At 45.5% G+C, this 72,089-nt stretch overlaps 1 protein-coding gene across 4 annotated transcripts; it reads right to left on the bottom strand.

The window, feature by feature from the left end:
• Positions 1-35,940: 35,940 nt before the first annotated feature.
• On the bottom strand, positions 35,941-69,249 carry C2H1orf74 (chromosome 2 C1orf74 homolog). Of its 4 annotated transcripts, none has more exons than XM_068265585.1 (3): positions 69,111-69,194; positions 55,287-55,425; positions 35,941-39,901 (listed from the first exon to the last, which is right to left on the bottom strand). In XM_068265585.1, the coding sequence occupies exon 3, from the start codon at positions 39,867-39,869 to the stop codon at positions 39,093-39,095; it is 777 nt and encodes a 258-aa protein (XP_068121686.1). In that variant the 5' UTR covers positions 39,870-39,901; positions 55,287-55,425; positions 69,111-69,194; the 3' UTR covers positions 35,941-39,092. The 4 variants fall into 4 exon arrangements, with proteins under 4 accessions (XP_068121686.1, XP_068121687.1, XP_068121685.1 ...); XM_068265586.1 differs by lacking the exon at positions 69,111-69,194 and adding an exon at positions 68,416-68,509; XM_068265584.1 differs by lacking the exon at positions 55,287-55,425 and having other exon boundaries at positions 69,111-69,249.
• Positions 69,250-72,089: the final 2,840 nt, after the last annotated feature.

Raw genomic sequence — 72,089 nt, 5'->3', positions numbered from 1 at the left:
TGGCTTTGCTCAAGAATCATTGTAGCAGTCTGTGTTCTCTGGTGTCTTTTCAAGCCCAAGCCTGCCGCCTTGTGGCTCTGCTCAGGAATCATTATAGCTGAGTCATTATAGCAAAGCAAGACTGAATGCTCAGTCGGGGTTTTTATCAGGGCTGATGAGAAGCAAGTTGAGCAGCGAAGAATGAAACAGAAAGCAAAATAGGTGTTTTCTCTAATGTTCTCACTGATATATATGGTGAAATACATGAGGGTGCTTCGTCTCTGGTTCACTTTAACTTGTACTGAGCCTGTGGTCTTCCATTTCCTCAATATGTTACTAACTGTGGAAACAGACAGTTGAAATCTTTGAGACAGCTTTCTGTATCTTTCCCCTAAACCATGATGGTGAACAAACTTTGTCTTCATGTAGTTTGAGAGTTGTTTTGAGACCCCCATGTTGCTACTTCTTCAGAGAAAATTAAAAGAGGGAAACTAACAATTGACCCCCTTAAATACTCTCTCATAATTAGATTCACCTGTGTATGTAGGTCAAGGGTCACTGAGCTTACCAAACCAATTTGAGTTCCAATAATTCGCTCTAAAGGTTTGGGAATCAATAAAATGCCTAATTTTATTTAAACAATTATTGTGTACTTTCTGTAAATCCGATAAACTTCATTTCACTTCTCAAATATCACTGTGTGTGTCTCCTCTATGATATATTTAACTGACATTTATTTATCGTAACAACCAACGATTTATATAGGAAAATCATGACGATTAACAAGGTTGCCCAAACTTTCGCATCCCACTTACATTTTAGCAAAAAGTGCCCAGTCCAAAATTATTCATACCCTTCTCAATAATTAATAGAAAAGCCTTTGTTGGCTATTACAACAAACACTTCTTATAATTGCAGACCAGCTTTTTGCACATCTCCACAGGTATTTTTGCCCATTCATCTTTAGCAATTAGCTCTAAATCTTTCAGGTTAGAGGGTCTTCTTGCCATCACCCTGATCTTTAGCTCCCGCCACAGATTCTCAATTGGATTCAAGTCAGGACTCTGACTAGGCCACTCCAAAATGTTAATGTTGTTGTATGCGAACGATTTCTTCACCGCTTTTTGCTGTTTGTTTTGGGTCATTTTCATGCTTAACCAGTCTGGCGTTCTATTAAGATCGCCAGGCTGGCGACTGGACGTTTTTTTTTTAATAAAAAAAAAAAAAACTATTGCATGCAGCCAACTGAAAGAGGGCGCTCCTAATGTGTACTTCTGATCGCCTCCGGCGATCAGAAGTAACAAGAAAGGCCGCGATGAGTGGCCCTTCTTGTGTTGCTTTCCTCGTCGCCATGGCGACGAGCGGAGTGACATCATGGACGTCAGCCGACGTCCTGACGTCAGCCGCCTCTGATCCAGCCCTTAGCGCTGGTCGGAACTGTTTGGTCCGGCTGCGCTGGGCTTGGGCGGCTGGGGGGACCCTCTTTCGCCGCTGCACGTGGCGCATCGCTGAGCTCGTCCATAACACCAGGCAGGTTAAATGTCTACTGGTGCCCAAGGTCAAGTTTCTCTGCAGACTGCCTGATGTTGTCATTGAGAATCCTCATGCATTGCTTTTTTCATGGTGCCATTTACTGTGATTAGGTTCCCTGGTCCATTGGCTGAAAAACACCCGCAAAGCACTTGGATCCCACCACCTGTTTGAAAGTGGGGATTGTGTTCTTTGGGTTGAAAGCCTCCCCTTTTTTATGCCAAATGAAAGAAACATCATTGTAACCAAACAATTAAATTTTTGTTTCATATAACCTTAACACAGAAGACCAGAAGTCTTCTTTTTTGTCCAGATGAGAATTTGCAAAGACCAAGTAAGCTTTTGTGTGCCTTATCTGGAGAAATGGCGTCCTCGTTGGTCTGCATCCATTGAACCCAGCAGTGTGCAGTGTCCATTGGATTGTCTGCCTTGACACATTGCCGCCAGAAGAGCCCAGATTCACCAGGATGGCCTTGGTGGTGATTTTGGACTGGACACTTTTTGCTCAAATGTAAATAAAAGCTGAGAATTTTTTTGCCCCCAAAATAATTCCTCTTGTACTTTGTCTTATTATCTTTTGGGAGACACCTATGTAATGTCCCATCAATAAAATTACTTGCTGGTTGAATAAAAGTAACTTTAAGTCAAAATTTGCCAGGGGCATGAATAATTATGGGCAGCACTGTAGATTGCTGGCTGCGAGATTATGGGACCAGCAAAAATCATACAGTGTTTGGAAAATCAACCTCTTGAATGGTACAGAGAATTGCAAACATGATCTGATACTTGACAGATTTTCTAGTATTATAGAAATCATGCCAATAAAGCTATATAAGATTTGATTTGGTCAAGGAACGTGCAAGCATTGCCAAAGCAAGGGAAATGTGGGACATGGAAGGGGGTGAGCTTGGGAGCCAGGGTGGGATAGGAGTACAATGGGTAAGTAGTCTGTGGAAATTTTTAGGTTTACAGTTTATGCTCCTCTCAGTTTGTGGCATGCTGTGACACAGCATGCAGTGATTGTCACTGTGGATTCCTCTACACCCAGTAGAATGAGGAGTTTTCTCTCATCCTCTAATGAGTAAAAGTCTGGAAATCGTTCCATCAATTTATTAACCACTTGCGGACCACGGTGTTAAACCCCATAGTGACCAGGCCATTTTTTACCAATTGGGCCACTGCAGCTTTAAGGCCTAGCTGCAGAGCTCTCTGTTGGTGGGGTTTGATCACTCCCCAGTCAGCTACCCCGTTAATTTTTTTTTTTTTTTAGAAATATTTATTTTATTAATTTTTGATAAAATTTTACTATTTTTTATTTTATCCCCCCCCCCCCCCACCAATCAGCGCGAGTGGTTGTCATAGGCTGTCATAACAGTCGATCACTTCACAGCCTCTGGAGGGGACAGCCGTGTCACACGGCTGTCCCCTGTACATCGCTGCCTTAGATTGCAGCGCTGTGCACGGTTATTAGACGGCGTTTTGCCATCTCACAGTCTCCGAGCAGCGATCTAAAGGCAGAGCTTTCCAAGCGGAGATGCGCGCAACAGCGTGCTCGATCTCCTGCTAGCCCCATAGAGAGCCGTGCACACCAATCGATGTGAAGCGGTCCTGGGGCTGCTGCCGTGTTCACACCAATCGGCGTGGAGCAGTTGACAACAGGTTAAAGAAGGTGTCCCTGGTTGCAGTATATTTGTGTCAGAGAAGCAGGAAGTGATTCTAATCCACAAAGGTCTTCTTCTCAGTGTTACATAGTTAGTTTGGTTGAAAAAAAGACATTTGTCCATTAAGTCCAACCAGTGTTGGCATAATATATTCTCCTTGGGTTTGTACATCTGCCTGTGTCTCCTCAATTTCAAGGTTGTGAGCATTCAGCCTGTACACACTCAGAATTTGCCTCTTTTGAGAGTTTTGAAGATTTTCCAAGTGTGGGGCCATTTTATATTCTCTCTTTAGGGATTGGTGAATAGATAGCTTTTATTTTACTCCTATGTATTTATTACATATTATTATTATTTTCTATTTATGTAGTGAGTGTCTGGCTGTGAAGCAGGTAACATCCTCTGCTCTCTCTCCCTTCTGGAGATCAGCATCATCTGCAGCACACAAACCATCATCTGCAGCACAGACCAAGTACGATGGCGGCGCGCACAGATGCAGCGGTTTCATGCTACCCACATAGGTGCTCTCTTCTATGAATTTTCTTCCTACTGACCTTCACCGTCTCAAAAGCAAAAACAAGCATCCACTACAATCGTCAGGAGCTTCTACAGATCGGATCAAGCAGCACAGGAGATTACTTTAACATGGAATCAATACCGCAGGAGATTCACAGATCAGCGGGACTTTTGTTAACCACTGCTATCCTTGGAAATAGACAAGGCAGAAAGCGAAGCAAGAGGAAACAAAAGAGAGGTAAGCAATCTAGACTGAGAGCTACTCCACATAAAACCCCTCTTCCTAGCACACTTCTTGCAAATGTGAGATCCCTCGCAAATAAAAGCTCCGACTGGATATCTCCACGTATAAAACTATGAGAGACTGTTGCCTTTTGATTTTTTCGGAGACATGGCTGGACCCCTCCATACCAGACGCTGCAGTTGAGCTTGCAGGTCACATGCTTCACCATGCTGATCGAACGCATGATTCTGGCAAGAAAACAGGTGGAGGACTATGTGTCTATATCAATAATGCTTGGTGCACTAACATAACCATAATCAACAAGTCTTGTTCTCCGGATGTGGAATATCTAATGCTGAGATGTCGACCATTTTACCTACCCAGGGAACATACAGTTATTATAATTATGGCAATGTACATTCCACCTCAGGCCAATATTAAGTCAGCAAATGAACAACTATTTGATGTCATTAATAAGCAACAGAATTCACACCCTGATGCAATTTTTATCATTGCTGGAGATTTTAACCAAGCAAATCTTAAGAAGGTATTTCCCAGATTTTATCAGCACACGGACTGTAAAACCAGAGGAGAAAACACCTTAGAATACGTCTATACAAACATAATAAGGTGCCAAAACATCACCCCACGCCCCCCACTGGGACAGTCTGACCATCTATCTTGGTTTCTTATTCCAGCATACAAAGCCATTATCAACACTGCTAAACCAATTAGCAAGTCTGTTAAAGTCTGGCCTGAGACTGCTGTCTCTCAGCTCCAAAATTGCTTTGAACATACAGATTGGAATATATTCTTTCATCAAACAGACCTGGAGACGTGTACTTCTGTATTGTCTTATGTTAATTTCTGTGTGGACACCATCACTGTCAACAAAAGAATTACTGTTTACCCAAATCAAAAACCATGGATAACAAAATAACTCAAATAACTCCTAAGGAATAGAAACAAAGCTTTTCAAATACAAGACAAAGAAGCATATTCTTCAGCCAGAGCAAGTCTGAAAAAAGGCATACGATATGCAAAACATAAGTACAATGCATTGAGGAAAACTTTGAAAATGACTCAAATCCAAAGAGGATGTGGCAAAGCATTCAACTATTTACAAATTACAAAAAGAAGAATGGCACACACAATACACTGGACAATAACAACCCCAGCCTAGCAGAAGAACTTAACTTCTTTGCTAGATTTGAAAAAGACAACGATCAGCCTCCAGTCAACTTTCGGCCCACTACAGACTCACAGCCTTTAATCCTTCATATACATGCAGTGCGGCAGGCACTCACAAATATCAACACCAGGAAAGCTGCAGGTCCTGATGGTGTGCAAGGACGTGTGCTCCAGCCCTTTGCTGGCCAACTAGAGAAAGTTTTTACACAAATATTCAACCTCTCTCTGTTCTTGGGTGTAGTCCCCTCATTCCTTAAATCCACAACCATTGTGCCAGTTCCAAAAAATCCTAGGATAACCTGTCTTAATGATTACCGACCAGTTGCCCTAACCCCTGTCACCGTCAAGTGCTTTGAACGACTGGTAGGCACACACATCAAGGCCTCCATCCCAGCAAATGTAGATCAACACCAGTTTGCTTACTGAACAAATAGATCAACTGAGGATGCCATCATTGTAGCTCTCCGTGCTGCCCTCTCACACCTAGAAAAGCCCAACTCCTATGTTAGGAGTTGACTACAGCTCAGCATTTAACACCATCGTACCTATCCAGCTGACCAACAAACTCCATGCACTAGGTCTTGCTCCCTCCATATGTACCTGGTTATTGGACTTACTAATCGCCCTCAAACTGTCAGACTAGGAAAACAGACATCCTCCACCCTTACCCTGAGAACTGGCGTGCCACAGGGCTGTGTATTAAAGACACTCTGAAGCGAGAATAAATCTCGCTTCAGAGCTTATATATAGCAGGGGCATGTGTGCCCCTGCTAAAACGCCGCTATCCCGTGGCTGAACGGGGGTCCCTTACCCCCCAAATCCCCCCTTGCAAAACCTACGACCAACTTGGTTGTAGATTTTGCTGCTGCTGGAGGCAGGGCTAACGGCTGCAGCCCTGCCTCACAGCGCGTCTATCAGCGGCGCATCGCCGCCTCTCCCCCGCCCCTCGCAGTGAAGGAAGACTGAGAGGGGCAGGGGAGAGGCAGAGATACGCACTGACAGACGCGTGTGAGGCAGGGCTGCGGCCATTAGCCCTGCCTCACCAGGAAGAGATCCCCGGGCACCACGGAGGGGATTTGGGAGGTAAGGGACCCCGCGGGATCAGCCGTGGGATATCGGCGTTTTAGCAGGGACACACATGCCCCTGCTGAATATAAGAGCTGAAGCGAGTTTTATTCTCGCTTCAGACTCTCTTTAAGCCCTCTCCTCTATGCACTTTTCACCCATGACTGCCAGCCTATCCATACCTCAAACATAATTGTTAAGTTTGCAGATGATACGACTGTCATTGGGCTTATATCAGACAATGAGGAAGCTGCATACAGAGATGAAGTTAGGAACCTGATTGCATGGTATGACATTAACAACCTGTTATTAAATACAAGGAAGACCAAATAAATTATTCTGGACTTTGGGACCACCAAAAAGACCACTCACCTACCACTAATGATCAATGCAGAGGCTGTGAAAAAAGTTTCCAGCTTCAAATTTTTGGGAGTCACCATCGCAGAGAACCTGTCCTGGGCTGACAATGCTTTAACTCTAACTGGCAAAGCACAACGCCTCTACTTTTTGAGAAAACTAAGTAGTGCTAACCTCCCACAGAAGCTGCTGGTTAATTTCTACAGATGCACAGGAGGAAAGGAGGCACAGGGGGACTGAAGGAGGTACACGGGACAGAAGAGGCACAAAGGGGTATAAGGAGGCACAATAGGGTACAGAATAAAAGCACAAAGGGGGGCAGAAGAAGGCACAGGGAGACAGTAGGAGGCACAAAAGGGGAACAGAAGGATTCACAAAGGGCTTTAGAAGGAGGCACAAAAGGTGTACAGAAGAAGGCAGAAGGTGTGTAAGGAGGCACAGGGAGACTGAAAGAGGCAGAGGGGGACAGAAGAAGGTACAAAGGGGCTTAGAAGGAGGCAAAGGGGGACAAAGGAAGTTGCAGGGGACAGAGGTGGCAAATGGGGGCTGAAGAGGCACATGGAGACAGAATGAGGCACAAAGGGAGACAGTAGGCAGAGTGGGACTCAACGAGGAACATGGGGCAGAGGTAGCACAAGCGGACAAAGAAAGGCACAAGGGGATATAAGGAGGCACAGGATGACAGAAGGCAGCACAAAGGGGCACAGAAGGAGGCAGAGGTGGCACAGTGAGATTGAACGAGGCACATGGAGACAGAAGGAGACACAAAGGGAGACAGGAGGCATAAAAGGAGACAGAAGGACAGACCGGGTGAGTCAGACATGGCACAAAGGACTGGAAGAGGCACAAGGAGACAGAAGGAGGCACAAAAGGGACAGAAGGAGGCACAAAGGGGGAAAAAAAGAGCACAAGGCACAGAGGGACACAGTGGCAGCGGCCTGCAATGTACGCTAAGCAGATGCAGCAGAAGTAATAGAACCAAAGGGTGGGGCTTAGTCAGGGGATGGGGCTTCATTAAGGGGGCGGGACTTAATCCAGCAACATGTCGCCCCCAGGACCAATGGCACTCCAGGCAATGGCCTGTACCTCCTATGCCTAAAGGCGCCCCTGGTGACCAAGCCACTTTTTTTACAATTCACCACTTCACAACTTCAATGGTTTATTGCTTGATTATACAAGTTAGCACCCAAATTAATTTCACCCCCTGTCCTTATGACAAATGGAGCTTTTTTTGGTGCCATTTAATTGCTGCTGATGTATAGATATATGTATATACTGTATATATATTTTTTAAAAACAAACAAAAAAAACACCCTATAGATAAGTTAATTGGCTTCCTCCTAAATTGTCCTTAGACTACAATCCAAACACTGCACTATACATAAATAGACATATGCTTACCTTGAGAAAGTGTATGAGTGCACAAAAAACAAGTTTTAACCCTAGCAAGTCTGGCTTTGCAAATCTGGCCTAACCAACCTCCCAATCCGTCCGCACCAACCTCCTAATATTAAAAACAGGCACTTACCTTAACGTCTATTCCGTTCTGTTACATGCGCATTAACTTGGGGGCACCACATGAGAAAGGAGTGAAGCATGGTTCACCCCGAGCTTTAGAGCTCAGGGCTGGGTCGCATACAACACTCCAGAGGAGGTGGGGGGAGGACAGGCGCAGACAACTTACTCCAGGGCTCACACCACCAGAGCAAGCCATCCACCACCTGCCTCCAAAGGATACAAACTGCAAAAAATGTTTACCTTGAGAAAATGTATGCGTGCTCAAACACCAAGTTTTAACCCTAGCAAGTCTGGCTTTGCAAATCTGGCCTAATTGGCTATTCATGAGGGGTGCCGCTGTGCGGTTCCAGGCAGTGTGAGCGCTTGAGGCCTAGTGGCACCCCGGTTGTATGGGGGCATTGGGAAGCCTCCCCGTGGCGCTCCTGGATAGTGCTAATGCAGCATGAACTAATTCCCGCAGGGCAACCGCTTTGCGGTATTGGTTTTAACCCTGCAAACTTTGGCAAGCGAAAGCAAATGCATATTTGCATGAGCTATGTCTCGTGAATAGCCAATTATGCCAAATTTGCAAAGCCAGATTTGTCAGGTGTTACTTGGTTTGATGCACACATTCATTCTCTATGAAGTGTAGTGATACATAGACATATGCCTATGGTAGGGATTAGATTGTAAGGTCCTTCGCGGGACAGTTAAAGGACAAGACTATACTCTGTACAGCGCTGCATAAGATGTCAGCGCTATATAAACAATTAGTGTTTAATTAAAAAAAAAAAAAAACAGCACTTATCAGCAGTTGGCAGGCGGATTGCTGGATGCCCGCTATGTGCAGTGACGGGAGAGCGCGCTAATTCCTTATGAAGTTATGCGCAGAGGTACGGGAAAGTTGCTGTCCAGCTGCAATCCTGCGTTAGGCAGTCGGGAAGCGGTTAAAATTACACATTGCCCAGGTCTGTATTTCATCAGAGAATTGCAATGATATTTCTGGACGCAGCACTTTTAAACGAAAATTAAAATAATTAGTACTTAAAATGGACCCTGAGCAGTGGCAAAAAAAGCAAATCTGGACATACCTGGGGCTTCCTCCAGCCTCCAATAGCCCTCGATATCCTCTGGTTCCCCTCCATGGTCTCGCTGGCGGCTCCATAAACCTGTCTCCTTTTGTCCCCCCTTTGTGCCTCCTTCTGCCCCACTTTGTGCCTCCTTCTGTCCCCCGTGTGCCTCCTTCAGTCCTTGTGTGCCTCCTTCAGTCCCCCGTGTGCCTCATTCAGTCCCCCTGTGCCTTCTTCTGGCCCTTATGCCTTCTGCCCCCTGTACCTCCCCCTTTCCATCTGTGCACCTCCTTCTGTCCTCCTGTGCCTCCTTCTGTCCTCCTTTGTGTCTCATTCTGTTCCCCATTGTGCATTCTTTTGTCCCCCATTGTGCCTCCTCCTGTCCCCGTGTGCCTCCTTCTGTACCCTTGTGCCTCCTGTCCTCCTTTGTGACTTCTTCTGACCCTCGTGCCTCCTTATGTCCCCCTATGCCTCCCTATGTCCCCCCTGTGTGCCTTCTTCAGTCCCCCGTGCCACCTCCTGTCCCCCTTTGTTCCTCCATTTGTCCCCGCTTCTGCCTCATGAAAGTGGAGCCCTGAAAGTGTGTATTTTCTGGTGAAACGCTGCCCACATTGTGTATTTTCTGATGAAACAGTGCCGCATTTACATGTATATTTCTGAAATGCTGCCACAATAACTGTAATTTCTGGTGAAACGCTGCCTCATTACGATTACTTTCTGGTGAAATGCTGCTGCATTACGATTATTTTTTGGTGAAACGCTACTGCATTACGATTATTTTCATGGGAGGGGCACAACATGGGGGAGGGGGGGTTGGGGTGTGCTAGACGCCACAGGTTTTCTTGCCTGGAGTGATAAATTGGCTAGAGGCGTCCCTGCTGGTTACTAGGGAGCTAAAGAGGTTAAAGCTCTTTTGTCGGGCTTCAATTTGGTGTGTGTGACATTTAGAATTTAAAAAAAAATATTTAAAAAATAATAATATTTTACATTTTTCAAAAAAATCCTATTTTAGCAGTCATCACAAACACTGGAAAACCAGTATTCCTTTTAACCATTTACTGCAGCTGAGGCAGTATGCCTGGACAGGTCGCCAGGTTTACGGAGCCACCGATGGAATAATGGAGGGGACACAGAGGGACCTCATGGGCTACAGGGGAAGGGGGGGGGGGGGGGTTGGCTGGAGGAAGCCCCAGGTAAGTCCAGATTTTTTATGCAAAAGATGAAAATGCTGCAGTGCACTAGAACTGTATAGGATTATAAAATAAAAAACAAAATCAGGAAATAACAACCATAACACAAATACATTAATAGTGGAGTGCGCGCTTTCCTAGGTTGGTATTCCGCTCAATTCAAATGTATGCAATTGGATTCGCACACATCAATTATAAAAGTCACGATCACAAGACAGTCTTGGGGGGAGAAGAATGGGAAAGGCTGATGTCATTTTGTGTGTGTATGGATAGATTAATGAATACAGGGGTGCTGGTTGTTGTATACAGCCCTGGGTCTCTGACCACAACTACTTTCTCATCCGGCCTATATTTCCTTTATTTTTCTGATTTTATTTATTTCTGCGTTGTAAATTCTAATTTAATAAAAATTAATGAATAGTTTAAGAATTGAAACAATTAATGTTAAGGGGGCAAATTTGGGGCGCAAAAGAGGTAGGATTTTAAATGAACTCAGTAAAAAATAATATGGACATCGCTTTTCTACAAGAGACCCATTTTAGGGGTAATTTTAATCCAGGTAATCACTATAAAAAATACAATGAATGGATCCTCATTTCTAGGACTGCGGGGAAATCTAGAGGGGTAGCAATTGTGATATCTTCTAAAGTTAATTTTGAGATGGAGTTAATAAAAAAAGATGAGGAGGCAAGATTCCTGATGGTAATAGGTAAATTAGATAACCAGTCAATAACATTGGTAAATATTTATTCCCCTAATATGGGGCAAAGTCTCTTCATTAGGAAATGCCTGAATAAGGTTTGGGAATTTAAAAAAGGACGATTAAATTACAGGTGGGGATTTTACCTTGCTTTAAACCCCCAGTCATCTAAAAAAAAGCCTGGCATTGGAAAAAAGCAATTAAAGTTGTTGGTCAATAAATTCAGAAGTAAAAAATTGGTGGATGTGTGGAGAGTTTGTAATCAGGCATGCTGGAATGTACCAAAATTCGATTCGGGTACATTCGAATTCGTGTCCGGGGAAAATTCGGATTCGGTTGCGATCGCCGAATTCGGTTCGGATTCGAATTCGGGGTCGGTAAAAAAATTCGGGAAAAAAATGTGTTCCCAAATTTGGATGCATTTTTTTAAGGGAAATCACATTTAAATAAGTGTAATAAAAAAAATAAATAAAAAAAAAAAATTGTGATGGAAAACTCCTCCTCCTTTTCCACCACCACCATCTTTTTTTTTGTTTTGTGTTCATATTCTTCCTCTTGAACCCAACTTAATGTTTTTTTCCCTTACAGAACTCTACTGTTGTAAAATTGTATCTTCAACACCAGCATAGCTAAATTTGTGGCGTAATAGCTAGTGGCGCATGGCAGCAGGCAATGTATTCTGTGGACCTTGGCGGTGGGAACACAGACAGCAGGAGGATAAATACAGCATTAGCAGGAGGAGGAGTGACATGTGGCAGCAGGCAATGTAACGGGGTCATGGTACTTAGCGTTGGTACCACGGCTGTAAATAAACAGCAAGATCAGGAGGAGGTTCCGGACAGCAGTCGTGAAGCCCACATTGTGCCCAAGGCAGCAGCGCATAATTCAATACAATACAATACAATAAATATATACATAAATAAATAAAATCATAAATAAATAAATACAGCAGCAACAGGAGGAGGAGTGACGTGTGGCAGCAGCAGGCATGTCACGGGCCATGGTACCTAGCGTTAGTACCACAGCAACTAAATAAAAACCAGGCCAAATCATCAGGACCCAGGGACTGAAGGGTGATGTCAAACAATAATTCCCAGACACCTCATGTCCTCCTCTCGCCGACAACAGGTGCCAGGAATGTGCCTTCAATCCAGGCCTGGTTAATCTTCAAAAATGTCAATCTGTCCACGCCCTCTGGGGACAGACGAGAGCGCTTCTCGGTGAACACGCCACCGGCCGCACTGAAGCACCCATCGGACAGCACGCTGGAAGGGGAGCAAGACAGAACTTCCAGGGCGTACTGCGCCAGCTCACTCCAGATGTGCAAGCGCTCCACCCAGTACTCCATGGGGTCCACAGGCTCCTCGCTGCTGGTGTCAAGCCCACTGAAGGACCCCATGTAGTCGGCCACCATCTGGGTCATGCGCTGGCTGTGACTGAGAGGAGGTGGCTGCTGCACGCACCTCCTCTCTCGCCTGCTCTACCGTCATGTAGAGCGCCTGCGTCAATGACAGCAGGTCTCCTGGGCGCCTGACGCTGCTGCTGGCCGCAGGCACCGGCTGCTGTGCTGGCTGGACAGGGACAGAGGGGGTGGAAGGCTGGGGGAAGGCTTCCTCCAGTCGCCGAACAAGGAGCTGCTGCAACTCCCTTGTTCGCTGCTCACAGTCTCTAGCAGGCAGAAACTGAGCCCATCTCCCCCTCAGCCGTGGATCCAGGATCATGCTGATGCAGGCGTCCTCCCTCGCTTGCATCTGCTTGACCCTGGGGTCTGTGCGCAGGCAGCGCAGCATGTGCGCTGCCATGGCGAGCAGGGTGGTCTGTCCAACTGAGACATCAGGGTCAGAATCCTCCTCCTCCTCTGGCTCCTGAGCCTCTTTCTCCTCTCACCACCCTCGCACCACTGCTGCTGCGCTCGTCCAGCACCTCCAACTCCTCCTCATCCTCCTCCAGGGACTCCAATACCTGCGCAGCAGTGGACTACGCAGGCGGCTGCTGTTCCAGCTGGTTCAGGGCCTCCTCTCCCAAATCCACCAAATCGCCAAGTGCCCTGTTCAGCAGACAAACAAAGGGCACCCACTGGCAGAGGAATGCCCGCTCCTCGCTCACCAGGTTGGTTCCCTGCAGGAAGGGAGCCAACACCAAGCAGACCTGCTGCATCTGCCCCCACTGTGCGTTGGTGAGGAGCTGGAGTTTGGTAGTGCCGTCAAGAGTGCCATCCACGATGTACCGGTTGACAGCCCTCCTCTGCTCAACCAGCTGCTCCAACATCGCCAGGGTGGAGTTCCAGCGAGTTGGCACATCGATGATGAGGCGGTGTGGTGGCAGGCCCTCGCGCTGTTGAATGCCTGCTAGTTTTGCTGCGGCAGCAGATGAGCGGCAGAAAGTGCGCACAATTTTCCGCGCCACTTCTAACAGATCCTCCATCCCCTGGTAGGTGCGCATGAACTTTTGCTCCACCAGGTTGAGGATGTGGGCCAAGCAGGGGACGTGGACCAAGTCTCCCCTGCTGATGGTACCGGAGCACGTTGGCTGCCGTCAAGCTGTTTTTCCCCAGGCTTCTCATCTCCAGCAGCGCTTGGCAGTGGCGGGCCCTTACGCTGCTGTTCAGACGGCCGGCGGGAGCTGCTGCTTCTCCCCTGACCCCGCGTGGTGGCACCACATAGTGGGCGACTGGTGCCGCTGATGCGTCCGAGGGTGGACCTGCTGCCTCCTTGCCCGGGCATTCCACCAGGCTGACCCAGTGGGCCGTAAATGACAGATAGTGGTCTGTCCCAAAACGGCTGCTCCATGAATCCATGGTTATGTGGATCTGCGCACTCACGGCATGATCGTGCAAGCGGCCCACGTTCGCCATGGCAAAGCGGTGCAGTGCTGGGATCGCCGTGCGTGAAAAATAGTGGTGGCTGGGGAATTGCCACTCCGGGATCCCAACCTGCAGCAGTGCTGTCATGTCACTCCCCTCCTGCACAAAGGAATATGGCAGAAGCTGGGAGCACATGGCCCGGGCAAGCAACCCGTTCAGCACCCAGATGCGCCTGTTGGTGGGAGGCAGCACCTTGGTCACACCGAGGAAAGACTCGCTGAGCAGGGTCTGGCGGCCATGGTGGAGGGAGCTGATGAGGCCACTGAGGACTGGCTGCCCGGGGGGGAGGGGGGGGGACAGTGAGTTGTTGCTGCTGCTGCTGCTGGAAGGGCAGGAGAGTGGGATGCTGCTGAAGTCTGTGCAGTGGCTGTCTGGCTCTGACCACTGCCTGTGCAACTGTCCTTCAGCTTCATATACTCACTATAGTCCTCAAAATGTTTGTTCTCTAAGTGGGTCTGCAGGCACAAAGTACTCAACTTGAGGAGATCGCGACCTCTGCTGAGACTTACACCACAACTGTTGCAAATTGCACGGGTCGCGTCCACTGGGCACTTGGTGAAGTACCGCTTGCTCTTACAAACTTGCTCTTTGAGCTTGAGGGCTGAGGATTTTTTTTGCCCTTGGAGGGTTGTGCTTTTTGCTGTTTGCTTGGAGGAGGTTTGCTGGGGGTGGTGTTAGCGGCTGAAGCAGCAGGCTGTGGCTCCTGCCTTCCACGCCCTGTGGTGGCCGCCTTGCTGCTGCCATGCCTCTGCGCCAGAGACGCCTCCTCCTCCTCCGATGATGAGCTGCCTTCAACCATATTATTTTTTCTGCAATTAGTTTCCAATACAAAGCTAAACTTAATAAAAACAAGGCTATATTACTAGCAATTGATGCTGAAAAGGCATTCAACCGAATAGCCAGACCATTTATATTTGCAGCGCTTAAATTTTATGGTTTTGGAGAGGTTATTATGAATAGAATTATGGGTCTTTATACAAACCAGGAAGCGAGAGTTAAAATTAATGGGACTCTAGCCAAATCTTTTACAATGAATAACGGTGTAAGACAGGGATGCCCTCTCTCTGCGCTATTGTTTAATCTAAGCATGGAAGTGTTAATTTCTATAATACAAAATGATTCAGAGGTTTTGGGTTGGAAAATAGGAGAGTATGAAAATAAGATCTTGGCATATGCAGATGATATTTTGCTAACTTTGAATAATCCTCAAGTTTCATTGGATAAGGTTTATAATATTTTTGAGGGATTTTGTAGGGTCTCAAATTTTAAAAGAAATAATACAAAATCAGTTTTATTAAACCTGGGTTGTGATCAGGGTACATTAGAGGAGATCAGAAGAAAGTACCAATTTAATTTTACAGATACGAAAATCAAGTATCTCGGGATTTATATCTGTAAAAATTGGAGTTTTTTTTTAGAGAGAATTATGTAAAAATTCAAGAAGAATGCATACATCTTTTAAAATCAATGGAAGGGTCCCCTCTAAATGCCTTAGGTAGAATCAACTTCATCAAAATGAAAATTCTGCCAAAGATAAATTTTGTTATGCAAAATCTTCCTATAGCAGTGCCAAAATTGTGGTTTACGATGTGGGATAAGCTATTTGGTGAGTTCATCTGGATGAAAAATAAACATAGGATAGCTTTCAGAACGATCAGTCGTTCTAAAGAAATGGGGGGAATGGGTGCTCCCAACATCCAGCATTATTATAAGAGCATGCAGCTCGACAGATTATTAGATATAAGGATAGCTTCTCCCCAAAAGTTCTGGTCCCAATATGAGAAGGAGATAATAGACTTCTCCTTGGTAGAATCTTGGCATTCAAAAACCGTTAGGAAGGTGGTACTAGAGGGCTCCCACCCTCTTCTTGCTCTTACCATTTGGACAATTGTGGAATTGCTTGAATTAGGATACGAAAAAATAATTTCTACTCTGACACTAGGCAACAATCCCAACTTTGAGCCCGGTCTGGATACACAGTGGTTTAAGAACACAATGTTTAGTTCGACGACAACTATGTGTAAAGATCGGTGTCAGCACACAGAGAGAATCTGATTGTTGATGATCTGCAGAATCATCAACAATGCAGATGTATACTTGATTATGGATGATCTGCAGAATCACCAATAATACAAGTATGACTAACCTCTGGACACCTAATAAGTAAAAGTGTTAAATGAACTGTAGGCTATCTCCCGAGAATCGGGAGATATTAGCAGCTCGGCCAAGAACCACCTGGGCAGTGCAGAAACTATCTCCTTGATGGTGAGGACCTGGTAACCAGGGATAATAATATCAGATGGTAAACTGTACTGCAGCCAGGGGACTCCAGAGGAAGAGGCCACTGGATGCTAACAGGCCGGACTCTCTGAGGAGCGGGAGTCCTGGTTGCAGCTGACACCTGGTGGAATGGTGTCACTGCTAGTACAGATAGACTGAGCCCTCAGGGAGAGTGACAGCCTGTGTGGTCGGGCAGGCCAGGTCGGCAACACACGAGCAGATGAGGTACAGAGACAGAAGACTGATTCGGTAACCGGGTACAGGCAGGGTCTGGCAACAGGTAGACAGATATGCAGAGGTACCGAATCAGAGAGCAAGAGGAAGGTCGACAGAGCAAATGGTCATAACATATAAATATCACAAAGTCCTAGCCTGGGGCGTGAGGTCCTTGATCTCGACGCCCGGGAACTAGTCTAGAGTACAACACAGCAATGACACAGTATCCCTAAGCTTGGGTGTGAGGTCCTTGGTCACAACACCCTGGAACTGGTCTAAAGTATAACACAGCAATGACACAGTATCCCTAAGCTTGGGTGTGAGGTCCTTGGTCACAACACCCTGGAACTGGTCTAAAGTATAACACAAGCGTAATCTGGCTAAGTGTGAATTCCCAGGTCCTCCTGGTTCTAACACACTGTGGGATCTGACTGATCTGAGTGCTCACACGTAAGTATTCGCAACGGCAGACAACCAGCAACTGACAGGCAAGATGTATATATAGTGCAGCGCTCCTCAGCGCCACCCAGCCAATCACCCACTGCGCTGGGATCAGCTGATTGTCCTGATCCCTCTCCTATTGGCATAAAGGGCCTGCCTCCGCGCGCGTAGCTCTCCATCTGTGTGCACTACTAGGCTCAGACAAACCAGACGCATGCTGCTGTCCGGAAACCGCCGGTCTGAACGCGGGGACAGCCGCCCCGCTGCCGGACCGCGCGGTGGTGTCTCCGCAATCCATTATAGTACCCCCTCCCTTAGGAGTGGACTCCGGACACTTCCCACCAGGCTTCCCAGGATGTGAGTAATGAAATTCTTTCCTTAACTCCTCCGCATGCATGCGACAATCTGGCACCCAAGTTCTTTCCTCCACACCATATCCTTTCCAGTGGACCAGATACTGTACCGAATTCTGAACTAAGCGAGAATCCAGAATCTTTTCAATCTCATATTCTGGTTGGTCATCAACCAACACGGGGGGGGGGGGGGGAGTTTGGGGGGAAGAGGAATCCACGTGCACTGCTGGCTTCAATAGAGAGACCTGGAATGATCTCACACCTCTCATACTGGCTGGGAGATCAATCGCGTAAGTGACATTATTAATTTTCTTGGACACTGGGAATGGTCCTATAAATCTAGGACCCAGTTTGGGTGACAGTTGCTTCAAGGCCAAATGTCGAGTGGATACCCACACCAAATCTCCTGGAGAGAACTTCTACTCTACAGACCGCCTTTTATCTGCCTGTCTTTTCTGGGTCTGGAAAGCTTTCCCCAGGTTCTTCTTAACCATTCCCCAAATCTCCTTTAAAGCCCTCTGCCAATCCTCCAGGGCCGGGAATGGTGTAGATGCCACCGGCAATGGAGCAAACTTAGGTGATCTTCCTGAAACTACCTGGAATGGGGAAAATCCTGAAGAGGAGCTTTTCAGGTTGTTGTGCGCAAATTTCTGCGAACGGCAAAAATTTTACCCAATCGGATTGCGCATCTGCAACATAACATCTGAGAAATTGTTCTAGGGATTGGTTAACTCTCTCGGTCTGGCCATTGCTCTGTGGGTGGTAGCCTGATGAGAATGCAAGGCCCATATCCAGTTGATGGCAAAAGGCTCTCCAAAACTTGGAAACAAATTGGACTCACTCTTTTTACTACCAGGGGTATACGTAATTACAAATCTGAATCTTGCAAAGAACAGGGACCACCGGGCCTGACGGGGGCTAAGTCTCTTGGCGCCCTCTATGTACTCCAGATTATTATGATCTGTATAAACTGTGATAGTATGTTCTGCATCTTCTAGCCAATGTCGCCATTCCTCAAACGCTAATTTGATGGCTAAAAGCTCGGGGGTTGCCTATGTCGTAGTTTTTCTCTGCGGGTGAAAACCTACGAGAGAAGTAGGCACATGGGTGGAGTTTGCCCTGCAAGCCTGATCTCTGAGACAATACAGCTCCCACCCCCACCTCTGAAGCATCAACCTCCACGATAAAGGGGAAGGTGACATCAACATGTCTTAATATAGGTGTGGAACAAAACAGTTTTTTCAGTGTAGAAAAAGCAGCATGTGCCTCTGCTGACCAGTGGTGAGTATCATCCCCTTTCTTGGTAAGACTGGTGAGGGGCGAGACTACTGTAGAGTACCCCTTTATAAACCTCCTGTAGTAGTTGGCAAAGCCCAGAAATCTCTGGAGTGCCTTCAGTCCTACTGGCTGAGGCCACTCCAGGACAGCAGAAACCTTCCCTGGATCCATAGAGAGACCAGACGTAGAGATAATGTACCCCAAGAAGGCAACAGAGGTTACTTCGAAGAGGCATTTCTCCAGTTTAGCATAAAGCAGATTCTGTCTTAACTTCTCTAGAACAAACTTAACATGCTTGCGATGTCCCGAGAGATTGGATGAAAAGATCAGTATATCGTCCAGATAGACTAAGACGAACTTCCCCAACACCTCCCTGAATACCTCATTAATCAACTCCTGGAAGACGGCCGGAGCGTTGCACAACCCGAAGGGCATCACCAGATATTCGTAGTGCCCGTCGGGCGTGTTAAAGGCCGTCTTCCATTCGTCACCATCCCTAATACGAACTAGGTTGTATGCACCTCTCAGATCTAGCTTTGAGAAAATCTTGGCGTTGGTAACCTGAGTGAATAAATCGTCAATCAAGGGTAAAGGATAGCGATTTTTCACTGTGATCTTGGTTAAGCCTCAATAATCAATGCAGGCACGAAGGCCTCCATTTTTTTTCTTTACAAAAAAGAACCCTGCCCCTGCTGGTTAACGAGAGGGACGGATGAACCCTTTAGCCAAGTTTTCTCTGCTGTATTCCTGCATAGCCAGTTTCTCAGGCCCAGACAGATTATAGAGATGACCCCTGGGGGGCATACAACCAGATCTTAAATCGATGGGACAGTCGAAGGTACGGAGGGGGGGGGGAGTTTATCTGCTGATTTGGGGCAGAATACGTCAGCAAATTCTGCGTATTGTTTTGGCACACCTTTTAATCTGAATCTTGGTATTACCCACGGCTACTTTCGCCAAACAGTGATGATGACAATGGGTAGACCAGCTCGTTAGCTATGATGACAATGGGTAGACCAGCTATCTGAGGAGAGTGAAGTTGTAACCATGGCATGCCAAGAATGACGGTGGAGGTTGCCATACGCAAGACCAGAAATTGTAGATCCTCCTTATGTAGCACCCCAACGCTGAACCTCAAATTCGGTATTCGAGACAGGGGATGTCTACTTTGCAGAGGAGAGTCATCTACTGCAGTGACCAAAACCTGTTGGTCCAATGGGAGTATAGGAATCCCCACATTTTTTTGCAAACTCGTAATCTATAAAATTAGCTGCTGAACCAGAGTCTATGAAAGCTTCAGTGGTAACAGTCTGGCCCTCCCATGTGACAGAACAGGGAAGGAGCAAACGATTATTGTTTAGAGGCAATGACTGCCCGCCTAGGGTATTACTTCTGACTACACCTAGGCGGCAGCGTTTCCCGACTTCTTGGGACAATTCTGCACCTTATGACCCTCCTCTGCACAGTATAAACAGAGCTATTCTGTTTTCCTCCGATTCTTTTCCACTCGTGTCAATTTGGACTGTACAATTTGCATTGGCTCTGACGGAGTTGAGATGGGTGGAAGAGAGGCGTAGGAGACATACCTTACAGTGTTCTTACCCCGGGTTTGTTTCTGATACCGTAAATGGCGATCAACCCGTACTGCTAAAGCGATTGCCTCATCAATAGATTTTGGTTCAGGGTGTCCCAACATCAAATCAGAGACTGCGTCTGACAACCCTGATAAAAAACAGTCTAACAATGCAAATTACCCCCACCTAGCTGACACAGACCACTTCCTGAATTCAGCTGCGTAGACCTCTACTGGATCCTTGCCTTGGCGCAAAGTCTTAAGCTTCCGTTCAGCAGTGGAGGCAATGTCCGGATCGTCATAAATTATGGCCATGGCCTTAAAAAATTCTTCAACTGACGTTAAAGCCTCATGCCCTACCTGAAGGCTACATGCCCAAGTTTGAGAATCCCCTGACAAAAGGGTCTTAATAAATGTAATTCTCTGTGCCTCAGTTCCTGATAAATTGGGTCTTAGTTCAAAATACGACATTACTCGATTTTTAAAATTCTGAAAGTCAGATCTATGACCAGAAAACCTTTCGGGTACAGACATGCGTAAGACTGTAACTGGAGGAGATCGCACTGCATTTACAGCCGTCTGAAGGACCTGTATGGACCCAGACAAAGCAGTGATCTGGTTCTGATGACCGTCCAGCACCCTGATGAAATTCTCCACCGAGGTGGTGAGTGCATCAAGACGGCTGTTGAGTGCGTCCATTTTGTTTTTCAGGTCTGCCGTACTGTAAAGATCGGTGTCAGCACACAGAGAGAATCTGATTGTTGATGATCTGCACAATCATCAACAATACAGATGTATACTTGATTATGGATGATCTGCAGAATCACCAATAATACAAGTACGACTAACCCCCGGACACCTAATAAGTAAAAGTGTTAAATGAACTGTAGGCTATCTCCCGAGAATCGGGAGATATTAGCAGCTCGGCCAAGAACCACCTGAGGGGCAGGTGTCCCAGTGCAGTGCAGAAACTATCTCCTTGTTGGTGAGGACCTGGTAACCAGGGATAATAATATCAGATGGTAAACTGTACTGCAGCCAGGGGACTCCAGAGGAAGAGGCCACTGGCTGCTAACAGGCCGGACTCTCTGAGGAGCGGGAGTCCTGGTTGCAGCCGACACCTGGTGGAATGGTGTCACTGCTAGTACAGATAGACTGAGCACTCAGGGAGAGTGACAGCCTGTGTGGTCAGGCAGGCCAGGTCGGCAACACACGAGCAGATGAGGTACAGAGACAGAAGACTGATTCGGTAACCGGGTACAGGCAGGGTCTGGCAACAGGTAGACAGATATGCAGAGGTACCGAATCAGAAAGCAAGAGGAAGGTCGACAGAGCAAATGGTCATAACATATAAATATAACAAAGTCCTAGCCTGGGGAGTGAGGTCCTTGATCTCGACGCCCGGGAACTAGTCTAGAGTATAACACAGCAATGACACAGTATCCCTAAGCTTGGGTGTGAGGTCCTTGGTCACAACACCCCGGAACTGGTCTAAAGTATAAAACAGCAATGACACAGTATCACTAAGCTTGGGTGTGAGGTCCTTGGTCACAACACCCTGGAACTGGTCTAAAGTATAACACAGCAATGACACAGTATCCCTAAGCTTGGGTGTGAGGTCCTTGGTCACAACACCCTGGAACTGGTCTAAAGTATAACACAGCAATGACACAGTATCCCTAAGCTTGGGTGTGAGGTCCTTGGTCACAACACCCTGGAACTGGTCTAAAGTATAACACAAGTGCAATCTGGCTAAGTGTGAATTCCCAGGTCCTCCTGGTTCTAACACACTGTGGGATCTGACTGGTCTGAGTGCTCACACGTAAGTATTCGCAACGGCAGACAACCAGCAACTGACAGGCAAGATGTATATATAGTGCAGCGCTCCTCAGCGCCGCCCAGCACCACTCAGCCAATCACCCACTGCGCTGGGATCAGCTGATCGTCCTGATCAGCTGAACCCTCTCCTATTGGCATAAAGGGCCTGCCTCCTAGCGTGCGCGCGCGCGTAGCTCTCCATCTGTGTGCACTACTAGGCTCAGACAAACCCGACGCATGCTGCTGTGCGGAAACCGCCGGTCTGAACGCGGGGACAGCCGCCCCGCTGCCAGACCGCGCGGCGGTGTCTCCGCAATCCATTACACTGTGCTTGAGCTCACAGAGCAAAAGATAACAACTTTGAATAAGAAAAAAGAATGTAATGTCAAATATTGTCAATTAATAAGCTTTTAATCTTAAATTAGGGGTAAAATTCGTAAGCAGCTAAATCTGTTTGAAAAGTGCTTTTGCACTGCCATAAAGAAAGAAATCAATATCCCAGCTGTATAATTTTATAGGTGGGCATTTTGAGCCCACTCTTCCCCCCTTCTGCATAAAATGGGAAAAGGAACTAGAATTGACATACGCTCCAGATTGGGGGAAAATATTCCAGAAGATCTGGATATCGCAAAACCCTGGGTACCAACTGGTTAACTATAAGCTGGTGGCAAGATGGTATGTTTCACCGTCTCGACTGGGAAAGATGGGGCAAATATGGGCGATAGATGTTGGCGATGCCAAACAGATAGGAGTTCACTCCTACATATGTGATGGACCTGTCCTAGGATCCAAAGATTTTGGATGGATATTGAAACCTTCTACAATAGGCAGGTGCAAAATAACTGTAAATTTACAGAACAGAATGTTATCTTTGGTCTAGGTGAAGATTCCAATTTGACATTTCCGGCAGCTCTAGTGGCTAAGAAATTGATAGCATGTAAATGGAAAAGCGCAAATGTACCAGAATTGAGGGAATGGGTAGAGGAGTTGGGAAACTTTTTGGAAATTAGAGGAGTGGGAGGTAGATGAATATACCCAATGTAGAGTCTTAAATAAGTGGCGAACAAAATGGCTGGAGATATTTGGGCAATAATGTCATTTGGGGCAGGGGGTATATGGGGTTAGAGCCTAGGGCGATTAGAATGGAGAATGGATGAATGGTGAATGACTGACTGGATGGAAGTCTATAAGGTGGGAACATGTTTTGTGCAGGGTTGTACACGCAAGAAGGATGGTTGTCTCTGTATGGTTTAAAATAGGATTTGTAATGAGTCGCATTAAAGTAGCTTTTCAAAGACAACCAATGATGATAGTTCATCTCAACTCAGGAGCATGGCAATGATATTTATTGGATGAGCTTGTGACTAACCTGAGGGGGGGGGGGGGACACACAAGACAGTCTCTGTATTGCAATCTTCCATAAAGCTTAGTTTGCAAACATCTCTTGGGGATTTCACCCACCACCACCACCAGGGCACCCGCTGGGGAACAAACTCATCAACTGTAATGCAACCCCTATTATATGGGTTGCATATCGCTCAAGTGCCTGGATATCTCAGTTCATCAGATTCCAGCATTCTCCCAGCCATTCACCATACACTGTATGAGGTATGCAAGATAGTGAAAACACTCCCAAAGTGTTGTACTGCTTTAGAATTGAAATGCCTTATTAAAATACAGGGCTGTGGAGTCGGTCCAAAAATCCACCGACTCCGACTCCGACTCCTCTAATTTGCATATTACAATTTTGTTGATTAAAAGTATGTAACATGAAATTTGTCTCTTAACTGCCAACGCTTAGGAATTTTACAAGACAACTGAAGTGAGAAGGATATGTAGACTACTATATTTATTCCCTTTAGACTAAAACTAGTCCTTGGTAAGAGTACTTGTAAAAGGTACAAACCGGAACAAAGAACATCTATCAGGCCCTAGGCAATGTAAGTGTGGGTACATGTAAGAATGATGTGCAGGTACTCTGCAGGGGAATGAGGAGATTCTGGGTGACAGACAACACCTCTGTGTTCAATGTGCACATCATTCTCAGTGGATTCCCTGCAGCTCTGTGGGGAGTGCATATGCAGAGTATAGTACTACTGTGTAACAAAGTAAACCTGAGACAGATGAAATTAAGTTTTATACATACCTGGGGCTTCCTCCAGCCGCCTTCAGGATAATCAGTCCCTCGTTGTCCTCCTCCACCACCTGGATCTTCTGCTATGAGTCCAGGTACTTGAGCCAGTCGGGCGTAGTGCGCATGCACACACTCCGCCGCCAGGAGCATACTACACCTGTGCAGCACTAATGCGCAGGTGCAGAATGTTCCTGGCTGTGGGAGCGGCATGCGGCCGGACAGCGCTGACTGGCTGAATTACCAGTACTCATATCAGAAGATCCGGGTGGTGGAGGACAGCGAGGGACTGATTAGCCTGAAGGGGGCTGGAGGAAGCCCCAGGTATTTATAAAACTTTACTTTTCATCCGTCTCAGGTACCCTTTAATTTGTAGTCACCAAACCAAATTTTAACAACATATCAAATTATTTGATTTCATCAGCAAAGGGAGTGCATACATTTGCATAAATCAGCATCAGTGCAGAATTATTTCCATCTCATTGACAATCTGTATTAGTGACACAGCTACACATCAGGCTTTATTCTTACAGCATAGATGTTATTTTGTATATATAAGAGATTCCTGTGTACACATCATATATACAGTCACAATCAGATATGTATATCTGACCTTAAAAATACAGGGACTGCTTTATTGAAGCAGCACAAGTAACTAATTTTGATTGGTTTATTTCATTTTTGTGGACTAAGCACAGCTTTTACTGTATATATACTGTATATATACATTATTTTTAATGACTATTATCTGAGAAATAGAACATTTTATCATATTTTCTATTTTAATTACAGTTACAAATTAATTAGGAGTCGGAGTCGGTGCATTTTTTCCCGACTCCGACTCCAGGCACCCAAAATTGCCCGACTCCACGACTCCGACTCCACAGCCCTGTTAAAATATTGCAATCACATTACATTGCCAAGAGTATGAGAGAGAAAAGCAATTTCATTCACCACACTATGCTGGCTGGCTTAGTCTTTACACGGGGGAGACTGTTTACAACATCACTTTCCATCATTAATTAAACCACTTGCCGACCACCCACTACCAATTGGCGACGGCAAAGTGGCACCCCACAGGACTGCGTAACGCCAATTGGCGGCTGGCGGTAGGGGAATGAATTGCCGGGGATCGCGCGCAGTGATTATTATTATTATTATTTATTGTATTTATAAAGCGCCAACATCTTACGCAGCGCTGCACAATAGATAAATGGGTTAACATACAGGTAGAACATACGGAAACTCACAACAAAACAAGATCATGCAAATGATTTGATAACAATACAGTGTCATAGGTCAAAATAGAGACTGTTCGAGTGTACAAGAGGGGTGGTTGCGAGTAAGATTGCATAATCAAGCTGGATACGTTAGGGAGGAGGGCCCTGCCGGAGGCTTACAATCTACACGCACATCCGCCGGCATTAGGTTCCGCCCACCCGTCGGCCAATTAGCGCCGGCAGGTTGTTAACCCCCAATCTGCCGCATAGTAAGCATAAAATACACTTTGTAATGTATACACAGCGTATTATACAGGCTGCCTCCTGCCCAGATGGTCCAAGCGATCAAGGGACCACCAGGGCAGGAGGCAGCCCCCCTAGTAAGCACACACACACACACACTGATCCTGCCTCGCCCCTGCCCCCCCCCGATCGCCCACAGCACCCCTCAGACCCCCCCTGACCACCCCCCTCAGACCACTGTTTGCACCCAATCACACCCCTTATAACCCATCAATCACCGACTGTCACTATCTGTCAACTCTATATTTTAGATTAGGTTCTAAACTGCCCCCTGGGGGCTCCTGATCACCCCCCACACCCTCAGATCCTCCCCAGACACCCCCCCCCTGTGTACTGTATACATCTATTCTCCCCTGTAATCACCCACTGATCACCGGTCAATCACCCATCAATCACCCCCTGTCACTGCCACCCATCAGATCAGACCCTAACCTGGCCCTTGTGGGCACCTGATCACCCGCCCACACCCTCAGATCGCCCACAGACCCACTCTCAGATCACCTCCCAAGTGTATTGTTTACATCTGTTCTCCCCTCTAATCACCCACTGATCACCCATCAATCACCCCCTGTCACTGCTACCCATCAGATCAGACCCTAATCTGCCCCTTGCGGGCACCCAAACACCCGCCCACACCCTCAGATTGCCCTCAGACCCCCCCACCCCTAATCACCTCCCCAATGCATTGATTGCATCTATTCCCCCCTCTAATCACACCCTGAGACATTCATCAATCACCTCCTGTCACCACCTGCCACCCCTAGCACACATACCCATCAGATCAGGCCCTAATTTGCCCCGTGTGGGCTCCTGATCACTCGGCCAAACCCTCAGACCCCCTTCCGATCACCTCCCCAGTGCATTGATTGCATCTATTCTCCCCTCTAATCACCCCCTGAGACACCCATCAATCACCTCCTGTCACCACCTGTCACCCCCTAGCACTCCTATCTATCAGATTAGGCCCTAATCTGACCCCTGCAAGCTTCTGATCACCTGGCCAAACCCTCACCCGCCCCACCGCAGTGACGGAATTTTTTTTTTCTGATCACTGCTGGTCTCTACGACTTAATTGTGGCTGAGACCAACCGTTATGCCACACAATACGTAACCGCCAATCCAAGAAGCTATGGTCGCTACTTGGATTGGCGGTTGCGTATTGTGTGGCATAACGTTCGGAAACTTGGAGTGGTTTCCACCGAAAAGGCTTCCGAACGTAACATTTTTTGGGGCCTTCTCCTTAACATGGGTCTAGTCAAAAAGAATGTATTGCGGTCTTAAAGGTCTACACACCCAATACATTACATGCCTATGTTCTCTGCTGCCATGTCCAGGTCACCATTTGAGAACATCCTGCGCTTCCTGCACTTCAGTGCCAATACAACCTGTCATCTAAGAGGCCACCCTGCTTATGACCGGTTCCACAAAATTCGGCCCCTCATAGACCACCTGTCATCAAAATTTGCAGATGGTTGTATCCCCTGAACAGTCATTTTATGGCATTTGGTTTCCAGACTACGCCTCACGGTTTTGAAATAAGACACCCCAAGGTATTCCGTTAGGTGTATGATGAGTTCATAGAAGATTTTATTTTTTGTCACAAGTTAGTGGAAAATGACACTTTGTGACAAAAAAAAAACAGTAAAAATCAATTTCCGCTAATATGTGACAGGACATAAAATCTTCTATGAACTCAGCATACTCCTAACGGAATACCTTGGGGTGTCTTTCTAAAATGGGGTCACTTGTGGCGTTCCTATACTGCCCTGGCATTTTAGGGGCCCTAAACCGTGAGGAGTAGTCTGGAAACCAAATGCCTCAAAATGACCTGTGAAATCCTAAAGGTACTCATAGGACTTTGGGCCCGTTAGTGCACCTAGGCTGCAAAAAAGTGTCACACGTGGTATCGCCGTACTCAAAAGTAGTATAATTTGTTTTGGGGTGTATTTTTACACATACCCATGCTGGGTGGGAGATATATCTCTGTAAATGGACAATTGTGTTTAAAAAAAAACAGAAAAAAATAAATCTAATTTACAGATATTTCTCCCACCCAGCATGGGTATGTGTAAAAATACACCCTAAAACACATTATACTATTTCTCCTGAGTATGGCGATACCACGTGTGACACTTTTTTTGCAGCCTAGGTGCACTAAGGGGCCCAAAGTCCTGTGAGCACCTTTAGGCTGTACAGGGTTGCTTACAATTTAGCACCCCCCAAAATGCCAGGACCCCATTTTGGAAAGTAGACACCCCAAAGTATTCAGAGAGGGGCATGGTGAGTCCGTGGCAGATTTCATTTTTTTTTTTTTGTCACAAGTTAGCATAAATGGAAACTTTTTTTTATTTTGTCACAAATTGTCATTTACCGCTAACTTGTGACAAAAAATAAAGTCTTCTATGAACTCACCATGCCTCTTAGTGAATATTTTGGGATGTCTTCTTTCCAAAATGGGGTCATTTGGGGGGTATTTATACTATCCTGAAATTCTAGCACCTCATGAAACATGCCAGGTGCTCAGAAAAGTCAGAGATGCATAGTTTGTAAACGCTATGACTTTTACCCAAACCAATAAATATACACTTATTGGATTTTTTTTATCAAAGACAAGTAGTACAATAAATTTGGCCTAAAATGTGTATAGAAATTTTACTTTATTTGAAAAATGTCAGCGCAGAAAGTTAACAAAAATCATTTTTTTGACAAAATTCATGTCTTTTTTTGATGATTATAATAAAAACTAAAAATCACAGCAGCAATCAAATAGCACCAAAAGAAAGCTGTATTAGTGACAAAAAAAGGAGGTAACATTCATTTAGATAGTAGGTTGTATGACCGAGCAATAAACTGTTAAAGCTGCAGTGGTCTGAATGGAAAAAAAGTGTCTGGTCCTTAAGGGGTTTTATGACTGAAGTCCTTAAACGGAAGATCCGCGCTGTCTTTAAAAAAAATAAAAATCCACTTACCTGGGGCTTCCTCCAGCCCGTGGCAGCCAGGGTGTGCCCTCGGGCGCAGCTCCGGAGGCTCCCGGTCTTCTTCAGTGGCGCACCCTACCTGGCCAGGCCGGCTTCCATGTCGGGGTCTTCTGCGCTCCAAAATGCGTCTCACGGGGGCGCGCTGACGTCCTCTGGGCTGTACTGTGCAGGCGCAGAACTACTGCGCTTGCACAGTACAGCCCGGAGGACGTCAGCGTGTACCAGTGAGACGCACGTTGGAGCGCAGAACAGCCCGATCTGGAAGCCGGCCTGGCCAGGTCGGGTGCGCCACCGAAGAAGACCGGGAGCCTCCGGAGCGGCGCAGAGGGCACATCCTGGCTGCCACGGGCTGCAGTAAGCCCCAGGTAAGTGGATTTGTATTTTTATTTTAGCGTGAACCTTACCTTTACAGGAGTCATCAGGGAAATTCTAATAAAATAAGTGCTACTTACCGGGGGCTTCCTCCAGCCCCAAGCTCCCAGCACGTCCCTCGCCGTAGCTCTCCCCGCAGCTCCGTCCCCGGCGATGACGTCAGGGCGACCTCCAGGTCGGCCTGTACTGCGCCTGCGCGAGCGGCGCTGTCAATCACCGCCACGTGGGCCGGAGCGGACTGCGCAGACGAGGGACGTGCTGGGAGCTTGGGGCTGGAGGAAGCTTCCGGTAAGTAGCACCTATTTTATTAGAATTTCCCTGATGACTCCTTTAAGTGGTTAAAACAGCAAAAGTAAGACATTTAAAATGCTTATATGCATAAGCAACATTCAAATGCAACGATGAAATGCATTTCACATATCTATGCAGTTTCTACTTTCTTCTATAGCATCACTGCCCTCCAGTGGCATCTTAGAGGGCTAGTCAATGCATGCAAGGATTTACAATTGCAATATACTGATATTATCACCATTAAACATCACATTTTCTTGTAACATGTATCCATTCTCTATTGCACATCATATCGCTTTATAACCAGTATCTATTGCATTCATCATAATTAAAAACAGCAAAAATAAAACATTTAAAATGCTTGTGTACTTTAGCAACATTCAAATGCATTTCACATATCTATGCAATTTCTACTTTCATCTATAGCAACACAGGAAGTAAGAAGCCGGCACCATCTATTTCTTCTGCTCTTTTATTGCATTAAAGCATGAACATGTTCCAGCAAAAGTAGTGCAACGTTTCAAGGCTGCACGCCTCTTTATCAAGCTAAGCTGGAAAACGTTTCTAGGCTACACGCCTCTTTATCAAGCTAAGCTGGAAATAACACTTGCATAACAAACATACCATGTATTTATACTAGTCATGGATGGCAGCAGCCAATAAGATTCAAATATACTCGTACCAATCATAATGGTCCTAGAATTGCGGACCTGATAGGGAACTTTGATGCTGCTAACCTGATAGGATGCTGAGTCTGGGAACCTCCCATCTAGTGTGCCCCTCCTGGCCACCGGCCCGAGACCTCCTTTGTCTGCCTCCCAATGCAAGGGCGCCACCTACTCCGCATATAGCGGACCTGATGGAAGCCCTGCATGTCGTCACGCCATGGGCGGCGCCAGACGGCGCCGCCGCAGCGTGCAGAGGCGGAAACTAGTGAGAGCACTTGAGAAAGGGCCTCACGCCCGAAACGTTGTGCTGTTTTTATGCTGTATAACCGCTGCAAATAAATATGTATTCCTGAAGAATCTATATGTGAAGGTTGAGTCCGGATTGGGTCCTTTATCGAATTTGCTTTGCATATGGAGGTATGATGGAGCCTCTTCCCTGTCTGTGACTCCCAACAAAATCAAGCATCAGCTGAGGCCCGCAGGTTATGTGTTTTATTGCTGGGAAACTACGGGGACGTCATCGGCAAAGCGCCGACTGACGTCACCTAGGTGAAATCTAGGAGGCCCGGGCTGCCGACCAATCAGGGCACACCCCTACGTATGCGGCCTCAGAGTCGCATAAAATGTGCGTAATTGCACTATCTACCCAACATATGGGGAGACACATGGCTGATCTGCATATATAAACAAACAGTGATGCATTCCTATGCGGCCATCTATATTTAAAGAGGACACCAAAGGGGGCAGAGAACAGAACAAGGAAAAAGTGGACAAAAGGGAACTGAAAATAACAATAAACGAGAAATAATTCTTAAAAAGAAAAATAGCACAAAAAAAAAAATAATAATAAAAATAAATAGTAATCAATAAAAAATAAAAATTAAAAAGAAAGAAAATGTGTAGACCAAGGGTAGACATCCAGATATCACAGTAGCCACAGTAACCTGGATGTCATGCATCGTCCACATATTAGAAAATATTGGCCCAGATATGCATCCACATGTATTGATGCATCAATGTATTAATATTGGAATATTGGTATTAAATATTGGATAGGCTGGGCACAATGGAGCAAATTACAAGAAGGGCAACAGATCAAGTTCTCTGTTGAGTCCCATCGGCTCCATTGTGTCCAGCCTTTTAATCCAATAAGCCTCCCTCCAGAGCAATTTTTTCAAACGATCTCCACCTCTCCTCAATGGGGTCACCTGTTCCAAAACCATAAATCTTAATTGGCTGACATGATGTCCTTTGTGTATGAAATGGTATGCCACTGCCTGATCAACTAGTCGTTCTCTAATAGCATGCTTATGGGACGACAGCCGTTTCTTTAATTTCTGAGTGGTCTGTCCAATATATAATAAGCCACAAGGGCATTTCAAAGCATAGACCACGTAATCTGAATCACATGTATGCCACCCCTTAATGGCAATTTTGGTGCCCTGATGGGGATGTAATAAAAAGGGGCCCTTAATAACAGAACTACAGTGGACACAATTTAGGCAGGGGAATGTCCCCTTTCGATTGGTGCGCGTTGATCCAACCTCCAAATTGAGGTCGGCATGCACCAAGCGATCTCTAAGAGTGGGTGGTCTTTTATATGATATGAGTGGAGGGTTCCTAAAGTGCTCAATATCAGGGAAGCTATCGGTCAATAGATGCCAATGTCGTTTTATAATTTTAGATATACCCTGACTATGTGTATTGTATTTAGTAACAAAGGGAATGCGGTTATGTGTCTGGTGTCTACTCCTCTGTCCCTCACGCAATCCTAAGGCTCTAGTACGTGCTTTATTAAGAATATCCGTCGGATATCCACGATTCTCAAATTTTTGTTGCATCTCGTTAAGTCTCCTCCCCCGCACCTCCTCATCCTCAACAATGTGCTGTATCCTTTGAAATTGGCTGATCGGAACTGCACCCCTAGTAGCCCTCGGATGGAAACTCCCGTAATGGAGAAGGGAGTTAACATCCGTGGGTTTAACATAGAGGTCAGTGCATAACCTGTCCTCACATCGAAAAACGAATGTGTCTAAAAAGCTCACCTCCTCAGAGGAATGAATAGTGAGTCGAATATGTGGGCACTTGCCCATCAACTCATCAGTAAATTCCACAAGAGTCGAATGCGGCCCCGCCCACACACAAAAAACATCATCTATATATCTATGCCATTGTTTGGCGTATTTCTTAAATAATTCACTGGTGTACACGAACATTTCCTCGTACACCCCCATGAAGATGTTTGCGTAGGACGGGGCCACATTCGACCCCATGGCTGTGCCCCTGACCTGTAAATAAAAAGTCTCATCAAACCGAAAATAATTGAACTGCAGAACAATTCTCAACAAATCACAAATAAACTTGATCTGTGGACCCGTGAAATCTGATGCTGTTTCAAGTATATAGTGTACAGCCTCTACAACCCCCATCATGTGGGATGGAGGTGTAGAGGCTCTCCACATCCAATGTGATCAAAAGACAAGCTCCCTGCAGGGGTTCCATATTACGGACAATGTTTAAAAACATTTGAGTATCACGTAAATAAGACTTAAGTCCTGCCACATAAGGTCTCAAGACTTGATCTAAGTATTTTGCCACAGGAGAAAACACTGACTCTACCCCTGCTACTATTGGGTGCCCAGGGGTATTGTCCAGCCGTTTGTGAATTTTAGGGCAGACATATAATACTGGAGTGATGGGATGTCCCTGAATAAGGAAATTGGCCAGTTTTTCTTCGATTACTTTAGTCTCCACTGCTCTAGAGATGATCTCAGCTATATGTCTCTGGATCTCATTCAGCGGGTCACGCTCCAGTTTTTGATAGGTGGATGTGTCGGAGAGTTGTCTCATGACTTCCCCCCGATACATGGTGGTGTCCATCACCACCACTGCTCCGCCTTTATCCGCTGGCTTAATTGTGATATGCAGATTTTGTGGATCAGGGGTATTAGTTGGAGCAAATGACAAGCCAAGGTTGAGGGCAGAGGTCTGTGCAGGAGTTAGAGAACAAGACGAGATATTCACCACTATCATGGTCTCTGATATGGTTGATTGCGTCGTGGTCGCAGTCTGCCCCTTATTCCTTCGTCTCTTACATCCACCCCTACGTTTTCTCCTTGATTTGAGATTAAATCCGAGGATGACTCCTGTGACGAGCTCGTAAGAGTAGTTTTCAACCACCATCATGTCAGATAATCGATTTGTTCATCAAAAAAGTACAAAATGAAGTTGACACACTTCTTAGGAATCCCAGAATGTTGGGCTTCACCACTCGCAGAAACATCACGAGTGAACAGCAACAAGCCCTGAGGGAACTTACACAAAATCCGCATATCACAATTGAGCCAGCGGATAAAGGCGGAGCAGTGGTGGTGATGGACACCACCATGTATCGGGGGGAAGTCATGAGACAACTCTCCGACACATCCACCTATCAAAAACTGGAGCGTGACCCGCTGAATGAGATCCAGAGACATATAGCTGAGATCATCTCTAGAGCAGTGGAGACTAAAGTAATCGAAGAAAAACTGGCCAATTTCCTTATTCAGGGACATCCCATCACTCCAGTATTATATGTCTGCCCTAAAATTCACAAACGGCTGGACAATCCCCCTGGGCGCCCAATAGTAGCAGGGGTAGAGTCAGTGTTTTCTCCTGTGGCAAAATACTTAGATCAAGTCTTGAGACCTTATGTGGCAGGACTTAAGTCTTATTTACGTGATACTCAAATGTTTTTAAACATTGTCCGTAATATGGAACCCCTGCAGGGAGCTTGTCTTTTGGTCACATTGGATGTGGAGAGCCTCTACACCTCCATCCCACATGATGGTCCACAGATCAAGTTTATTTGTGATTTGTTGAGAATTGTTCTGCAGTTCAATTATTTTCGGTTTGATGAGACTTTTTATTTACAGGTCAGGGGCACAGCCATGGGGTCGAATGTGGCCCCGTCCTACGCAAACATCTTCATGGGGTGTACGAGGAAATGTTCGTGTACACCAGTGAATTATTTAAGAAATACGCCAAACAATGGCATAGATATATAGATGATGTTTTTTGCGTGTGGGCGGGGCCGCATTCGACCCTTGTGGAATTTACTGATGAGTTGATGGGCAAGTGCCAACATATTCAACTCACTATTCATTCCTCTGAGAAGGAGGTGAGCTTTTTAGACACATTCGTTTTTCGATGTGAGGACAGGTTATGCACTGACCTCTATGTTAAGCCCACGGATGTTAACTCCCTTCTCCATTACGGGAGTTTCCATCCGAGGGCTACTAGGGGTGCAGTTTCGAGCAGCCAATTTCAAAGGATACAGCACATTGTTGAGGATGAGGAGGTGCGGGGGAGGAGACTTAACGAGATGCAACAAAAATTTGAGAATCGTGGATATCCGACGGATATTCTTAATAAAGCACGTACTAGAGCCTTAGGATTGCGTGAGGGACAGAGGAGTAGACACCAGACACATAACCGCATTCCCTTTGTTACTAAATACAATACACATAGTCAGGGTATATCTAAAATTATAAAACGACATTGGCATCTATTGACCGATAGCTTCCCTGATATTGAGCACTTTAGGAACCCTCCACTCATCATATAAAAGACCACCCACTCTTAGAGATCGCTTGGTGCACGCCGACCTCAATTTGGAGGTTAGATCAACGCGCACCAATCGAAAGGGGACATTCCCCTGCCTAAATTGTGTCCACTGTAGTTCTGTTATTAAGGGCCCCTTTTTATTACATCCCCATCAGGGCACCAAAATTGCCATTAAGGGGTGGCATACATGTGATTCAGATTACGTGGTCTATGCTTTGAAATGCCCTTGTGGCTTATTATATATTGGACAGACCACTCAGAAATTAAAGAAACGGCTGTCGTCCCATAAGCATGCTATTAGAGAACGACTAGTTGATCAGGCAGTGGCATACCATTTCATACACAAAGGACATCATGTTAGCCAATTAAGATTTATGGTTTTGGAACAGGTGACCCCATTGAGGAGAGGTGGAGATCGTTTGAAAAAATTGCTCTAGAGGGAGGCTTATTGGATTAAAAGGCTGGACACAATGGAGCCGAGGGGACTCAACAGAGAACTTGATCTGTTGCCCTTCTTGTAATTTGCTCCATTGTGCCCAGCCTATCCAATATTTAATACCAATATTCCAATATTAATACATTGATGCATCAATACATGTGGATGCATATCTGGGCCAATATTTTCTAATATGTGGACGATGCATGACATCCAGGTTACTGTGGCTACTGTGATATCTGGGTGTCTACCCTTGGTCTACACATTTTCTTTCTTTTTAATTTTTATTGATTACTATTTATTTTTATTATTATATTTTTTATTTTATTTTGTGCTATTTTTCTTTTTAAGAATTATTTCTAGTTTATTGTTATTTTCAGTGCCCTTTTGTCCACTTTTTCCTTGTTCTGTTCTCTGCCCCCTTTGGTGTCCTCTTTAAATATAGATGGCCGCATAGGAATGCATCACTGTTTGTTTATATATGTAGATCAGCCATGTGTCTCCCCATATGTTGGGTAGATAGTGCAATTACGCACATTTTATGCGACTCTGAGGCCGCATACGTAGGGGTGTGCCCTGATTGGTCGGCGGCCCGGGTCTCCTAGATTTCACCTAGGTGACGTCAGTCGGCGCTTTGCTGATGACGTCCCCGTAGTTTCCGCCTCTGCACGCTGCGGCGGCGCCGTCCGGCGGCGCCCATGGCGTGACGACATGCAGGGCTTCCATCAGGTCCGCTATATGCGGAGTAGGTGGCGCCCTTGCATTGGGAGGCGGACAAAGGAGGTCTCGGGCCGGTGGCCAGGACACCAGATGGGAGGTTCCCAGACTCAGCATTCTATCAGGTTAGCAGCATCAAAGTTCCCTATCAGGTCCACAATTCTAGGACCATTATGATTGGTACGAGTATATTTGAATCTTATTGGCTGCTGCCATCCATGACTAGTATAAATACATGGTAAGTTTGTTATGCAAGTGTTATTTCCAGCTTAGCTTGATAAAGAGGCGTGTAGCCTTGAAACCTTTTCCAGCTTAGCTTGATAAAGAGGCGTGTAGCCTTGAAACGTTGCACTACTTTTGCTGGAACATGTTCATGCTTTAATGCAATAAAAGAGCAGAAGAAATAGATGGTGCCGGCTTCTTACTTCCTGTGTTGCTGATTGATCAAAAGTGCTGTTGGATCGCTGGCCGGGCACGTCGATTTGAAAGACTTACAGAGTGTGCAGTCACACAATTGCAACTACTTTCATCTATAGCATCACTGCCCTCCAGTGGCATCTTAGAGAACTAGTCAATGCAAACAAGGACTTTCAATACACTGATATTATCACCATTAAACCTATCTATAGCATGAATCATATTCTTCAGCCACCTGTTATCTATTCCATTCTCAATCCATATTGTATATATGCATTTTAAACCCCATCCAGATTTAACTATTTGCTATATAGCAGTTCAGGTCAAGATCTATGTTTAACCCCTTGGTTGGAGGCACCCCATGTTATAGATCCATTTGGTCTCTTTCATCGAGATCTATCTAACCTTAGGGCAGCCCCTCCACCCAAAACTAACATTTTTCCACTCACAAAAAAACAGTTCCTTGGGATCACTCTGATGGCACACCCTAAAATGTTCCGATACACTGTACCCCGTGAACCCCCTTTCTACATTTAGAATATGTTCATTTATTCTCTTTTTAGGGTTCTGGTGGTTCTACCCTCATACTGCTTGTTGCAGCTACACCACAACATATATACTACTCCCTTACTGCCCCATGCAATGTTTTGTTGAACTTTTAACATTTGTTTGGGACTCCATTCGCTTTCTTGTAGGTCTTACACCCACAACAGGGATAAAAGCCCTTTTTGTTGCCAAAAAGGTACAGAAACTGTTTCGTACTTCCACCAAACTTGGTGCTAACATTTTTCAAGTTTGGGGCCTTTCGATAAATGAATTTAGGTTGCGGTGGTAGAGGATTACACAAGACCCTATCCTCTCTTAAGATGGGCCAATGTTTTTTCAAAATGGCTTCCACTTGTCTAGATTGCCTGGACAACTCGGTAATAGATATTCCCCACCATTTCTTCCTCCTCCTTCCTCCCATCCCCAACAAGAAGCTGGCTTATATTTATGGAGGCCATTCTATCTATTTTCTATCTAGAGGCTGACTTTTTTTCTATTATATATCGTGCCTAAGGCCTGGAACCCACTAGCAGTACATTACTAAGCCATTTCTCAATGCTTGTGATTTGAAAATCTCTTGCTAATGTAATGTTATGGGTGTGATGTTACAAAAATCCCCCATAGCATTGCATTAGCAATTTTCAAATCACTAGCACTTAGAAAAGGTTGCTAGTGGGTTTGAGCCCTAAGGGCTGGAACCCACTAAAGCGCTTTTTAGGGATCGCTTTAAATCATTAGCAATTTCCCTAAGCACTCTGCCAATGTAAATGGATGGGACAGATTCCAAAATTCCACTAGAGCTATTGCGATTAGGCAAATCATAATCGCAGTACATGCAGCATTTTGGAAGCATTTCCAGTCTAATGTATTGTATAGGAGCAGGGAAATCACTCCCAAAATCACTTGCAATATCGCTTTGTAGTGGGTCCCAGGCCTCATACTGGCTTTAGGTACTCAATTTTACTATTTTTGGGCACCTCCTACCGCTTTTGTTGTTCAGTCAGTCACCCGATTAAAGGTTATGCTGCAAACTTATGCTTCTTCATAAAGTACTAAAATAATTTTTCTGAAGCCATGACCACAAAATCCCTGAGTGGGGACAGTTCTTCCCCACATGCACAGATAGTGGTTGCTGGACTAGCAACCCAGACTTGTGAGTATCCTATCACCATGTTTTCCTAAATTAACCCAAATATACTACACCAGAACGGGTGTCCGTGTTACTTTTCTTTTTTTTTGCATCATCTAAACAGAAGCTTCTCTTTTGCATCATTCTGCACAGAGTCTAAAACTCTTGCTCTGAATGTACCATCTCTTATTCAAAACACTACGCTGATATATAGCAAACAATGGGTGTATAAAATGGTGGCACGCTTCTTTGAAAAAAAACAAACAAACAAAAAAAAAAAACAACAGTGTAAAGCTTATATAAGATGGCACTGCAATTCCTCAATAGAGGAAATTCCTCAATGGATTCCTCAATGGATGAAAGCCTCCACCAAACTCTCAGGTTAGGATACTCACCCTTAGGCGTTGACCCACAGCCAGATGGGTCACACAACACTTCTGGGATGTTTACCTAGGCAATCCTCATGGTCATGATCCTCCTGTATGCTCTTATGCGGTTTGGTCTTCAAAGCATTTTAAATTTAAATAAACATTCAAATGGTTTTACGCTATAGAAGCATGCATATTTTATGTTTGAGGTGAATATTCTTTGAAGACCAAGCCAAATAAGAGCATATAAGAGGATCATGTCCTAACCTGAGGGTGTAGTGGAGGCTTTTATCTATTGAGGAATCTTGTCCTGTCATGCATGTCTTCTGGCTTGAAAAGGAATTTAGGACTGGTGCTATCCAATTTGGATTGTTATTGTCAAACTTTGCTGCTTGTGCATGGATTTAACACTGTATTATTCAGTAAACAATATGTTACCATTTACTCAGTCTTGAGATCTTAACTACTTTAGTAGCAAAAGCTCTGGCCCCTTTAAGGACCAGAGCCTTTTTTCAATTTCTTACTTCCTGATCACTGCGATTGGCTCACAATGATTAGGCGGTTCAGGAGCATAGAAAAACTGCTTCAGACCGATGTACAGAACTTAAAGGAATTCACAGCTGGGGAAAATAAAAAGATTTTATACATACCTGGGGCTTCCTCCAGCACCATCCGCCTGGATCGCTCACACCCAGCTACAAGAACCAGGTCCCGACCCTGAGCCAGCCTACGCAAAAGTGCGCCATCTATGTATCTCTCCAGCAGCTGCTGGAGAGATACGCAAACAGCACACTTCTTATGCTAGGCTGGCTCCGACTGACGGAAGTGCGGAGACCCGGTTCTCGTAGGCGAGGGCAGCGGAGGACGGCTGCGTGGGAGCGATCCAGTCGGATAGGGCTGGAGGAAGCCCCAGATATGTATAAAATCTTTTTAAGTTACAGCTCTGGTACACTTTAAGAGTCCCTTGCACAGGAATCGCCAGCATTAAAACTATGTCCCATCAGGCTTAGGCAGCCGCAAGTACTGTGTAGTTTCAACCTGTGGCGGTCCCAATGTAGTTAACCAGTAGCTTATACTGCTATACAAAAAAATTCCAAATATTTGCAGATTATATCACAGAGCAACGGCTGGCAGTGTTACAGTTTCTGTGATAATTTCAAGATCTGTGAAATGTCCTTGTCTATGAAACATCTGCCAGAGGTCCTTGCTCCACACCTGTAGAGGTGTTTGCATGGATTGGTAGACAGACTCTGGAACAGTGAAAGAATAAACTTGCACGCTCTTAAGTCCTACTGTGGGGCATGATGTCTGGACAGTGAAATGTTTTAGTGGTGTAAATGGCAAGCAGTTCTCACAACTCTCCGTTGTATCAAACCAATAGGCTGCTGGGTATTGTAAAAGTAAACCAAAAATGGTGCAAAGGTTCCATTCAAGACAGGGGATGTTTACCACTGACACGGTGCCTGGTTCTGTACCTTGACATGGTTTGAGATACGTCAATATTTCTGAAAGCTGGGATCTAATCTGGCAAAGTTGCTTGTGGGTAAACAACTTTGGCTGCTTCAAATGGGCAGAAACATCAATTACATGTAAATTTTCACTGTGCAGTAACAGCCTCAAATAAGGTATGGAATTTGATACATTAATAATCAGAACAGTGCTTGCCATGTTAAGAACATGCAGAGGCCCTTGTATAAAACCCATTTGAAGAAGCTCCTTGAGGTATCCCTGGATCTGTGACACATCTGCTGTGTTGAGATCATACAGATAAGAAGGCTTCATTCCACAGTCTACAAACAAAAGTTCAGCAGCAAGTTTTAGAGCAAGCAAACTCTTCCTCTCTTTAAGGTGATGCTTAGCTGCCAAATGTAGTTTCTTCACAAGGGACATCTTGAACGAAGTTGTAGGCTCAGTCGTACTGCCTGTAACAATAAAAATGTTTAGGAGTGAAAAACGAAAACCAAATATGTATACATTTTCACCTTGGCACTTAATCTCCCTGGCGGTATGATTATTTCCAGATTTTAGGGTCTTTTCCAAACGTTTCAGACCCTAAAACCAGGAAAAAGTCATGCTACCGGAAAGCCAGCAGCAGCCCCTGCACTTACTCACCACCCTGGAATCCAGCGCTGCTATTTTCCCTCCATCCTCCGGGTGGCGCTGTAACTCTGTAGTGAGATCACTGACGGCAATCTTACCAGAGTGATTAAAAGCATCTGTGGAAAGGACGAAGAATGGCTTACTGCATCTGCATCCCCTGGGAGGTGCGTAAAAATGCCGATGTGTGCCATTGCTCTGCATTGAGCTCCCGGCAGCATAAAATCTGGCAAAGCATTAGCCACTAAAGATCAAAGTGTCTTTGATCACCGCCGACTCCATCCTCCGCTGCTGTACCAGGTAATATAATGGTTAGCGCATTTTGGGCTGAATTGCATCAAATCAGCACTGCACTGGTGTGTTTCAAAAAGGTGTTACGAGACCCTATGTAATAAATAGCCCTTGGATAGATTACTCCTATGTAGTCTCAGGTGGTTTCTGAGGAGCTGCGTTGTGTGTCCAACATACTAAAAGTTGCACAGACAGATGAGGAGGTAAAATGACACACCTCGTTTCGCAGGTGATTGGGCTATTTGAAACGTTTCTTGTTTAAGTATGGAGTAAAAGGCGTTCGCTTTAGGTTTAAGAAAAGTTCAACAATTACTAAATACCGTTGATTAGATTTCCATGTGGTTCTCCACAACAGGTGTACCGGCGACAGAAGCCCCAAAAGGTATAGGCAGCACATAAACATTTAAAAAGACTTCTCCAGTACAGGGTGCTATTGCGGGCTGGAACGTGGAGAAAGATGTGAATAGCTCGGGGTGCGTAGGCACAGTTTCCGTTGACTTCCAAGTCGACGGTAATGAAAGTAGCTGGGGGCGGGAGAATGGAGGATCGTGGAGGACCGGCGCGGGACAGGAAGGCTGCACAGGGTTGGCAGAAGCCCCAGGCAAGTGAAACACTTTGTTTTAGAAAGTTTTTCAGTTCCACTTAAAGAGACTCTGAAGTCTCTAAAAAAACGTTTTTTTATCTCAGTAATCGGTTTACTAACTTAGCCCTAACTAAACCGCCGCATCCCCATGACTGTAAACTATCTAAATACCCCCAAACTCCCCGGGGCACACTACGGAGAGCGCTTCCGTGTGAGGCAGGGCTATGAGATGCAGCCCTGAATCACACGTGTCTGTCAGCGGCGGATCTCCACCTCTCCCCCGTCCCTCTCAGCATAGCCCTGCCTCACGCAGAAGCGCTTAGGGCAGCAAAATCCACGACCAAGAAAGTTGTGGATTTTGCAGGGGAGAGGGAGGGCGCGTTAGGGGGGATTTCGATAGTTTATAGCCGCGGGGATGCGGCGGTTTAGTTAGGGCTAAGCTATTAAACAGATTATTGAAATAAAAAAAACGTTTTTTTTTACAGACTTCAGAGTCTTTTTAAAAACTGAAGAAAAAACAAAGAAAAAAAACGTGGCAGAGAGCATTCTGCGCATGCGCAGTATGCAAAAATCACTACTGTGCTTGTGCAGATCGCTCTCGGCCGCAGGAGTGAGATTAGGGTGCGTGTGGCTCGGGGCCGCACGTGTGTGGTAGCCTCAGGTAAGTTAAAATCATTTTTCCCCAGTCTTAAGTATTCCTTATATCCTTTTGATAGTACTTTTTTTGCTTACTTTTTCTATTACAAAAAACGTAATGTTGAAAAATGATCTTCTAGGAGCAGGCCTGGATTTACGTCACAGGAGCCTATAGGCACAGATGTCCTGGCACCCTAGACTTCGCCCTCCATGAACCTACAAACCTACGCCGAACTGCTCCGCAAGTGTGCTGACTGGACCAGCTATCACTTCTCCCTTACTTCCCTTGCCTGTCATAGGTAGCTACAGGTGCCCTATAGTATTAGGTAGCCAGAGGTACCCTCAGTATTAAGAAGCTAGAGATGCTCCATTGTATTAGGTAGCCAGAAGTACCCTCAATATTAAGTAGTTAAAGGTTACTAAAGGTAGCTAAGACTGAAGGGATATCTCAACAGTGAAATGCTGAGAGCAGGGCGAGTAACCTCTCATTTACTCTTATCAGAACTCTGCATAGGGAAGGAGGGAGGGAGACACTTGGGGTGGGGAGTGAGCCACCTTTCCATCATCAGGAGCTTGTAGACAAGTGCCTACAGTGCCTTATGGTAAATCTAGCCCTGCCTAGGAGAAAACTCAAGAGAAAAAAGGTCTATTGCATATGGGATCCCCCCCCCCCCCCCCCCTTCCCAGCTCCTTTTACACTTAATCCACTGCGTTTGGCATGCGTTTGCGTTAGTGCGCATTTTTTCCCCCAAATGTAATAGAAAACCTATTTGTTACAATCCCAACACTCTGGCATCCACACAAAAAAAGTACTGTACTCTTTTCTGCAGATGCCAGAATGTGGGGATTGTAACAAATAGGTTTTCTATTACATTTGGGGAAAAACGTGCACTAACGCGTACCAACGTGTACTAACGCAAACGCATGCCAAATGCAGTGGATCAGGTGTAAAAGTAGGGTAACAGTATTCTTGACTGTGTCCCTTGTGAATACAGACCGTGACAGCTTAAAAAAGAACCTGAGGCAAAGCTTGAGTTCAGAAACACATACTTACCTAAGGAGAGGGAAGCCTTGAGATCCTCCCTAGGCATCCCATGCTGTCGTCTGCTACAGCCCAGGACCCTCCAGTTGATCATGGCTGCACTCCTCTTCTGGCACAAGCTCAGCCTTGCAGTAGTTGCATGAGCATGGCCGCACCTGTGCAGTAGCACAGAGCAGCTCATGCACGAGTAGCTCCAGCTTACAGTGCAACTGTGGTCATACTCACCTAGGCACAGTACAGCCACACTTGGGCTTGAAGAAGGGCACAGCTTCAATCAGATTACCGACAAGCCCTGGTTGGTATTCCTTAGAAGGTCAGTGGCAATAGGGGACCACAGGACGCCTCAGTAGAATCCAGAGGCATCCTTCTTGAAGGGAAGGTTCAGGGAGGGGTTGAAAAAAATAAAAATACATATCCACTTACCTGGGGCTTCCTCCAGCCCGTGGCAGGCAGGAGGTGCCCTCGCCACCGCTCCAGAGGCTTCCGGTCGTCTCCGGTGGCCGACCCGACCAGGCACGTCTGCCAGGTTGGGCTCTTCTGCGCTCTAATCTGCGCCTCACGGGGGCGCGCTGACGTCATCGGACGTCCTCCGGGCTGTACTGCGCAGGCGCAGTAGTTCTGCGCCTGTGTAGTACAGCCCGAAGGATGTCCAATGACGTCAGCACGCCCGCGTGGGACGCAGAAGAGCCCGACCTGGCAGCCGGCCTGGCCAGGTCGGGTCGGCCACCGGAAGCCTGCGGAGCGGCGGCGAGGGCACCTCCTGCCTGCCACGGGCTGGAGGAAGCCCCAGGTAAGTGGATATGTATTTTTATTTTTTTCAACCCCTCCCTGAACCATTCCTTTAAGTATGTAATTTTGCACCCGAGCTTCGGCTTAAGTACACTTTTATGGACAACTGACCTGAGAGGACTATGGAAGCTCGCATATTTGTTTCCTTTTAAACAATGCACATTGAGGTGGCATGTCACCGGAAGTCATGGCATAGAGACAGTTTCCTAGAGAGCTCTCACACAAAAATCCCACAAAAAAGGCTAAAACAAACTTTTAAACTGCAACAAAAGGTCTCTGACGGATCCAGCACCTTATTAGTAATCGAAGATACCAATATGTCCTGGGGCAGAACATCAGAAGCGGCCACCAAGCTCAAAAAGTTCAGACGAGGAGGCCATGAGGAGGAAGAAACCTCAGATGAAGACTCTGCAAATATCTCTTCAACAAATCATGGAGGCGATTACAAGTGGCCAAAGCAGCCTCACAAATAGAACTACTAAACTAGAAGAATTTAAGACTGATGTATCATTACTGCAACGCAATATGCAGGCACTCTGCACTAGAGTGACAGAGACAGAGGATTGCATAAGCACCCTGGAAGATGGTGTCTGGCCCCTGCAGCTCGCCATCACTAATTGGCAATCCGGTGTCAAAGGAGTGAGTGCTCGTCAAGAAGATCTAAAGAACCGTAAAAGAATATCAAAAATCCAATTGGTGGGCTTACCTGAAAAGGCCAAAAGGCACCACGCCAAGGCACCAAGAATTTACAGAGAAACTCCTAACAGATTTGTTCTGCTGGGAGAAGTTCTCTTCTGTGTTCATTATCGAACAAGCCTACTCCAAACATTCCAGCGCCTGGACTTCCTCCCCGCACATTTAGTTTTAAATTTTAAAATTACCTTAATCAAGACTCGATCCTGCGGGCAGCTAGGGAAGGGAGAAAGGCGATATAAGATACCAGAACACCAGGTTATGCTTTAACACCAACTACTCCACTTAGGTACAGCAGCAGCGCACAGAGTTTAGCACTGTCAAACGAGGTCTGAGAGAAGCCACTATCACTTATGCCATGCTCTTTCTGGCGAAATTACGCATCTTGGCAGTTAGTCACATCTACTGTTTTGCCGATCCGAGGGAGGCTTCAAGATGGCTGAAGTCCAGGCTGCATGGTGCCCACTCCCCGCCTGGAAAAGAGAGGCATTAACACCACTTCATTATGCCGCATCCTGTCATATCTCCCAGCATTGTAATTACAGCTTGCCGATCCTGTTCCCTGCGAGTCCCTGTCTAACTTCACTCCCCTGTGCCACCGGATATGAAGGGCTATACGTTCCCACATTGCCCCAATCCACAACTGCAAATAATACTGCACTATAGTCCTCCTGGAAAATGCCTGCTTATCCACTATGGTCTCCAGCTGTGCTGTGATCCTGCAGCCAGCCTCTGAGCGCAAGTAAGCCAGCTACTTGCAAGGTAACCACACTGATTTAGCACTTTTCAATATCTAATGTTCTCTTACTGGGCTAGATACCGATGGTATAGCCATTCCACTTTATATGCTTGGTGCTCACCTGATACTTTGTGATGGACACGGGCCCCCATTTAACTATAACTATTCCAACATGTGTTATGCAGCATGTTGGGCAGCACTGCGAGAAAGAATCTAGATCTGTATTTTTTTTTCTTTCCCTTTTTTAAATGTACCACACAGAGGCAGGGTCCTGCTATATTATTTCCCCATCTGCACTTTAAACAGATGTTTGCTGGTAAACCCTGGAATAAACTATGTATGTAACCTTTTGCAGTATAACGTGCCAAGAGTACAACTGTAATGTTATGCACGGTTAAATAATTGCTTGTTAAAGAGAATCTGTACATTTAAAAATGCCCCTGGAGGGTACTTACCTCAGGAGGGGGAAGCCTCTGGATCCTATTGAGGCTTCCCCCGTCCTGCTCCACCCCACAGTGGACTCGCTTGGCCACTCCGAACAGCGGCCATGTAAATATTTACCTTCCAGGCTCCAGCGCAAGTGCAGTAGCGGCTCTCGGCTCGGAATCAGGCGGAAATAGCCAATCCCAATTGGGTCCGCTCTACTGCGCTGTAGAGCGGACCCGACTGTGAATTTACAAACACTGGTGAAGTGGCCAATCAAATCTGCATAAGCCACATAAACACTAATTATAGGGAAGTGCTATGGTGATACAATTTCTAGACATCTAAATACAATCTCACCATGTTCTCATAATGCATACTGCTTTTATTCAAAACCCAATAACAATAGACACAGAAGATCCCATAAATATCACCTCCCCAAATTAAAACTCATTGCCAGCTTTTCTTTGGGAGCACTCCTCATCTATCCATCCATATCCACTGTTACACAATCTCTGGTCAGAGTATATGCAACGTGCTGGTGCTGCTAATCTTCCTGCTAATTGTATTGAAAACTACTGTTTCCTATTGACAGTCACCACAGACTGCTATTCGGACAGTTCCAAGTTTTCTAATAGCTTGTTATTCAGAGCGAACTACGATTATAAACTTCTGTTGCATCCCTGCTTAACGCCGGTTCTTTTTTTTTTTTTTTAAACCATCTTTTATTGAAGGATAATATCATTACAATATCAACTTTTTCTTACCATGCCAAGAAAGAAACATCCTTTTTTACATAGTATTCCACTTTTCAAACTTTCTAACAATGTTTACTTTCTTCTTTCAGTTTAATATTTTGTGCTAGGTGTTCTTAAGCCATCCTTTTTTTTTTTCCTTTTTTCCCCCCTCCCTTTCCCTCCCCAACATTTTCCCTCTTAACATTTGTGGATAGGCAGTGATGGACACCCCTTCTTTGATGGGGTTGTTTGTCTTTCTGTATTTTCTCTTCTTGTTCTGTGTTTTCAAAATCCTTTTCATAGAATCTCTATTCAGCCTTTCTTTACCTGGTAGAGCATTCTAATTTCCCCAGTGTGCCTTGCAGTTGCTCCACACAATACCATTCTGTATACTTAAATGGTTCCATAATTAAGTCAATTTCTAATCTCTTATAATAAAATATTATAAATTTCTTCCATTTTGAGAAAAATCTTTTAGTGTATTTTGACTTATGTGCCAGCACTATAATTTTTTCCCGTTCAAATAAAAATCTCAATTCTTTTTTTATTTCCCCAATTTGTGGGGTCGTTGGGAAGATCCACCTATTAAATATTACCTTTCTTGCTGCTATTATTATTGTGTGGACCAACTTATTTGGCACCTCATCAGATTTATTGCTCTCTCCTCTACTATAATAATTAAACAACAACATGAGTGGGTCTTTTGCTATATTTTTCCCGCACATTTTTTTAATCAGTTTGCACACTGAATCCCAAAATTTTGATATTGTTGGACATTCCCACACGCAGTGGAACAGATTTGCATTGGCCAGCTTGCACTTTGGGCACTGTGGCTTATACCCAGATGGTGGTGGATTTCTATACCTGATATCGAATGCATATTTTGCCCTATGCAAAAAAAGTAAATGGGACTCTCTCCACACTTTGTATGTGATACACCCTCTAACTTCCATCAATCCTTGCAGAATTTTCTTTGGGATGTCTGGATCCTTCATAGTATGTCCCCATTTCTTTAATCCCTGATGTGCAATTCCCTCCGCCCCCCACGTCTTTGTATATATTTGACAAGGTCACATTTTGGTTGCCTGGTTTAATTAATTTATCAAATTTTGTTATTTCCAGAATTTGATCTATTTTCTTAATAATTGAGGAGCAAAAGGAGGTGATCTGGGCATAATACAAAAAGTGCACCGCAGGGATATCGTATTTATCTCTTAATTCTTTAAATGTCATCAATCTTTTTTCTTTTAGATTACATATGTGTCCCAACATTACTATCCCCTTTTCTTCCCATTTCAAAAAACCTTCATGCTGTATTGTGGGGGGGGGGGGGGGGGGGGGGGAATTCAGGATTATCCCATAGAGACATATATTTTGATATTCTATATGGTAAGCCTGAGAGTTTTCTCACCTCTCTCCAGGTTAATATTGTATCTCTCATTATCAAATTATATTTGATTCGCACAGGTAAATTCCGCTGTTTGGTGTGAAGCAGACCTTTTAGAGACCAGGGCTCAGCTACTGCAGCTTCTAGTTCATAATTTGAGAACCTACTTGTGTTATCTATCCAATCTTTAACATGACGCATTAAACAGGCAAGATTATATAGCCTAATATTCGGCACCCCCAGCCCTCCCCATTCCTTGGACAGTTCTAATTTTTTTATAGCAATTCTATGTTTTTTCCCTTTCCATAGAAAATCAGTGAAGGATCTCTGCAACAGCTTAACCTCTTTGTGCGCTATTAGCATGGGTATATTTTGCATTGGATATAACAATTTTCCGAATGATATCATTTTTAACAAAAATGTCCTTCCTATCAAATTGACCGGCAGGTTTTTCCAATTTTGGATCTGTGTTATTATTTTCTGTATCAATTTTACAAAGTTTTCATTATATAAGCTACTTGGATCCCTTGTTATCCATATACCCAAATATTTTATTTTCCGAGAGGCAACAGTTACCCCATGACCCTTCACCCATTCCCTACCTGTGTGCTTAGTCATGAAGAACAGTTCTGACTTGCTATTGTTTACCTTAAAACCTGTGAATTCTTTTATTTCCTGGAAAAATTCCAAAATTCTTTTTAATTGATCCTTTGTATTTTCCATGAATATTAAGAGGTCATCTGCAAATAATGCATGGGTGACCTTGTGTGTTTCCAAGGGTACCCCCTTGACATTCTTTGTTATAAACCTTGATATTGGCTCTATTGCGATGTCGAATAGAAGAGGCGAGAGCGGGCACCCCTGCCTTGTGCCTGAGTATAAAGGGAAAGCTGCTGATATATAGCCTGGCAAGTGTATTTTTGCAATTGAATGTTCATATATTGTTTGCAGAAGTGTCACAAATTGCCCTTCAAATCCCATTCTTTGCATTACTGCCTTTAACCAATTTCTGTTTACATGATCGAATGCTTTTTCCATATCTACACTGAAAATAGCACTTTCCTTGTATCTTTCAGGGTAAGCTCTCGCCTGTTCCATTATTAACATCACTTTTCTTATGTTCATCACTGACGACCTCCCCTTTATAAACCCAACCTGTTGTGGGGAGATTAGATTTGGCATAAAATTCGCTAGCCTGTCTGCCATCAGCTTCGAGAGAATCTTAATGTCCTGATTTATTAGAGAGATGGGTCTGTATGAACCCGGATCTGTGGGATCCCTTCCCTCTTTGGGTAGTAGTTTAATATATGCTAAGTCCGAGGATTTAAGTCTTGTTTTTCTTTGTAAAATATCGGTATAGAGTTTAGCCAGGGTGTCAGGGAGCTCCTGTTTTAATATCTTATAAAATTCTGGCGTAAAGCCGTCCGGGCCCGGGGCCTTGTTGTTAGCTAGATTCTTAATTGCGTTCGAAATTTCAGCTGCTGTTATTTGGGCATTTAAATATTTAAGATCTTCTGCAGATAATCTCTGCAGTGGTATCTGTTCTAATAACTCCTCTGCAGCTTGCTCATTATATCCCTGTTTGTCATACAATGATTTATAGAAATTTTGAAAAATTTCCAGTACTTCGCTGGGTTTTGAGCGCAGGACATTACATTAGTCTCGAAGCGTCGGCATTTTATTGTTACATGTGTGTATTCTTACCAGGTTTGCCAACATTTTCCCTGATTTATTGCCATACTGATAGAACTTGGCTTGTAACCTTTCCCTTATAAACATTTCCCTGCGTTTCAACCAAAAATCATAGTTTCCCTTGTTCTTTTGCCAAATTTTCCTATTTTGTTCTGTTAATGAAAGTTTATAATTATTATAAGCTTCCCTTACCTTTCTCATAGCTTCCGCATGTTTTTCTAGGATATCCCGTTTTTGCTTATTTACATACATCATAATTTTCCCCCTCATTACGGCTTTTCCCGCCTCCCAGTACAATGAAGTGTCAGCCTTATGCCTTGCATTTTGTTCAGTGTATTCTGACCACCAGCTTTTTAATTGCGCTGCAAATGATTCATCCTCATATAAGTATGAGGGGAATCTCCAAATGTAATCCGTCCCTCGCGGGATTGAGTCCATAAGGTTTACACTTACCGGGCTATGGTCTGATATGACCTGGTCGTGTATCTCCGATATCATTACTTTCATTATTAATGCATTGCTGATTAGCAAGTAGTCAATTATTGACATTGTTAAATGTACCAGGGAGTGATGTGTAAACTCTCGGTCATCTGGATGTAAATGTCTCCAGATGTCCGTTAGTTGGTGTTCACTCATCATGTTTTCAATTATCTTATCCCTTTTCTTGGGTTTCTGTTTTGCAGGTGTTTTTATTTTCCTGTCCTCTACTATATTAGCCACACAGTTGAAGTCCCCTCCCACTATTAGATTTGAATGGTCCTCCTTCATTATTTGCGTGTTTACCTTTTGGTAGAATTGGGTGTTATCTTGGTTAGGGCCATATATATTTACTATTGTCATATTTTCTCCCCCTATTTTTAAAGTTAGAATCGACAGCCTTCCTTCCCCATAATTTCTATGCGATACTTTTTCACAGTCTAATTTTTTACTGACCAGCGTCAATACCCCTGCTTTTCGCCCTACAGCAGCTGAGCCCTCGCACCATTTAACCCAGTCTTTTTGCATATACATAAATTGGTTCTCTGTCAAATGAGATTCTTGCAGCAATACAATGTCTGCGTTTAATCGTTTTAAGTGCTTCAAAACCCTTGAGCGTTTACCTGGTGATTTTAACCCTTTCACATTCCATGTTATTACACGTATCATTTCTTATCCATTAAGATTATCTTAATACAGAAACATTCACATAATATTATTGTACCCATCTTGATTATTTCCCTGTTAACCTTGCGTATCCCCAACACTGCCTTTTCCACATACCCCGGGTCAACTGGACCCAAACTACAAACCAGGAGGAACAATACACACATACTATTCCTCCTTAAAAACGTCCATTTTCTTTCTTCTCTCTTTGTGGACTTCACTTTTATCCCAGTAGGACCACCTCCCCTTCTTGCAACCCTCCCTCCCCTCCCAACCTTCTTGTAAAAATAGCTTTCAAATAATCATATGTGGACCCCCTTTTGTGCTCTTTTTTTTTAAATAGTTACGTCACTCATCAGGCTCGCTGTCTTGGGCCTGGCTGTTTCTTGTTTCTTCCTGGCTTTCTTTTCTGTTTGGAGATTGCTGGTTACTTCTCTGAGGATCTTCCTTGTGTTTGGCCTCAGCGTCCTTCAATTTTTTCAAGTATGTTCTTGCTTCTGCTGGCGTTTTGCATATATGTATTTTGCCTTTTTCGTCCGTTATTTTCAAGATCGCCGGGTATAGTAGTGCAAATCTAATGTCCCGATCATATAATTCACTGCACACTGCGCTGAAGAATTTCCGTTGTTTTGTTACCTCTGCTGAGAAGTCTTGGAAAATGAGTAGTTGCTTCTCCTGGTAAATTACTCTGTCCCGCTTGGCTTTATAGGCCCCTATGATCGCTGCCTTGTCACTATAATCCAAGTACTTAGCAATAACAACTCTTGGCCTGGCATCCGCTGTATTTTGTTTCAAAGGTCCAATTCTGTGAGCCCTTTCCACTTTACATGTGTTAGGCAGGTCTAAAAGCTGTGGTATGGTATTTTCACAAAGCTCCTTCAGTGATCCCATAGCTACTGATTCTGGGACTCCCACTATACGGAGATTACTTCTCCTGGACCTGTTTTCCAAGTCATCTAGTTTTGCAGCATATTCAGCGTTTTGCCTAAGGACTTTGTCCAGTATAGTGTCTGTTTTATTTAGTTTGTCCTCACAGTCAGAGATTCTTTTTTCCGCTACAGTTACCCTGCGCATGCAGGACTTTAGTTCAGATGTAATGTCCCCTATTGTGCTCCTAATCGATTGCTCTATGATCGCTGATAAATTGGGAGACAGCATAGTGACAACCGCTTTTGCCAGCTTGTCATAGTCTACTTGCCCCGTAAGTGTTGTGTCGCTTGAGCCTTGTGGCCAGTCCAGCTCTGATCCTCCGCTCTCCTCTCCTCTCTCTGCCTCCGCCATCTTTGGGCCTGCTTCTGCCATGTGGCTGTCGCCTTTCGTTACGGAGCGGGTAACGTAACGGTCCATCAGCTGTGCTCTGGCCCGTCTAGTGCGTCTCCCTTGTGTCGCCAGCCCGATGGGTGTATTGGGGGTCCGTGTTAGGCTGCTTGGAGGGAAGAAAGGCCGCTCGTCTAGCGGAGCGTTGCTAACCCCGTCCTTTCTCCTGGGCGCCGGAACCGGAAGTCAACGCCAGTTCTTTTAATCAACAAAGTTCAAATAAGATAAATTCTTGCTGCACTGCAGCACTCACCTCCCTTCAGTGACTCATTCAGGTTTCCTCTGATCTCCGGCTTGCAGCCGCGTGGTCCTGCACCACCGCCTTCTGTCACTTCCGGGTTCCTTCTTCCTTACTGGCCAGCCAGATTGTCCATTTCTAGTTGCGGATATGGTAGCCTTGAGAGTATCCACTGCACTCTCTCATTCCCGGCAGTATTAGACCACGCCTGCATACCAGCACTTTGCATATACTCTGGCCAGAGGTTGCGTTAAAGTGGTTATGGATGGATGGATAGATAGATGAGAGGAACGATGCCAAAAAAAAAAGCGGACAATGAGTTTTAATTAGGGGAAGGGATTTTATGGGATCTTCTGTGTCTATTGTTATTGGATTTTGAATAAAAGCAGTACGTATTATGAAAACATGGTGAGATTGTATTTCGGACCAGACAAGGATTGGCTATTTCCGCCAGATCCCAAGCCAAAAGCCGCTACTGTGCCTGCGCAGGAGCCGGGTAAGGTTAATGTTTCAGGCACTACTGCCCCACAGCCAGACAAATTGTCGGGTGCTCACCAAAACTATCCGGGTAGAGCATGTGGCTACAAGAGACTGGGGATAACACTGTGCTTACATATCTGCCTACTAATTACTGCATACTTGTACACTTGCAGGAGATGAGTGTCTCCTGCTCCGCCCCCTTCTACAATGCCCTCGACAGTACCTTTAAGTATACAGCTCAATTAATGAACACCCAACTCTCTATTTGGCATGGTCGACGAGGATAGATTGGGGGTACGGAGTTTATTATACATTTTCTCTGTTGTCCCAACTGGTTATTTTATACACGCGATGCAAAGCCACTACGTACCAGAGCAATACATCAGACAAGATGGATCGCTCATTCCATACATCAACCTACTAGGTTTGGAACGTAAATTGTAATGCTCCAAATCCAGAGTACTTACACAAGGCCACTCCCCTTAATGTCTCCGTCGTCACCCTCAGTTCCGTATTCTGCTGCCCACACCGCAGACTTTGGGGAGTCTCTTGCCGTCACTGGGCCCCTTAACCTCTCTTCACCCTCTGTGTCAGTTAATTATGTGGTTTATAACGGAATTTCATCACGAGTAACTTTAGATCTGTTGAACACTTGTGCCTTTTTATCTCTGCAACTCACTCCAGCTATTTGTGGGATAGAGGGTGACACTCACGGTCATTACAAGGCACCGCAGTTTCGAGTGGTGCTAAACGTAACTGTGATCAGGAATCAGCCTGCGGTGTATGGGCAGCCGACAGATCTCTCTGTAATCAGATTCGATCATTCAAGAGATTTGTCTCTTGGTCAGATCTGCCCATCGGCGCTAGATGTAGGGCTACCTTTACATTTGCATTATTGCAGGTTGAGCAGCTTCAGCTCGGAAATGTAAATGATCAGAGATTTTAGGAAGTAATTTTAGTTTTGATTTGATTTTGTGTTTAAAGCTTTTATTATACTCAAAATGTATACTAGACCCTTGCTTAACACATTTTGGTAAGTCACAGGAAAAAGGTTTGTGAAAATTAATTGGATCACTTTTTGCACAAAAATCCATCAGAAACTGAATGCCAGGGAGGTTAATAAGCAAATGGTTTACTAATAGGTTGAGGAAGCCAGTATGCTACTGGCCCGAATGGCCACTACTCTTACCATTATATCAAACATTTTAAAGGCTGATGGCTCGCTAGCTACCACCCCTCAAGGAGAAAAACAACGCCTGCAAACTAGTACAGTCTTCTTTACGCCAGAAAAACATCAGCCACACAAACACTCTGAAATATATCTGTCAGAAATCTCAACTCCAAGACTAAAGGTAGCCATACATCTAGTGATGATGGGCAGATTCGACCAACAGACAAATTTCACTCTAATCAAATCTGATTAGAGAGAAAATTGTTGGCTGCCCATACACCGCAAGCCAATTTCCAATCAATTTCATGCTGAAATTGATCAGGATCCGGCCTTGCGATGCCGCAATCGGCTGCCTTGTCGTCCCAACAATATCCCCCTAAGGTTAAAGGGATACTTAAGCCAACTGAAAAAAACAAAAAAACAAAAACCGCTTGGGGGGGGGGGGGGTTGGGGGCGGAGAATCGTAGAGGACTGGTGCGGGGCACAGGACGGCTGCAGGGGGCTGGTAGAAGCCCCAGGTAAGTGAAACACTTTTTCAGTTAGCTTAAGTATCCCTTTAAATGTCCCCCTGGTACTCAGTGCAGGTGATGCATTACCTGTCTGCGGCCTGATCTCCAGCCTTGTACTCGTCAACATTCTCACCTGAGTTAACAAGATGATTACTGAAAGGTCCTTTAACGACAGCAAAGAAATGCAGTGGAAAGGTTTTTTTAAGATTCAGTTAATTTTCATGGCAAAGAAGGACTATGCAATTCATCTGAACACTCTTCATAACATTTTGGAGTATATGCAAATTGCTATTATAAAAACGTAAGCACCAACTTTTCTAATTTCCAATATTTTACAGTCTCAAAACTTTCGGCCTGGACTGTACACGTCAATACTCCAATACTCTCCTGCACTGAATACTAGATCCTTGCTTGACACATTTGGCAAGTTACAGGAGAGAGAGGAAAAAAAAAAAAAAAAAAAAAGAAGGGTTGTGAAAATTAATTGGATCACCTTTTTGCACAGAAATCCTGGGCAAATTGAATGCCAGGGAGGTTAAGGTAGCCATACATCTAGTGATGATGGGCAGATTCGTCCAAGAGACAAATCTCTCTCTAATCAAATCTGATTAGAGAGAGATCTGTTGGCTGCCCATACACAGAAATCGACCCTGTAACGCCGCATCCGACCGCCTTGCCGCTATCCCCCGAATGTTAAATGATGTGCCCCTGGTGCCCAGTATATGTGATACATTACCTGTCCACAGCCTCTGCTTGTCCCCTGCTGGCTTCCAGGCGCACTCTGCTCTCCATACACACTTGCTACGTGGTTGCCTAGTTATGTGGCCACTTGTGACGTTTGACGTCATACGCGCGCCCTTGCTAGGCAACCACGTGTATGTAGAGTAGAGAGAGTGGCCAGAGCTAGCAGGAGGCTGGTACAGGTAATGTATAACTTGCACAGGGCACCATGGGGACATTTAACATTAGGAGACACATCGCCGGGGGTTTCATCTCGTTTATCTCGAAATTGCACACCGTTACCACCGCGCACCGGTTCGAGCAAGTCGGCTCAACATCTTGCAGCATGTGTGATCGACTTATGCAACCAATTTCATCCCGAAATTGGTCACATTGTCAGTCGGGCATGTACTTGGCTGCACCAATTTTCATCCAATTCGATTATAATAATCGAATTGGATGGTCGATTGGCCGACAAATCGTCTGATTATTATTATTATTTTTTATTTATATAGCGCCAACATATTCCGCAGCGCTTTACAAAGCACAATAAGACGACAAGGGGAACATAGACACAACTAACAAATATACAGCAGATATACAGTCTGATGTATGGCTACCTTAAGTTTCACAGGAAGGCAGTCCAGATCCCAGCTGATCACAATGCTGCATTAAGCCACATTTTATACTGCTGCTTCTGTTTGTCTCCTGTGGCTCTCCTTTCCTGATCCATGTCTTAGCAGTGCCTCCACAGATCCGCTATTTGGTGGGATAGGATGATACAAGAGAAAGGGAGAAGGAGAAATGAGAACCCAGTGTCTGTGGGGGAGCAAAAATGGAGTGGGAGCATGCAAACTAGTGTGTGTGCACAGGGTCGGTTCAAGACTCCTCAGGTAGCATAATTTCCCCCTGTATGGGTAGCCTGGAGGGGTTAGCAGCCAGGAAGGGGGGCAGCGTGCACAGCGGAGGGGACCCCTCCCTTACCTGGGTCCCACATCCACTCTTCTCCCTCTGGGTCCCCTGTCCGCTCTCGAAGACTCACCTCCTTACGTTCGTTCTAGCCCTGTGGTTCCACCACTCGTCACTTCCTGCAAAGCAGCCCACTGTACTTCCGCAAGTACAGTGGGGTGGTTTTGCAGGAAAGGATGAGGGCTGGAACGTAAGGAGGATGAGTTCTCGCTTCCCCGCCCACTGCCCGATACTTTTACACAGAGCTAATAGCTGGAGGGGGAGAGCGGACGGGGGACCCAGGTGAGGGAGGGGGGGTCCGACCCCCCCTCTCCGCCGCTGTGCCCACTGCCCCCCTTCCTGGCTGCCACTCTCTCAAGCTCGGTGGTGTGTCCCCCTCCCACGGCAGGGCGGGTGCCGCACCCCCCACGAGTGCCGCCTGAGAAACTTGCCTCATCCTGCCTCATGGGCGGCCCGGGGCTGTGGGTGCATATGCGTAAGGAGGTGGTAAATAGTGCATAGCTAAGGTAGAATAGCAGGTATGGCACACAGGGCATATGACATACTGTATTAGATATGCATTTTGCCTTTATAATGCAGTTGTGCTGTGTACTAATACGCAATTTGACAAAATATATCTCATTCCAATGTACTGCATCAGTTTAGAACATAATTAAATAACTGCTCCGAAGCTCTGTAATAAAGTATATGTATTTTATCTTCTTAGTTCTTGTCATATGAAACAACAGCACTGACCATAGCTTACCTGAGAATATTATCTCTGTAAATGCAAAGCTTCATATGAGGTATGCTTGTATTCACCAAGTAAATCAACCCCCATGCCCTGCCTGGAGAAACGCTGCCCTGCTCCCATCCTTAATGCAACCCCATGCTAAGTTTCTCAGCAAGGCATTCCAGATCTGAACCAGGAAAAAAGGGCGCAGGAGCCCTTACGCCATGGCGGCCTTTTGTAAAAGCCACGATTTGCGGTAAAAGATCGAAATTGGGGCGCCCGATATCATAGGTACTGTATAGGTAAATGTCAGCCCAGGGAAGCGACAGATATTGAGCGCTGCATCGAAATTTACCTTCTTTGCCGCAAATTACGGCTTTCACAATGGCCGCGATATGCAGCTAGAAAGGAAATATTGGCACCGGAAGCCGTCCGATTAGTGGCATACAGTGCTGCCCATAATTATTCATACCCCTGGCAAATTTTTTACTAAAGTTACTTTTATTCAACCAGCAAGTAATTTTTTGATGGGAAATGACATAGGTGTCTCCCAAAATATAATAAGACGATGTAAAAAAGGCATTATTGTAGAAAATAAACATTTCTCAGATTTTATTTAAATTCGAGCAAAACGTGTCTAGTCCAAAATTATTTTTACCCTTCACAAACTGTCACAGTCTGTGGGAAAATCCAAAGTTCTACACCATTCCAAATAGTTCAAGCTGTTCTAAAGCATCCTAATTACCCTGATTAATTGGGAACAGCTGTTTTAATCAATCCAACAGGTGAAAAACATCAGCTCTGCAGTTGGTTTGTGAACAGTCATGGCTAAGACAAAGGAGCTCAGTGAGGACCTGCGGCTGCGCATTGTGGCTGCTCACAAGTCAGGAAAGGGCTACAAGGCCTTTTCTAAATGTTTTCCAGTTTCAGTGACTACAGCGCAAAGTATTATTAAAAAATACAAGAGGTTTGGCACTGTGGAAAATCTCAAAGGATGTGGTCAGAAGCCAAAAGTGACACCTGTGCTGGTCAGGAGGATAGTGAGAGAGGTAATAAAGAATCCAAGGGTCACCACCAAGGCCATCCTGGTGAATCTGGGCTCTGCTGGTGGCAATGTCTCAAGGCAGACAATCCAACAAACACTGCTGGGTTCCACTGATGCAGCACAAGGAGGACACCACTGTTCCAGATAAGGTACACAAAAGCTCGCTTGGCTATTGTAAATGCTCATCTGGCCAAAAAAGAAGACTTCTGGTCTTCTGTGAAACAAAAATTGAATTGGTTGGTCACAATGATGTTTCCTTCATTTGGCTTAAAAAGGAGAAGCCTTCAACCCAAAGAACACCATCCTCACTGTCAAACATGGTGGTAGGAAGTAATGCTTTGGGGTTGTTGTTTTTTTCAGCCAATGGACCAGGGAACCTAATCACAGTAAACGGCACCATGAAAAAAAAAAAAGAATAATACATGAGGATTCTCAACCACAACATCAGGTAGTCTGCAGAGAAACTTGACCACCAATGGACATTTCAGCATGACTATGACCCAAAACACAAAGCAAAGGTGGTGAAGAAATGGTTAGCAGACAAAGGCCTCGATTCATAAAGCATTACCTCATGCGGTAATGCTGAAAACAGCAGACTTTCCCGACCACTTAGAAATGTGTCAATTCATAAAGGCTGTTACCGCATGAAAAGCTGACATTACCGACCAGGGAGATAAATTACCGACTTGGCTGTAGTTACCTCCAACACATGTCAGTAAATTTTCAGCAAATGTCAATTCATAAAGCCTGCAACAAGCTGTAAGCCTGACTATAGTTACCGACATCTCTGGTGAGGCGTTAACAAGTTACAGACACCTCTGATGAATGCAAAGTGCAGAGAGCCGAAGTCTGTTTGAGTCAACTGTGGAGAGAGGCAGAGAGCCGTCTTTGTGAGTCATTTCAGCAGGCAGGGAAAGTCTGTGCGAGTCATCTTTCTGATTCATTTGTGCCAGTCATTTGTTCAGGCAGGAAAAAAGTCTGTGCGAGTCATCTGTCTGAGTCATTTGTGGAGTCATTTGTGCAGGGCAAAAGAGAGAATCGCCACACTGCTCTACTCTACTGCTCAATGGGCTGTGGTAATTTACTGACCTTCAAAGGCAGCTGGGGAAATCTTTATGAATTAGCATACAGACCGGGAGCATACAGACCGGGAGCATACCGAATGCAATATTTTCACGACAAGATTTTTTTTTATCGCACTGCTTTTTATGAATCGAGGCCAAAAACATTAACGATTTGGAGTGGCTTGAACCCAATTGAGAATCTGTGGCGGGAGCTAAAGATCAGAGTGATGGAAAGAAGACTCTCCAACCTGAGAGATTTGGAGCTCATTACTAAAGATGAATGGGCAAAAATACACATGGAGACATGCAAAAAGCTGGTCTGCAATTATAGGAAGCATTTGATTGCTGTAATAGCTAATAAAGGCTTTTCTATTGATTATTGAGAAGAGTATGAATAGTTTGGGACTGGACATTTTTTGCTCAAATGTAAATAAAAGCTGAGAAATGGTTTCTTCCACAATAGTTCCTCTTGTACATCATCTTATTATCTTTTGGGAGACACCCATGTCATTTCCTGTAAAAAAAAAAAAAAAGACTTGTTAGTTGAGTAAAAGTAACTAAGTCAAAATTTGCTAGGGATATGAATAAATTATGGGCAGCACTGTATATAGAAGCTTGCGTAAATGCAAATTTCAGCATTGCAAAGTGGGTGTGGAGCAATGCCACAGTTTGCATTTCCGCAAGCCACTTTACTAGGTCTGCCACTAATTAGACACCTCCCGGTGCCAACATTTACCTTCCTAGCCGCATATCACGGCTTTGTGGCAGAGGGTGGGTTTAGGAGGGGGGGGTAGTGTTAGGCACCACAAAGGGGATTCCTAGGGTTATGCACCACTGGGGGGTGGGGGAAATCTTAGGGTTAGAAACCACTGTGGTGGGAGGGGGGTCTTAGGGTTAGGCACCACTGGGGGGGGGAGGGGTTCTGTGAGAGAGTAAGGATAGGTTTAGCCATAGTAAAATACCGGTAATCATTACCAATATTTTACTATTGGAATCCAGCAGTAGACTATTGCTAATTGTAGTGATATTCTACTAGCAGCAATCCCTTGCACCCTTTTTTCCAGGCGCCTTATTTTCATGTACGCATGCAGATCCCAGCTGATCCCATGCTGCATCATACCACATTTTCATCAGCTACCTCATGGCTGGCAGGAGTGTGGATTACGGCAGCGGCTGTAGTATATTACTTCTGGTGTGGAAAGGGGACTCTCCTAGAGTCTACTGTGCTCCCACAGTATAGGCATAGTGCAACGATGGTTTCGGGTGTATAGGAGTGCAAATGTGCATTGTTCATTGTAAAGCACACGTGAAAACATATGTAATGGTGCCTCCCATGTTGATATAACACTAGAAAAAAAAAAGTCCTGCCCATTAAAAAAAATAGGTGCTAGGCTTCAGCTGCGGCCCCACTCACACAGAACCCACCAACCTGGACAGGTCGTGGCCGCTATGGAGTGGATCCCTGGAGACTTAATAAACCATTGTATGCGTAGTTCAGAGGTTTCATGGGAATGCTGGGCACAAGTAAAAAAAAAAAAAAGTAATTTTGCTATTTAAATATAAGTCTATACCGCAACCTCTGCTCCGCTCTGTCTGCCTTCTCCTCCTCCTTGCTGCTGGGGACATTTCACCTAACCTTGGACCCCCACTCCCGCCTGCTAATAACACTGTTTGCAACAAATCAAACTTCCCTCACTCTTACTGCAACCTTATTAATATTCCACTCCTTCCCCCTACTCCCCCTCCTATCTCGGCTGCCCTCTGGAATGCCCGCTCAGTCTGCAACAAGCAGCCCTTCATCCATGATCATTTCATTTGCAATGCTTTCACATTCTTTGGGATCACTGAAACCTGGCTGACCCCTTCTGACACAGTCTCACCTGCCACCCTCTCCTATGGAGGTTTCCACTTTAGCCACACCCCTAGAAGTGGGAATAAACATGGTGGAGGGGTGGGCATTCTTCTCTCAGACAAATGCTCCTTCAAGCCTCTCACTCCTCTTCCTTCTCTCTCCCTGCCATCCTTTGAAGTCCATGCAGTCCAACTATACTCTCCCTCGAACCTCCATATTGCAGTTATTTACCACCCTCCAGGCCCTGCTTCTGTTTTCTTAGATAATTTCTCTGCCTGGCTTTTTCCAGTTCCTGTCCTCTGACATCCCTACCATCATTATGGGTGATTTTAACATTCCTATTGGCACCAAGAATGCTGTCTCCAACAAACTTCTATCACTCACTTCCTCCTATGGCTTGTCTCAGTGGTCCTCTACCCCAATCCACACTGATGGCCATACGCTTGACCTCGTATTCACTCGTCTCTGCTCTGTCACTGACTTTACTAATGATCCACTACCACTCTCTGACCATAACCTACTTACCTTCTCTCTCTCCTCCTCTTTTCCTACCACCCTGGCACAAGCACACACACATATTCGCAGAAACTATCGCAATCTAGACATGCAATCTGTGTCTGATGCCCTGGCACCTCTCCTCACACAATCTTTCACTGACCCAGACTCAGCTGCTATACACTACACACTACAACAGCTCCATTACAAAAGTCATGGATGACTTCGCCCCATCAATATCCGCCCTCACCGTGTCAGTCGCCAACCCTGGATGACCAAAGACACTAAACAGTTAAAAAGATGCTCTAGAGCAGCGGAAAGGTGTTGGAGGAAAAGTAACAAGTGAGGACTTCATCTCATAAAATAGCCTTGAACAACTTCAGAAACGCACGCTCTGTGGCAAAACAGTCCTATTTTTCCTCCCTAATATCCGCCCATCCAAAACGCTTGTTCAGCACCTTCAACTCCGTTCTCCATCCCCTTCATCTTGCTTATCAGCTGAAGAATTTGCAACATACTTCACTGATAACATTGACAAAATCAGAAGTGAATTCTCCACGCAGCCTTCAAATCCCACCTCCACACCTCTCATTGACTGATCTCTAACTGCCTTCTCTCCACTCTCTGAACATTCTCTCTCCTCTATAATATCCAAAGCTAATCTAACCACTTGTTCTTTGGATCCTATTCCCTCCCATTTCATTCCGCAGCTATCCTCATCTCTCATGCCTGCACTAACATCGCTATTTAACCTGTCCCTCTCCACTGGCATCTTTCCATCGCCACTCAAAAAGGCTGTTGTGACACCACTACTTAAAAAACCATCTCTAGATCCTACCACACTCGCCAACTACCGCCCAGTCTCACTTCTCCCATTTGCATCCAAACTAATTGAATTAATCCATTATTTATCAGCTAACTCCCTACTTGATCAGTTCCAGTCTGGCTTTCGCTCCAACCACTCCACGGAAACAGCCCTTACCAAAGTGGCCAATGACCTTCTTACAGCTAAATCCAAAGGTCAATTTTCCATACTCATCCTTCTTGATCTGTCATCAGCATTCGATATGGTCGATCACACCTTACTCTTACAAATACTTTCAAATGTAGGAATAAAGGGCCTCGCTCTCACATGGTTATCTTCCTACCTCTCTGGAAGGTCCTTCTCAGTCTCCTACTCAGTTCAGATCTCTTCTCCTCATGCTTTGTCTGTCGGGGTTCCTCAAGGCTCTGTCCTTGGTCCCCTCTTTTCTATCTACATGCACGGTCTTGGTGACTTAATCAACTCATTCCAATAGCACCTGTATGCAGACGATACACAACTGTACCTCTCAGACCCAGACCTTAACTCCCTCCTCAAACGTGTTCCTGACTGCTTGTCTGCTATATCCTCCTTCATGTCCTCTCGCTTCAAAAGGCTACTTTCCCACTAAGACGTTGCTTTTTAGGGGACGTTATGGTCGCAGGTTAGTGATAGTTCAAACTCCTAACCCTAACCTACAAAGCTCTCCACAATCTTTATCCCCGGTACATATCCTCACTAATTACCAGATACAAACCCAATCGCAATCTCAGATCTGCACATGATCTTCTGTTGTCCTCTTCTAGAATCACCTCCTCACATTCACCTCCTCACATTCACGCACAAGATTTTGCACGCGCTTCACCCCTTCTCTGGAGTGCCCTCCCACAACACATCCGTCACTCGCCAACCTTTGTTACTTTTAAACGCTCTCTAAAAACTAATTTGCTCCGACAAGCATATGCGCTACCTTAACCACTTGAGGACCTAGGGCTTTACCCCCCTTAAGGACCGGCCACTTTTTTTCCATTCAGACCACTGCAGCTTTCACGGTTTATTGCTCGCTCATACAACCTACCACCTAAATGAATTTTGGCTCCTTTTCTTGTCACTAATAAAGCTTTCTTTTGGTGCTATTTGATTGCTCCTGCGATTTTTACTTTTTATTATATTCCTCAAAAAAGACATGAATTTTGGCAAAAAAAATGATTTTTTTAACTTTCTGTGCTGACATCTTTCAAATAAAGTAAAATTTCTATATACATGCAGCGCGAAAAATGTGGACAAACATGTTTTTGATATAAAAAAAAAAACCATTCAGTGTATATTTATGGTTTGGGTAAAAGTTATAGCGTTTACAAACTATGGTGCAAAAAGTGAATTTTCCCATTTTCAAGCATCTATGACTTTTCTGACCACCTGACATGTTTCATGAGGGGCTAGAATTCCAGGATAGTATAAATACCCCCCAAATGACCCCATTTTGGAAAGAAGACATCCCAAAGTATTCACTGAGAGGCATAGTGAGTTCATAGAAGCTATTAATTTTTGTCACAAGTAAGCGGAAAATGACACTTTGTGACCAAAAAAAAAAAAAAAAAAAGTTTCCATTTCTTCTAACTTGCGACAAAAAAAAAAAAATTAAATCTGCCACGGACTCACCATGCCCCTCTCTGAATACCTTGAAGTGTCTACTTTCCAAAATGGGGTCATTTGTGGGGTGTGTTTACTGTCCTCGCATTTTGGGGGGTGCTAATTTGTAAGCACCCCTGTAAAGCCTAAAGGTGCTCATTGTACATTGGGCCCCTTAGCGCAGTTAGGCTGCAAAAAAGTGCCACACATGTGGTATTGCCGTACTCAGGAGAAGTAGTATGTTGTGTTTTGGGGTGTATTTTTACACATACCCATGCTGGGTGGGAGAAATACCTCTGTAAATGACAATCTTTTGATTTTTTTTTACACACAATTGTCCATTTACAGAGTTATTTCTCCCACCCAGCATGGGTATGTGTAAAAATACACCCCAAAACGCATTGTACTACTTCTCCCGAGTACGGCGATACCACGTGTGGCACTTTTTTGCACCCTAACTGCGCTAAGGGGCCCAAAGTCCAATGAGTACCTTTAGGATTTCACAGGTCATTTTGAGAAATTTCGTTTCAAGACTACTCCTCACGGTTTAGGGCCCCTAAAATGCCAGGACAGTACAGGAACCCCACAAATGACCCCATTTTAGAAAGAAGACACCCCAAGGTATTCCGTTAGTAGTACGGTGAGTTCATAGAAGATTTTATTTTTTGTCACAAGTTAGCGGAAAATGACACTTTGTGAAAAAAAAAACAATAAAAATCAATTTCCGCTAACTTGTGACAAAAAATAAAATCTTCTATGAACTCACCGTACTACTAACGGAATACCTTGGGGTGTCTTCTTTCTAAAATGGGGTCATTTGTGGGGTTCCTGTACTGTACTCGGGAGAAGTAGTACAAAGTGTTTTGGGGTGTATTTTTACACATACCCATGCTGGGTGGGAGAAATAACTCTGTAAATGGACAATTGTGTGTAAAAAAATCAAAAGATTGTCATTTACAGAGGTATTTCTCCCACCCAGCATGGGTATGTGTAAAAATACACCCCAAAACACATTATACTACTTCTCCCGAGTACGGCGATACCACATGTGTGACACTTTTTTGCACCCTAACTGCGCTAAGGGGCCTAAAGTCCAATGAGTACCTTTAGGATTTCACAGGTCATTTTTGTGTCAAGACTACTCCTCACGGTTTAGGGCCCCTAAAATGCCAGGGCAGTATAGGAACCCCACTAATGACCCCATTTTAGAAAGAAGACACCCCAAGGTATTCCGTTAGGTGTATGGCGAGTTCATAGAAGTTTTTATTTTTTTGTCACAAGTTAGCGGAAATTGATTTTAATTGTTTTTTTTCACAAAGTGTCATTTTCCGCTAACTTGTGACAAAAAATAAAATCTTCTATGAACTCACCATACTCCTAACGGAATACCTTTGGGTGTCTTCTTTCTAGAATGGGGTCATTTGTGGGGTTTCTATACTGCCCTGGCATTTTAGGGGCCCTAAACCGTGAGGAGTAGTCTTGAAACAAAAATGACCTGTGAAATCCTAAAGGTATTCATTGGACTTTGGGCCCCTTAGCGTACTTAGGGTGCAAAAAAGTGCCACATATCTCTGTAAATGACAATTGTTTGATTTTTTTACACACAATTGTCCATTTACAGAGAGATTTCTCCCACCCAGCATGGGTATGTGTAAAAATACACCCCAAAACACATTATACTACTTCTCCTGAGTACGGCGATACCACATGTGTGACACTTTTTTGCAGCCTAGGTGCGCTAAGGGGCCCAACGTCCTAATCACAGGTCATTTTGAGGCATTTGTTTTCTAGACTACTCCTCACGGTTTAGGGCCCCTAAAATGTCAGGGCAGTATAGGAACCCCACAAGTGACCCCATTTTAGAAAGAAGACACCCCGAGGTATTCCGTTAGGTGTATGGCGAGTTCATAGAAGATTTTATTTTTTGTCACAAGTTAGTGAAAAATGACACTTTGTGAAAAAAAAAAAATCAATTTCCGCTTTTGACAAAAAATAAAATCTTCTATGAACTCGTCATACACCTAACAGAATACATTGGGGTGTCTTTTTTTCTAAAATGGGGTCAGTTTGTGGGGTTCCTATACCGCCCTGGCATTTTACGGGCCCAAAACCGTGAGTAGTCTGGAAACCAAATGTCTCAAAATGACAGGGGTATAAGCATCTGAAAATTTTGATGACAGGTGGTCTATGAGGGGGCGAATTTTGTGGAACCGGTCATAAGCAGGGTGGCCTTTTAGATGACAGGTTGTATTGGGCCTGATCTGATGGATTGGAGTGCTAGGGGGTGACAGGAGGTGATTGATGGGTGTCTCAGGGGGTGGTTAGAGGGGAAAATAGATGCAATCAATGCACTGGGGAGATGATCGGAAGGGGGTCTGAGGGGGATCTGAGGGTTTGGCTGAGTGATCAGGAGCCCACACGGGGCAAATTAGGGCCTGATCTGATGGGTAGGTGTGCTAGGGGGTGACAGGAGGTGATTGATGGGTGTCTCAAGGTGTGATTAGAGGGGGGAATAGATGCAAGCAATGCACTGGCGAGGTGATCAGGGCTGGGGCATGAGGGCATTCTGAGGGTGTGGGTGGGTGATTGAGTGCCCTAGGGGCAGATAGGGGTCTAATCTGATAGGTAGCAGTGACAGGGGGTGATTGATGGGTAATTAGTGGGTGTTTAGGGTAGAGAACAGATATAAACACTGCACTTGGGAGGTGATCTGACGTCGGATCTGCGGGCGAACTATTGGTGTGGGTGGGTGATCAGATTGCCCGCAAGGGGCAGGTTAGGGGCTGATTGATGAGTGGCAGTGATAGGGGGTGATTGATGGGTGGCAGTGACAGGGGGTGATTGATGGGTGATTAGTGGTTTATTACAGGGAAGGACAGATGTAAATAATGCCCTGGCGAATTGATAAGGGGGGGTCTGAGGGCAATCTGAGCGTGTAGGCGGGTGATTGGGTGCCGGCAAGGGGCAGATTAGGGTCTGATCTGATGGGTAACAGTGACAGGTGGTGATAGGGGGTGATTGATGGGTAATTAGTGGGTGTTTAGAGGAGACAATAGATGTAAACACTGCGCTTGGGTGGTGATCTGATGTCGGATCTGCGGGCGATCTATTGGTGTGGGTGGGTGATCAGATTGCCCGCAAGGGGCAGGTTAGCGGCTGATTGATGGGTGGCAGTAACAGGGGGTGATTGATGGGTGGCAGTGACAGGGGGTGATTGATGGGTGATTGACAGGTGATCAGTGGGTTATTACAGGGAAGCACAGATGTAAATATTGCACTGGCGAATTGATAAGGGGGGGTCTGAGGGCAATCTGAGCGTGTAGGCGGGTGATTGGGTGCCCGCAAGGGGCAGATTAGGGTCTGATCTGATGGGTAACAGTGACAGGTGGTGATAGGGGGTGATTGATGGGTAATTAGTGGGTGTTTAGAGGAGACAATAGATGTAAACACTGCGCTTGGGTGCTGATCTGATGTCGGATCTGCGGGCGATCTATTGGTGTGGGTGGGTGATCAGATTGCCCGCAAGGGGCAGGTTAGGGGCTGATTGATGGGTTGCAGTGACAGCGGGTGATTGATGGGTGGCAGTGACAGGGGGTGATTGATGGGTGATTGACAGGTGATCAGTGGGTTATTACAGGGAAGGACAGATGTAAATAATGCCCTGGCGAATTGATAAGGGGGGGTCTGAGGGCAATCTGAGCGTGTAGGCGGGTGATTGGGTGCCCGCAAGGGGCAGATTAGGGTCTGATCTGATGGGTAACAGGTGACAGGTGGTGATAGGGGGTGATTGATGGGTGTTTGATGGGTAATTAGTGGGTGTTTAGAGGAGAGAATAGATGTAAACACTGCGCTTGGGTGCTGATCTGATGTCGGATCTGCGGGCGATCTATCGGTGTGGGTGGGTGATCAGATTGCCTGCAAGGGGCAGGTTAGAGGCTGATTGATGGGTGGCAGTGACAGGGGGTGATTGACAGGTGATCAGGGGGGATAGATGCATAAAGTACACAGGGGGGGGGTCTGGGGAGAATCTGAGGGGTGGGGGGGTGATCAGAAGGGGGCAGGGGGTAAAAAAAAAATAGCGTTGACAGATAGTGACAGGGAGTGATTGATGGGTGATTGGGTGCAAACAGGGGTCTGGGGGGTGGGCAGGGGGGGGGGGTCTGAGGGGTGCTGTGGGCGATCTGGGGCAGGGGGGGGAGAAATCAGTGTGCTTGGGTGCGACATAGGGTGGCTGCAGCCTGCCCTGGTGGTCCCTCGGACACTGGGACCACCAGGGCAGGAGGCAGCTTGTATAATACACTTTGTAAACATTACATAGTGTATTATACACTTTGTATGCGGCGATCGTCGGGTTAACATCCCGCCGGCGCTTCCGTATGGCCGGCGGGATGTTGCGGCGGGTGAGCGGCGACAGGCGGAGGATCGCGTCACGGATTGCGCGATCGCTCCGCCCATGCCCCTACAAGGACCGCCGCCATTTGTTTATACGGCGGTCCTTGCGGGGTGCACTTCCCGGCCGCCATTTGTCTATACGGCGGTCAGGAAGTGGTTAAGCCGCTTCCCTTTGTCCTAAGACCAAATTGCACTCCTACTAGGTATCCTAAAACACACTGCTTTTATATATTTTATCGTATACTACCCCTCCTCTTGTTTCCCCCCATTTCTTTAGATTGTAAGCGTGCAAGGGCAGGGCTCTCTCCTCCTTTTGTGTCTTGGAAATCATTATACATTTTATTCATCATGTTACTTTTATCAGTCATTGCCACTTCTGTATTTTGTATTCTGTATCATTTTTGTATTTTGTCACTAATTATGTATCTTGTATATTAGTGTACACCATTGTCTGTATTATGTACCCCATGTTTGTTTCTTACATTGTACAGCGCCACGGAATATGTTGGCGCTTTATAAATCAATAATTTAAATACATTTTTGTTTTTGAGGTGTCTGGTTCTGATTCTTGGCAGAGACAGCCCCAGCTGTGTTTAGTATAGCATGTGTATGCTCAATTAGTACAAGCACAGCAAACTGTACATTAACATCACATGAAATATACACACACACACCATGCATATACACACTATACCAATATGTATTACACTCAATATACATATACACTACTAGAGCAATAGGCTTTACATAAACACATTCAACGCATGCATTGCTAACAGCACTCACTGCTCTGTCTACTGTGCTGCCGGTGTTGTGTCTGATTATGCTGCCTGTGGATTTGCGCTGCCCCGCATGCGCAGTAGGAGACTGTGCGGCCACATTTCCGATAGAATGATGCTGCTGGAGGTAAAATACTAAATATCTCCGCTCCCACACCTCTTACACTTCCCAAATTTTCAGGGTAGGGAGGGGACCCCCCGAACGACCTCTATGCCAAATTTCAGCCCCCGAGACCCGCTGGTTCCCGAGATAGATTTCTTTAATCTATCTCCTGAACCAGCGAGTCTCGGGGGCTGCAATTTGGCATAGAGGTCGTTCGGGGGGTCCTCTCCATACCCTGAAAATTTGGGGAGTGTAAGAGGTGTGGGAGCGGAGATATTTCGTATTTTATCTCCAGCAGCATCATTAACTTCACACTGAGCATGCGTGCTACTCAGTGTGGAAGGGAGCTTCCGGGCAGCGCAATCAGACATTACAGCGTCTATCCCTTTTATTCTCATTCTCGTGACTTCTGGCTGTGCAAACTTCCTGGAAGAGGATAGGTTATTGAGGTTTCAGCTCCACGGCAGTCTCAGCTCAGCCTCAGAGCAATGTTTGGGCTGTGCTATGTGAGCAGGGAGAAGGTGGAGCAGACCACCAGTCTCGTGTAATTACAGATTTTCTTGGCTTTTTATCTCAGCCTGGTTTCTACTAGATGTTACCTTCTCTGCTGGTGACACCTGGTATGTTCCAATCCACACATCTTCCACCCCAAGTGACGCCACTGCCCAATACCAGATCACAGGCAGCCGCTTCCTGTATAAGAATAGTAGCATCCATTTGCTGGTTGTCTTTCTCACACAGTGCCAACCAGTTTTGCATAGATCTCTCCCCCTCTCCTCCCCCAGCCTGTGAAATCTGGTGCTTGCTCAGTGTGCGCTGGGCGTGTAGTTTGTAGAAGAAAAAAAAAAACTGAAGAGGTCACGTTAAATTGAGCTGTCAGCCATACCATCTCAGAAAAAACAACCCACATACTGTATATGAATAGATAAATACTTTCTCTTCTTACATGGGTATGTGTATGAGCACATGTTTTGATTTTGATGTGCACTTTGTATCATACAGTGTGATTTGTGTTGATTAGATGCATACAGACAGATTGCCATTGTTGGCATTGACGATTTTTGCACCAACATCACAGCGTCTGGCAATATCGCAAAATTGCCATATCTATTTGACATAGATACTGTATGGACACATGCTTCTACTGAATCCACTACTTGCAGAGTGGCATCAGAATAACAGCTGGGCAGTGGGTGGAAGTACAATCCCAGTATGTCCAGAGCCTCCCCTCTTTCTTATTTTCTTCTTAAAGCGGATCCGAGATGAAAAACTAACTATAACAAGTAACTTGTCTATATATCTTATCTAAAGTTTAGATAGTTTACACAGAAAATCTAGCTGCAAACAGCTTTAATAGAATATGATTGATTATTCCTGTGATACAATGACAGCAGCCATGTTGTTTGTAAACATTACAAGGAAGCAGGCTTATCTGCATCTTGAGCAAAAAAACCTAAACCCTCCTCCCCCCCCTCTGCCTCTGAAATCTCTGGCTAGTAATACCTCCCCCTCCTCCTGCCCAGACTGAGCTCCCATGAGCCCTTGCTATTGTCTGAAAGTGCCCTGGCTCTCTGAAAACCTGTGGGCGTGGCTTCTTTAGTTTATAGGGAATTAGAGTATTAAGACAAAAACAAAAAAGTGTTTGGCTTGAGGAATGCCCTATAAACAATAGGAAAGGAACACAATTATGCAATGAGTAAACGTTCATCTCGGATCCACTTTAAAGAGGACCTGAAGGTAGCTAAAAAAAAAAGTGTTTTTCAGTTACCTAGGGGGCTTCTGCCAGCCCCCTGCATCCATCCTGTGCCTGCACAAACTTGGAATGATCCTCTGGTCCCCACCACACCTCACTTTGTCTTACCGCCGGTCGCAGTCCACAGTGCCTGTACGGTCCTGGCTGTGTGCTGTCCTCGGGGCCCTGGGACAAGCTTAAGCAGGGGCCCCCCTCCCCCCCACACACACACCGAGGCCCCCCCCCCCCCATACACAGGCACCTACACTCGAACACAGGTACACACACATCTGAACACACACACACACAAATAAGGGCAGTTTCTCAGCTATAAAGATCCAGGGAGAGAGGGAGGGAGGGAAAGAGACAGACAGACCGGGAGAGAACGATAAAGATGGAGGAAGGCAGAGAGACAGAAAGAGAGGTAGGGGAGAGAAAGAGGTAGAGAGAGAGAGAGACAAAAAGAGGGAGGGAGGGAGGAACTGAGAGAAAGAGGGGAGAGAGAAAGAGGTAGACACAGAGGGAGGGAGAGAAAGAGACAGAGAGAGGGAGGGAGAGAATCAGAGGAGGAGGGAGAAAGAGAGACAGAGAATGAGGGAGTTAGAGAGAGACTGAGAGGGAAAGAGAGGGACAGAGGGAGAGACTTAGAGGGAGAGAGTCTAAGAAAGAGAGAGAGATCACTGCTGCGATGGACAAATTTTTATGGTGTGTGTGCTCTGCCTACCTGCTTCCCTCCCCGTAACAGATGTCCCATGCCCTGCTCTGCTCATCCCTTCCTCCCTCTATCCCTCCGATGTAGGATTCCAGCAGGGCAATCAATCACTCACCCTCTGCCCCATTTACAGTGGCTATGTTGAACATTACAGTGACGGCATTCTTGTTGTAAGGGTCCTCACGTTATGACCTCATCAAGCGAGGCCCTTAAAGATACAGCAGAATGCCGTGCCGGCAGCGCTGAGTGGATGAAGAGAGGACCCTCAGGACGCCGGGTGGTATCCATGGAGACACAACGCTGGAACCGGCGGTAGCGGTATGTATCTCTTCCTCCCCGCTCCCCAGCTCTGGCTCAAATTTTATAACTCGCGGCCTCCGCGCCGCACCCACACACCCAGGAGTCAGCAGCCCAGGACACAGGCAGCAGCAGCAGGCATGCATGCACGCACAGCACAGTGTCCCAGGCTGCGCAGATTTTTTTATGTTTGCTGCCAGTGGGGGCCGGGGCTCTGGGGCAGCTGCCTTCCCTGCCTAATTGTAGCGCCGGCCCTGGTGTGCGTACTCGTTCACGCTCCCGTCGCTGGGAGCGTCCTGCACAGGCACAATAGAGATTTTCTCGTACTGTGCCCACGCAGGACACTCCCGGAAATGGTAGCGAGCAGAGGCGACCTTAAAGTATGCGAGGCCTGGGGCAAGTGTCATATGCGGGGCCTAGAGAAGTGTAGGCCATCTACCATACCATCATGCTCACGGGCTTGTCCACTTCTAATGCAATACGCCTTATTATACGGTGACCATATGTCGCGCTTTACCCGGGACGCGTCCCGCCTTCGGGGTCCGCTGTCCCAGGCTGCATGAGGTCCTGGGAAACGTCCCGCTTTTAGCAGCGGCACGTCCCGGCCTCGGGACTCTGGCCACCGTATGCATGAACTGGCTGCGGCGTCTATAGACGCCGACCCAGTTCATTGCCCGCAGCGCCTCCCCCCCCTAGCCGCCGCTCCCGGCCGCCGCTGCCCCACGTCAGACCTCGATCAGGCGGCGACCAATAGTGCGGGCTCTAGGACCTAGCACACCGCACTGATATGCGGAAGTGACATCACTTCCGCATGTAGAGCGGTGCGCCTGGCGCCCG

This window comes from Hyperolius riggenbachi, chromosome 2 (assembly GCF_040937935.1).
Source record: "Hyperolius riggenbachi isolate aHypRig1 chromosome 2, aHypRig1.pri, whole genome shotgun sequence".
NCBI lineage: Eukaryota > Metazoa > Chordata > Amphibia > Anura > Hyperoliidae > Hyperolius > Hyperolius riggenbachi.
The sequence above is the reverse complement of the archived record's forward strand: the minus strand, read 5'-3'. Positions and strand labels throughout refer to the sequence as shown.

What these genes read in the sequence shown, in the direction of transcription:
- C2H1orf74 (XM_068265584.1), bottom strand. Translation starts at nt 69,228, where the DNA reads ATGGATGCTACTATTCTTATACAGGAAGCGGCTGCCTGTGATCTGGTA. An exon ending in AGGTGTCACCAGCAGAGAAG is followed by an intron (nt 39,902 to 69,110) that starts GTAACATCTAGT and finishes TTATTGTTACAG; the next exon opens with GCAGTACGACTGAGCCTACA.